At 41.7% G+C, this 70,814-nt stretch overlaps 2 protein-coding genes and 1 long non-coding RNA gene across 5 annotated transcripts; 2 read left to right on the top strand and 1 right to left on the bottom strand.

Annotated features, from left to right (window-relative positions):
- The first annotated feature begins 1,705 nt into the window (after positions 1–1,705).
- On the top strand, positions 1,706–8,557 carry LOC309363306 (uncharacterized protein). Its single transcript, XM_081899447.1, has 2 exons — positions 1,706–1,938; positions 5,471–8,557. The coding sequence occupies exon 2, from the start codon at positions 5,473–5,475 to the stop codon at positions 6,451–6,453; it is 981 nt and encodes a 326-aa protein (XP_081755573.1). The 5' UTR covers positions 1,706–1,938; positions 5,471–5,472; the 3' UTR covers positions 6,454–8,557.
- Positions 8,558–16,514: 7,957 nt separating this feature from the next.
- On the bottom strand, positions 16,515–53,211 carry CNOT6 (CCR4-NOT transcription complex subunit 6). 3 transcript variants are annotated; one of them, XM_081900628.1, is made up of 13 exons: positions 53,013–53,211; positions 44,549–44,677; positions 36,348–36,461; positions 33,527–33,713; positions 30,525–30,610; positions 29,925–30,029; positions 29,757–29,825; positions 28,430–28,587; positions 25,282–25,436; positions 24,594–24,748; positions 22,911–23,141; positions 22,100–22,302; positions 16,515–20,535 (listed from the first exon to the last, which is right to left on the bottom strand). In XM_081900628.1, the coding sequence occupies exons 3-13, from the start codon at positions 36,457–36,459 to the stop codon at positions 20,323–20,325; spliced, it is 1,674 nt and encodes a 557-aa protein (XP_081756754.1). In that variant the 5' UTR covers positions 36,460–36,461; positions 44,549–44,677; positions 53,013–53,211; the 3' UTR covers positions 16,515–20,322. The 3 variants fall into 3 exon arrangements, with proteins under 3 accessions (XP_081756754.1, XP_081756753.1, XP_081756752.1); XM_081900627.1 differs by lacking the exon at positions 44,549–44,677; XM_081900626.1 differs by lacking the exons at positions 44,549–44,677; positions 53,013–53,211 and having other exon boundaries at positions 22,911–23,138.
- A 471-nt stretch (positions 53,212–53,682) lies between these two features.
- Positions 53,683–63,874, top strand: LOC309364005. The gene is made up of 2 exons (XR_014165694.1): positions 53,683–54,554; positions 63,670–63,874. It is a non-coding gene; the product is annotated as an uncharacterized lncRNA (long non-coding RNA).
- The last annotated feature ends 6,940 nt before the right edge of the window (positions 63,875–70,814 follow it).

Raw genomic sequence — 70,814 nt, 5'->3', positions numbered from 1 at the left:
AGATTATTTGAAAGCAGAAAGCGAATTCCTGTTAACCGTAGCCTCCACATGCATATATATATATATATATATATGCTTTCGTAGATTTTCACGGGTACAGGAATGCAGGTTTTGGTGTCCTCGGGTGTCTTCCCGTGTAAAAGTTGGGGTGTCTAGGCGACGTTTCGACGAGGTCTCACTCGTCATCTTCAGGCTGGTGCTTTCGGCTTCTTGTTACTGGAACAGAGCAGGATCTCAGTGTTTGAGTTCCTATAAATACTGTTGAGGGGGTGTGGTGTATAGCCTCCAATGTTCTGGGCAGAGAGGAAGTTCCCAGGCTAGTGTGCCTTTTCTTCTTTTGTTCCTTAATTACTTGAGGGATATCTTGAGTGATTTCTTGAGTGATATCCTGAGTACCACTAAGGTGGGTCATTAGGTGTGGATTAGTTGCTAAAGTCTTTGTGTCTTGACCTCTTGAACTTTGTGAAGAGTTTTTCTGAGAAGATGGCTGTACTGCACTTAGTTGTCCTCTGGCTTGGCTTCGTGTATAGGGGCGAGCTGTGGTTTTGTGGCCTGTGTCAGCCAGATCTGTGTAGGGATTGCAGGGGGGTGCAGCATCCGGAGGTGCCACCATGGTTTGGCTACTGGATGGTGTCTGTAATTTATCTGTGGAGAGGGTCTGGGTTTGGGTCTGGTGTGGTTGATTGGTGATGGCGTTCTGTGTGCCTCTGGATCTGGTGTCAGTTTTTGTGGGGAGGGCTAATTTCCAGATGTCTGGCAAGCGGGATGTGTCGTCACGCTTGTTCATGTTGTGAGGGTGTTTCTCTATCTCGATGGCTTCCATGATTATTCTCTTGTGGTGATGTTCCATGTTAAAGAGCAATTTGGAATCTGCAAAATTAATTTCGTGTCCTGTTTCTTTCATGTGTTGGAAAAGAGAGGAAGTTTTTTCTTCTTTTTTGACGGCATTCTTGTGTTCTGCGATACGTGCATTTATTCGTCTGTTTGTTTGTCCAATGTACGTGGCTGGGCAGACTTTGCAGGGTATTTCATAGACCCCTTGGTTTTCCAACTGGATTTTATCCTTGGGGTTTCTGAGGATATTGGCTATTTTTTGGTTGGTGCAAAAGGCTGTTTTGATATTGTGTTTATGGAGAAGAAAAGGCACACTAGCCTGGGAACTTCCTCTCTGCCCAGAACATTGGAGGCTATACACCACACCCCCTCAACAGTATTTATAGGAACTCAAACACTGAGATCCTGCTCTGTTCCAGTAACAAGAAGCCGAAAGCACCAGCCTGAAGATGACGAGTGAGACCTCGTCGAAACGTCGCCTAGACACCCCAACTTTTACACGGGAAGACACCCGAGGACACCAAAACCTGCATTCCTGTACCCGTGAAAATCTACGAAAGCATATATATATATATATATATATATATATATATATATATATATATATATATATATGTTCCACTTCCCACACCAAAAGAAAAGCCAGCAGCTTGGGATTTTAATGCTCTGCTAACTGCTTCCTACGGATGCAAATGCACAACACATATAGCCACTCCTTTTCCAGTGCCCTGGGCCTATTGAATAATTCAGAAAATAAAGCACAAGTTTGTGCTCTTCTGTTTGCCATGGAGATCATCTCTGAACTGCTGTGCTCCCCCTGCCCCCGCCCAGATTCCCTGCTTTCTACCCTTCCAGTAAGACGAGGCACTTATCATATTAGAATGCTTGGGAAACAGAGTGGCATCTACCAGTCTATATTTAGCCGCGGCAGCCAAAAAGCAGCTGAATCAGCTGACTGGAAGCTGCTACCCTGATGTGCAGCCTTGGTTTAGACAGCAACACACTCAGTGCTGGAAATCAAGGAGAACAGACAGCACAGAAGAGAGACGCTGAGCCTGGAGATTTCGAAACAGTCCAGCCGTAGCTGCCACAAACAACAGTCAGGTAAGAAGGGAGCAAGAGCGTTCTAACAGAAAATGTGGTCGGTCGTAATGAATGTTGTGGTGAGAATTTAGAGCTCAAAGGAGGCAGGGCTGTGGGGGGGGGCAGGGAATAAATATACAAGTATGGATTAGGCCACTGTTGCCAGCTTAGTGCTTGCCATTTTTGTGACCAAGGAAGTGGGGAAAACCAGAGGGTGCCTGGAGTAGCAGTGGAGGAAAGGAGCCACATTGTGACCTCTGTTCATAATGACCGCGGGAGCAATAATGCCAGGGAGATCTTTATCTGGTGTGTTGGCCAATCCTACTGATGTAAGCAAGGCTTACTACTAGTGTACTACTACGCTGCGCCAAGGACCTGAGGTGAAAAGGTCAGTTACATCGGGGTTTGATGCATCGTGGGGCTACGACATCAAGCCTAATTCTAGGACTTTCTCCCCTGTTCCCGCCTCATTTCCCCAACACCCACTTGGTGCAGCATCTTGCCTGATGAAGCCTTCAAGAGAAATCAACAGCTTAGTAATTTGTGACATTTTGGATACTCCTAATAAAGGCACTGCACAACTGTGGGAGTTAATAAAGGGAAGAGGAACAGAGAGAGAGAGAGAGATTAAGATGCTACAATAGCTTTTAAAGTAATCTTTCCCCACCCCAGCCAGTAAATACTGAATTCTATTGCCTTTTTTTCTTTCCAAGTTGCCACTGTTACATTTTGCATTTCTTCACTGACTCCTTGGGGCTGGTTCCCACCATCTTCCTGTCATCTGGCTACCTCCCTATTTCTTCAGCCTGGAGCCTCCCATCTTTTTGGGACTACAACTTCACCAGGTTGGCAAAGGTTGGCGTAGCCTATCAGGAAACCTGACCACCACAGCAGGTGAGGGACAGGGACTGAGGAAAGGGCCAAGGGGAGAATGAGCAGAAAAAGACATGCCTCCATTTTCTCTTGATTCAACTGGAGATTTAAATGGCAAGAGCCCACTGCCTAGGGCAGTCCTCTTAAGCGTCTGGAAAGCTTAAAAGAAAGTAAGATTTCCTTTTAAGCAACTAGACATAGTAGTTTGAGAAGAGCAATAAAGCTCTCACACCGTACCTTTAAAGCACATGACTTCCCCCAAAGAACCCTGGGAACTGTAGTTCACCACTCGCAGAACTGCAATTTCTCACAGAACTACAATTCCTCTTTAAAAGCTGCAGTTCCCAGGATTCTTTGGGGGAAGCTATGCGATTTAAATGTATGCTGTGGATGTGACCTGAATTCAATGTCCCCTGGGTCCTGTGAGTAAACAGGAAAAGGTGGAAAGAGCTATTTGTTGTGCAGTTGTAGGTCTAGAGAGCTGTTGAGTAAAATGTTATAGAAGTATGGGCAACTGCTATGGGACATATATCCTTCCCATATCAAGGAGAAAGGAATTATCCTTTTGAGGTAGAACTACCCCAGGCTTTTAAACTGGTTTGAATCTGCCTTGTATTCCCTGGAAGAATATTGGGAATTGTAGTTTGGTAAGAATGCTGAGGGTTCTTTGCAATTACCCTGGTTAAGATTTGCTTTGTTGCCATATCCAATATTTTGTGGCTCCTTGCTCCTGAATTTATCCCCAACTCCTACTCCCAAACTTGTTCCTCATCATTCAGCGAAACTTCAGCTGGTGCAGAATTCAGCAGCCAGGTTGCTCACCGAGGCAAGATGGTTTGAGCATACTACGCCAATCCTGGTCCCACTGCACTTGCTACCGAATAGTTTCTGGCTCCAATTTAAAGTGACGGCTTTGACCTGTAAAACCTTAAATGGCTCAGGACCACAATGCATCAAGGACCAACTCTCCCCATATGAATGGACCCAGACCCTGTGACCATCCTCTGTGTGCATCCTCCATTAGAGGTCCAGAGGGTGGCAACACAAGAACGGACCTTTTCAGTGGTGGCTCCCCATTTGTGGAATGCTCTCTCCAAGGAGGCTTCATTCATATTGCTAGGTACCTCTTCAACCAGGCCTTGGGCTGATTAAACAATCTATAGTGTTTTAAATGTGTTGGGAGTATTGATGATGGCGGTGTTATGTTTTTTATGTTGCAAACCACCCTGTGCTCTTCAGATGAAGGGTGGCATATAAATCTAATAAATTATAACAACAATAATTGCAGGCTTGGGGAAACCCAAAGTTTGGCAGAGGTACAAACTGCTTTAGAAAGAAAACACTAACCCAGGGAAATAGTTTATTACTAATATTTGGTTAACAACGTTTGTATGCTGTTTTTCAACCATAATGATTCTCTTACTCTTTTTAAAAAATGTGGTGGGAGGTGCAGTGCAAGGGATATGATTTGTACGTTTCCCTTTCTATGGGTGGAAAGGCCCACTTCTGTTGCTCCTTCACTGTGCAGAAGGAGATTTGGATCCACTGGAGTATGGATCCCTACCCCACGGAGCCCATGGGGAGAACATAGGTAAAGGTAAAGGGACCCCCGACCGTTAGGTCCAGTCGCAGACGCCTCTGGGGTTGCGGTGCTCATCTCGCTTTACTGGCCAAGGGAGCTGGCATACAGCTTCCAGGTCATGTGGCCAGCATGACTAAGCCGCTTCTGGCAAACCAGAGCTGCAAACAGAAATGCTGTTTTCCTTCCTGCCGGAGCGGTACCTATTTATCTACTTGCACTTTCATGTACTTTCGAACTGCTAGTTAGGTAGGAGCAGGGACCGAACAATGGGAGCTCACCCCGTTGCGGGGATTCGAACCACCAACCTTCTGATCGGCCACCCGCGTCCCTATTCTCAAATAAACATATTCTCAAATAAACACCACAGAAAGGGGAAGGGGAAAAAGAGAAACACCACCACCTTGTCCCAGTCTGAATCTTCTGAATCTAGTAGTTCCTCCACCTCAAATTTTCCTCATTTCATCGCTTTGCCCTATCTGGTTATTTATCAAATTGCTATCCTATTCTCCCTCACACCCATAGGAGCCGAGGGTGGCACCCAACCAAGTAACAAAACAGTGAAAAAATAAAACACAAACTTACGTATTTAAAATATCAACTATGTCTATTTAAAAAAATAAAATATATAAAACCACAAGCATAAACACTTATACTGTATATCAGGAAATTTATATTCAGTCCAAGAGTTAAGCAGTGTTTCCAAACTTGGGTCTCCTGCTGTTGTTGCAACTACAATTCCCACCATCCCTGACCACTGCATATGGTAGCATATGGTAGAATATGATGGGAGTTGTAGTCGAAAAACAGCTAGAGACCCAAGTTTGGAAAACTCTGGGTTAAACTATCAGGGCTGGCTACAACTAACCAGCCCTGCTAGAAGCCCACAAAGACTTCCATGCAACAGGGCTTTCATCCCTCTCCTCCCTCCATGCTCCCCTTCAGTTGCAAACCAGCTTATAATTTTCACAAACGTATTCTGCTTCAGCAGAAACTTTCCATTTATTAAGCTATGATGCTTGCTTATAAAGTGTGACCATTACAGCAACATCTTTGTAGTGTGTTCCCATTGGCTAATTATATCCTGCATATTCTTTACAGTAATGGCTCCCCGGATAAGACTGAACATAGCAAAGCCTCTTCCCACCATAAGTGAAGCCCTTGAGGATATTCTAGATGACATAACAAGCAACACAAAAAGTTTTGGAAATGCTTGCACGAGTCCAGATTCTTCTTCTGGTGAAGACTACCTTCAGTCTATCTGCCAGCTGGCAAGACCTACCTTTCCAGTCCTACCAGAGAGTCAGCGTAAAGTCCAAGACACAGAGAAACTGAGAACGCTGTGTAATAGTCGCAGGGTCTTCAGCTTGTCTGAGACACCAAAAATGGTCTCCAGGTATAAAATAACTGACATTCTGCCTAATGTGAGGACATTCGAAAGAAATAGCTCCATTCTAGATCGTATCAAAACCTACTCGAGCTCTAAAGCCGACCCGCTAGAGGAGTTATACACAGAAGCTGAGAGGACTCATCAGTGGAGATGTCCTAAGGGAAGTGAGAACACTGGCCATTCACAGCATAATTTTCAAGGCATCAGTGTATCTGAACCTCGAGAAAAAGCTATGGAGAAACCAGATGCTGTCAGCTTCCCCAGACTTCCCTCCCCAAGACCAATGCAAAGAGAAAACAGCTGCCCAGAGCTAAGAAGTCTGAAAAACCAAGGCAAGATGCCAACTCTGGAAAGTAGCCCGTATCAGAAAGAGACTGACCCGCTCATTGTTAATGGTAAATCGATCTGGCTGCACCCACCCAGAGAAACTCCTCCAGACACCAAGATTTTGAGATATTCACAAAGGGGGCAGCAGACTCTGAAGGCAGTGGCTTTCCCTGAAAGAGAGCAGCAGCCAAAGCCTTCCATTTATAATCAAAATGTGAAGGGAGAGGTGAGCAACCGAGCAGGCTGTGTGGGATACTTCCACGGTGACAAAAGAAACACAAGCTGTGACTGGATTTCAGAATACCAAAGTGCTTGGAAAGAAGCAAAGGTGAGAGCTTGCCTGCTGCCTGCCATTGCAGAATCATGAATTGCTGCTTTATGCGAAGAGAAGACGGAGTGTTTATGTGCAGCCACTGTCTGCTGCAAAGTGCATTGTCCAGATGACCTGGAGAACATTCAGAGCTTCAGAGTGTCAAGTGTGGAGAAGAAATTGCAGCGCTGAAAGGAGAATGCATTGCAGACTCGGTGATTTTAGCTATTCAGATAATGAGTTGTAATGATTATACATTTTGTAACCCCTTGTATCTTTGGCTCTGTGGAAATAGATGGTCCCCCCTATCCTAATTAAGTTCCTCTCTTAAGTGCGCTCAGAGTTCGTCTATACAGTTCTGTAGAAGCATTTCTTGACAGCAGAATTTTATAACTCTGCATGTGCAGATCCTGCACAGAAATATTAGCTGTGCAAACGTTTTTTAAAAAATTAATCTAGAAAACAGAGTGGAAATACATAGGCTTCATCTAGCCACCCAAAGAGCAACTTCAGTCTTGCTGGATTTATAGTATCATCGCTACCAATGCAAAATAGAAAACTAATCCAGAAGGGCCTAGAAGCAAAGGCCTAAGTTAATAAGGGCATAAGGACACAAGAAAAGGCCAGCTGGACGAGACCAACAGTTGTGTTTAGTCCAGCATCCTGTTTCCCACAGTGACCCACCTGGGGAGTCCCCAAGCAAGGCACAAAGTCCATAGCTCAGTGGCTGAGCATCTGCCTTACATGCACTGAAACGTACAAATCCCAGGTTCAATCCCCAGCATCTCCAGGGAAAGTTGGGAGGACTCCTACCTGAAACCCTGGAGAGCGGTTGCCAGTAAGTATAGACAACCCTGAATGGTATGGGCCAATTGCCTGGCTCAGTATAACACAGGCTCCACCCTGTTGGTGCCACACTATTCAAACAACATGCTGCCTCTCAAAATGGAGGCTTGATATAGCCGTCATGACTAATGGCCACTGACAAACCTTTATCCTCCGTGAATTTGTCTAACCCCGCCTTAGAGCCATTTAACGACAATCACATATTGTAGCTTCAAGTCCCACAACTTAATTAATCTGCTGTGTGAAAAAGTTGTCTCCCTTGATCGTCAGGTTCCCAGCTAGATTATATACTCATATGTAGAAGTTGCAGTGTCAGCTACTCAACATTCCCTGTTGCCTGTTCCTTTTAGCCTTGGTCATTTCTCCCTCCCTGCCGTCCTTTTTATAGGGCTTTGGCCCTGCCACTCAGCTGCCACTTCCTTGGAGGAAGTCAGGTCCCAGCTGCTTCCTGAACAATGGTCCAACAACCCTGTAGCCAGCTCCTTTTCACCTCCGCCAAGTGACATCTGCTAAGTCATATAAACAAATACTTTTTATTTGTTCTGTAAGCATAATAATGAAGCAACACTGTTTTTGGCTTTTGGTTACTCTAGTCTAGAATAAGCCATAAACACAGTACTTTCTTCACTGTACTGAAACTGAAGTGCAAAGTTCCTGTTTCTCTTAGAGAGGAGCAGGAGGAGGCCTGTCGTTTGTTCCAAGGGAGAGAAACAAGCTGGTGCTTGACACCTTTTGGTGTCCAGCTCTAAGTGGCTCCCAGAACCTTTTCCTCTTTTTTTACCCTTATATGGAAAGTGATGTTTTAATGCCGCTTATGTCTATTGATATAAAATTCATAAACAGAAGGCTGGTGACTCTAGTTTCGCTCTTATTTGGAGGGCCCAAGTAAGGCTTGCCTGGAGGTTACTGCTCATTTTCTTTGGCATCAGCTGAACAGGGAAGTCAGGCTGCCAGTACCTATCTGGACTTCTCTTGCTACTTGTCTAGTGTTGTTATTTAGGTTTTTTTTTAAAGAAACAAACCCATTTTGCATTTCCAACCTAGCTGGCAGTGTGCCATTCCCTCCCCTGCTCCCAAGCATGTTGCACTACTACTTTCTGCATCAACATATTAACAATTAATTTTATATTATGTCCAGTATCCAGCTATTACTGTTCAAAGGGCTGCTTCTCATGCTATCCCATTGGCAAGTATGGGATATGGGCCTTTGGTTAATTTGATTACATCTAACTTGGATACACATTTCTGTCTCTTCCTAGTATGTACATGTAATGTGGACTCAGAACTAGCATGTGGCATGTACGTAGGGCAAGAACTGTGTCTCGCTTTGATTTGTTGCTGGATATATGGTCACCTATCCACTAACTTTGCAATGTTTGAAGTGGACCAAAGAGAAACCCTGTAGTTGCCATGTTGTGCAGTTGGCTGTTGTTAATTGTGGCCCAAAGAGGCCAATTATTTGGTGTGCTGTTCCAAGAAACCTTGATTTTTAAACATTATACATATGAGGGGTATCAACATTTACAAACCCATCCCTACTTGTGTTGGAAGAGGTGATATGAACATTCATGTCATGTCAGCCTTGACTGATAAGGAAGCCTCCATTCTGAATGAGGTAAGTAAGAATCTTGTCTCCAGTATTAGTGCAAAATCATGATGTCAGCTGGAAATAAAGCCTCACTTCAGTCCAAGAACAAAGTTGCCAGTATATTCAGTGGTATAGTCTGCAATCCTAGAGTCACTTAACTAGGAGTAAACCCAGTTGAAGAACTCAATAGCACTTACATTATAGGATTGCTGTGCTAGCTGCCTTCTTTATATTTATGGTACAATAGGCACTAAATCACTTAAGACTTCACATAGCTGGCAATTAAACTTTTCTCCCTGATGTGACAGGGTGGGTGTTTTTTTTTTGTTTTTTGTTTTTGTTCTACTAGAGGGAGAATTTGAAATTAGTACCCACTTGTGTGTGCCGATACACATTCACACACTTACAAATATCATGTAGGGTAATTCTCTTTCCAGCTTAGCCACTGGCAAACATCTTGATTTCAGTAAGCCCTGTAATTCCATGGCCCAGTTTCTAATGAGGCTACTAATGACAATTTATTCCTTTTTACATGTGCAGTGAATCAAAGGGTTGATTGTACATGAGTTGTATCTTTTTGCCATGTGCCATCTACAGCGACCCGTGTAACATATATAGATTTCTGTCATCGTCAAACTCCTAATAGCATAGCACATTGCAAGCTAACTGTGTTGCGCATTTCAGAAGCTTAAAAGAGACATCTCATCAAACGTGCAATTTACTATACAGTATCGTCATTATTGAAATGCGCTTACCAAAAATGTTCTAAGTAGAATCAGTGCTCATTCATGCTTTCCGTTCAATCAATAGCTGAAATGAAAAAGCACAGACATTTCCATGGTATTTACTGCTTATCAAGCTTGTGCAGCCTTTGGGGGAACGAAAACTGATAACAAAATCAGTTACATGGTCCAAAAATGCAAATTGCTATAAGCATACGTGGGACAAAGCTCGTAAGTCACTCCCCGCAGTGTCATATGTCTTTGTGAGCTGCCTTGTAGATTCTGTCGTGAGCAGAAGGCAGGGTAAAAATAAAATTAATGTTATGCTCTAAAGCTTCAACCTACACAAAGCTAATTAGGAGTATGTGCCATGGAAATTGGTGTGACGCACTTCCAAGTAAACATGCATTACTGGGAAGTAAGCTCCATCGCACTCCCTGAGGTTTCTAAGTAAACATGATTTTAGAGCTGGGATGTACCGGTAAACCCCCCTGGAAGAAAAATGCTTTAGAAAACAAAGCAGTTAAGTGTATATGGGAGAAACTGACAGCTAGAGCACTACTTTTATTTATTTTTTCAAGAGTACAGCTAGACTGATTTGACTATTCCCTTATATTTTTCTGCTGTACCATAATGTCAAAAACTGTGAGACAAATTGCCACCTTAATTTCCGCCCCACAGCTATGATTCTTGCACACTTACTTAGAAGTAGCTTTCTGTGGGGCAGCTTGTGCATGCAGGAGTGCCACATCAAAAACGTGTTACTGCATGTGTGCTTGTATGGGCATTCCCACAAACAGAAGTTCCCAATCATCTCACACACCCACTTTGCTTTACCATGGCGTGGGTTCGCACATTCAGCTGCCAGGCAACAGAGCACAGAAAATGCATTTGTAAATCAGGGCAGCAATATAAATCTTGCACAAGGTCGCAGCCAAAGTGATAATCTAAGATGGCCTTTAAGCTTCCTGGAATTGTCTGAAAACAAAGAAAAGCCAAGTCCTCTAGCCATCCAAAGCAGCTAGGAAGCTTTTAAATAGAGGTGCTTCTATAAGTATGATTTACTCTTTTTTAAAGCACCTCTTCTTGTCTCCCTGCTCCCACATATCTTAATCCGATTCTGAATATCCCTTCAATGTCAAAAGTGATTTGCAAGTGAAATGAAACGCATGGCCAGCATCCCCTGGACCATGCTGAAAGGTTTTTTGTAACCTTCAGATTGGATTTAAGACACTTAGAGCGGCATTCAACCAACTTGTTGCACTAGTGCAGGCATCTCCAAAGTCCCTTTTGGGGGGCCTAATCTGGCCCACCGGTTTATTTCCTGGGGCAAAATCCTAAAAAAACCCTCAACATCAACAACTTTGGTTTGCCCTCTGGTTGGCCCCCACGGCCCTTCACGTCATCAAATCTGGCCCTCTTTGAAGAAAGTTTGGACACCACTGCACTAGTGGAAGCTAGTGAAATGAGTTCCTGCATTGCTTATTGTGTGGCAGTGGCTTCCAGCGTGATCCCTGAGATCTCATGGAACTCTTTGTGAGATCTTGCTAGAAGCCACCACCACATACCCTGGTTGTGTGATGTTGAATTCCACTTGCAGTCATTGCGTTTGATATTCTTTCCCCATCTATGGTAGTTCTCAAGTTTTTGCTCTGCAGTATAGAAGTATATTGTTTGGAGATTACAGCCCTTGCATGAATGGATTCCAATAGGCCAGTTTTGGTCAACCTGAACTACAGCTTCCCTCAGTCTCTGGCAGCATGGCCATGCCAACATGGGCAGTCCCAAACATCTGGAGGACACCAGATTGGCCAAGGCCTCTTCTGCATTGAAGTATATCCTCCCCCCAGTATACAATCTATCAAGGGATTTGCGAAAAGTCAGTGACTAGCTAGCAAATCTGCTGTGCTATATGTAGGATTTTGATTCTGATAACGATGTGTGCGCTTTGAGAATTTATGCAAATAAATGTGTAAAAGCTCTCTTTGCTGTGGTGATTAAAATCACATTTCTCTTATTGTCACAAAGCACAGAATGCAAAAAGGGAAATGGGGAAAGGCAATCTCATGGAACCAGCTGGACTCCCAAGACAGAGAAAATTGCATCTACTGTTGTTACAACTAAATTCAAATCCAGTTTCTTCTCATAGAATCAATGTGTTGGAGGGAACCCTGAGGATCATCTAATCCAATCCGCTGCAGTGCAAGAATATGCAGCTGTCCTTTATCGGGACTGAACCTGCAGCCTTGACATTGTCAGCATCACACTCTAACTGAGCTATCCCGTTTCATTGTTATACATGAACTCCAGGGGTGCACTTGTGTGTGTCACATTGTGTGTGTGTGTGTGTGTGAGAGAGAGAGAGAGGGGGGGGAGGGGATATATATGGGCGGGGTATAAATAATAAAAATTATATTATTGTTGTTGTTGTTGTTATTCCGCCCCCCCCCCACACACACTGTAGTTTCTGCCCTAAGTACAAAGGAAAGTTATCCATGCAACTATGTAAGTTAGGCCAGTGCTTTCACATTTGAAAAAGATAGTTGCCATCCTTGCAGCAGAGGTATACAATGAACTATGAGGATTAGTATTACATGTTTATTGAGAGCTGCACCACTACGTTCAGAAAAGCATTTTTGTTACTAATTTAAACCAGTGCTTTCTCACGCCACCCCCGTCTTCATCGGTACAGGTTTCTTCACCCACAGATCTCCTTACATTCTCGCATTTCAGACAATCTTCTCTTCCCTTTCCTTTCCTCACCTGAAAAGTTGCTCTGCACTGTTACCTCCACATTGCTCTCTTTTCCCACTCTGTACCCCACAATACTTTTTTTTTTTTAATCTCTGCACTACCACTTGTGAATCTGTACTTTCACATACATACACATGCTTCCTTCCTTTTTGGGGTGTGTCTGCTCTAGCTAAGCTGCTGTAACTCCACCATACAACCAATGAACTTCCTCACTATGTGGTGGCAGCAATCCACAAGGCTCCCCCAGCAATGTAGCACACCAAGGGAGATCAGGGGGGCCCTCCACAGCCCCTCTCTTTTCATGTCATTGTTGCCTCTCCTACAGCCCTCTATGTCATGCACTGGAGCTGTACCAGTTGAGCAAGGAGCCGTTTCTCTTTGCATAGGCTCCATGCGTGATTTAGAACCCTGATCTTTCAGGCTTTCTACATTGTGCTGGGACCCTGCACGAGTATATAAAAAGCTCCCCTGCTCCAGAGGCTCGGTCCCTAACATGCAAAAAGCTGTGGGAATGGCGATGGTGACACAAGGGCTTGCCACAATGTGGGATAGAATGCCTGAATAATGCTAAAAGGTTAGAGCTAACTTGGTACCCTCCTGAATTTGTGGGACTATAGTTTGCATTATCCCTGACCATAGGCCATGTTGGCTGGGGCTGGTGGGAACTGGAGTGCCACAACTTTTGGAGGGTACAATTTTGGCTGTACCTTTTGGTCTGAGGAATGGGCACACAGGTGCAAATCTAGAAATAAGATTAAGAATCTTAAGAGGTAAGGGTGCCTGAAGCAGTGAAAGGTATTATCAACAGTAAACATCCATATTATATGTAGGTCCTGCTATCTGCTATCTTTATGCAAAAATTCAGTTATGCAAACATAAAGAATTATGCCCAAACCGTGCTATACGTACCACATATTCAGATATCTGAACAGCTGGATTTGGCCCACTCCCTTCTTCATGCTTTGTTGGTCAGCAGCAGCCATCTTTGGGAAGAAACCATGCAGGGAGGGAGATTGGACATAACGCTGATTAGAAATGTTCCCATAGGAATCAATGTAAATTGTGGACTTCTTATGTGAATGCCTTCCTAAGAAATAATTGTTTGTTAAGTGGGACCTCACCTCTTCTCCTTGCTCTGCACACTGTCAGCTGCATCCTTCTGCAAAGATCTGAATGTTTGGGTGATCTCAGAGATCAGCTGTGTTTGATTCTAATAAATTGCTTTCTTAATTGCCAGCTAAGAGTGAAGCACATCAGAAATGCAACACAGCTGCAAAATTTTAACAGAAGTGATATTTCAGCAGGGTTGGGGAACCTGTAGTTCTTCGGCTGTTGTTGGGACTCCAGCTCCAATCAGCTCCAGGAAGCAGAAAAATGTGCAAGATACTTCATATAACCCTGAACCCTTCTGAGAGCTAGGCACTAAAGGCAGGATAAAGAACCTGTGGCTTTCCAGATGTTTCTGGACCACAACTCCCACCATCTCTAACCACTGGTCATGCTGGTGGGAACTGATGGGTGTTGGTGCCTAATGACATTTGGAGGTCCACAGATCCCCCCCTCTTGGGACAAAAGACATGCAAACACCATTTGCTGCCACTGGGCTATTTTCACTTCTTCATTCTTATGTCCTAAAGCTTAGCTACCAGGAACCATTTCAGGTATTGTGGCTGACCAGCAGCAGCTGTTTGTAATCATCTCTTGCAGAAGTTGGCTTGTCAACTAGCAAGGGTTTCCCGTTTAAGGAACCCTCTTTCACCAATGCCAAACGTGGTAACTGAGGTTGGAAGTAAACTGTGATTCTCTTGCACCCAAAAGTGCTGCTATCTTTGGGATGGTTCATGATATAGGAGTCCTGAGAGTGCTTCACTGCACGGCTAACACACCACAACGTATTTGGTGTGCAGTTGCCAGACCATTTCCAGAAGGTTCATATTGGCACAGAGATGTTTCTTTTAAAATAACTTCTGTTGCACGTTTTTTTCTGTTAAACATCTAAAGCAAGTATAATTATATATATTTTTGAAAAATCCATGTCACTTATACACTCAAGTAGTGATAAAAAAACCCCACCATTTTCATAGAGTTAGAAATAACCCTAGTCCTTTTAAGAAAGTTCTGCAAAAGAAATGACTCAGCTGCTAAAGCAACAGTGATCTCAAGCCACTGAGAGATGGATGTGGGCAGGAAAAGTCTAAGTAAAATATGAAGTTATTGCTCCATTTGAAACTGAAGAACCTGTCTGCAGGAAACACCACACTGGAGCAGCTGAATAAAGATCATATATAGGTTCTCTGCAAATATGTAAGTTTCAACATAGATGGAACATTTCTTTGCCGCTTGTGTTTTTAGAGGAGCTTCACCTATGTAGAAATCACACCTACATACACATTATGGATAATATTTGTGCTATTATGCACACTATAGGCCCCTGGAGAAATTTGAATTATAGTCCTCCGACAGAGGAAGAAAATACAGTGGTACCTTAGGTTATATATGCTTCAGGTTACAGACTCTGCTAACCCAAAAATATTATTTCGGGTTAAGAACTTTGCTTCAGGATGAGAACAGAAATCGTGATCCGGCGTCGCGGCGGCAGCGGGAGGCCCCATTAGCTACAGTGGTGCTTCAGGTTAAGAACAGTTTCAGGTTAAGAACGGACCTCCAGATCGAATTACAGTGGTACCTCGCAAGACGAAAGTTTTCCATTTTTTTGAGTCGTTCCGCAGGACGAATTTCCCTATGGGCTTGCTTCGCAAGACGAAACGTCTTGCGAGTTCTTGCGAGTTTGTTTCCTTTTTCTTAAAGCCGCTAATAGCCGTGCTTCGCAAGACGAAGAGACTCGCGGAATGGATTAATTTTGTCTTGTGAGGCACCACTGTAAGTTCTTAACACGATGTACCACTGCATTTAGTTCCTAAACATACTTGGTACTTGCTTTGCCTTATTTGGTACTGAAGAAATGTCAAGTCTTCCTCCCAAATATTTCAATACTTGTCCTTCCCTTTCACAACAGGTACTATTTCACCCATAAAAAACTGGGGGATCCTTTTCTACACACTAGTTTCTGGAAATGCATGCATGCACCTGTTGCTCCACCCACTTTTGCTTCTGGCCCCGCCCACCCCAATGGTGCAGCCCCTGGAAGGTTGTTTATGAGGGAATGTGGCCTTAAGGTTGAAAAAAGGTTCCCCACCTCTGCATTAGATCACGTCGGCAGCACTGGTCTTCGGTTCTGGATTGTGAAACCTAGTTTTGTAAAAGGATAAAGTAGCCAGACTGCATTCTGACATTTACTGGAACGCTAGAATAGGTTTTACCGAGGTATGCATGATAGTTACTTTCCAGCAGCTGCCTTCCCTTATTGTAACACATTCATTAAATAGCTCACCTGACTGTTAGTGGCATACCTGCAGGTCTTACTATCAGAACGAGTGTTATCCAAAATGTCAATTTTATACCCAAACCTCACTACAGTGGTACCTTGGGTTAAGTACTTAATTCATTCCGGAGGTCTGTACTTAACCTGAAACTGTTCTTAACCTGAAGCACCACTTTAGCTAATGGGGCCTCCTGCTGCCGCTGCACCGCCACCGCGAGATTTCTGTTCTCATCCTGAAGCAAAGTTCTTAACCAGAGGTAATATTTCTGGGTTAGCGGAGTCTGTAACCTGAAGCGTATGTAACCTGAGGTACCACTGTACACGAATGGCTGACTCAGATTTCTGAACAGATGGAGTTTGCCCACTTCCTTACTTGTGTTTTGCTGGCCAGTGGCAGCCATTTTGGGTGGAAACCATGAAGAGAAGGAACAAGATCAGACAAATCACAGATTAGAAATGTTCTCATGGGAAATTATGGAAAACCATCAGCTTGTTATGTGAAAGCTCACCTAATGAACAATTCCCTGGGAACACATTGTGTTCCGATAGTGGAACCTGCATGTCCTGCCCATCGGCTTTACCCGGGATCCTGAGAAAGTTTTTAATTCTCTTCGAGACAGAAAAGGAAAGCCTAGAGGCCAAGAAACTGGACAGGCCTGCACAGAGATCTCTGCTTCAGGACTGGACATGTGCTGCTTCCCATCTGCAGCATTATTCTATTTGCAGTCAGGACCAGGAATTAAACACTTAATGTAACAAGCAATCCCAGCGACCCTGTCTGTTTTACAGGTGGAGGTGAAAAAGGTAAATTAGACTTCAAAAGAAATTTGAAACAGATATTGAATTTATTGGTCAGCTATGAGTAGGAAAATACATTGGTAAAGAAAAAAAAGACAACCCTGTATATAAATATAATACTAGCTAGTTAAAATTTGACCAAGAAGAAAGTTCCACTGAAGAGAACAGTAAAAGCCCTTGTTTACCATCAGACCATTTTCAATTTCCCATTTATCTTATTGAAGAGCTGCCTATAGACAAATGCAACATTCTTTGAGCTTAGTGCAGATGATGTGCTGGTTTTTGTTTTTGTTTTTTTGTTAAACATATGGTAAACAAGAGTTAGTCCAGTGCATTACACGTTATACAGAAGTACTGTGAATAAAGACTAGGTATTCTAATTTTTAGATACTACTTAAGCATACCAAGATACCTACATTTTAAAAAAGCTTAGACAACCAAAAAGTATAGCAGGAGTTAACATATACTAAAACACTGAGTCAGGCTGGATGGGAAAAAACAGAGTCACTACATAAGCAGTAGTAAATTTGACTTGAAAAATTTGCAGTGCGATTAATTCTGCTGAAAATGTTAGTGCAATTATTTTGGCTTTGAGTTCTTTGCCCCATAGATAAAGTGGGAACTTGACATCTGAAGCTACTTTTAGACATTTAAGCCACAGCAGAATTCAAATAACTTTATCAGAGTTTTCAGATGCAAGTTTGCATCCTGAATGGATAGCTTTACAGTTGAGGCTTGAGCCCACAAATAAAAAAGGGACAGAATAATTACACACATTTCCTAGAGCTTTTTCTGTCACTGTCTTTAAAATAGAGAATCCCATATATTTTATATTTCCTGCTTAAATGCCACCATAATTGATTTTATCGCCTTAAGATCATTTTTATCTAAAAATGGGCAGGCTGTAGGTATTAGGTTTTTCAATATGTGACCATCCCTAGTCAGACATCTAGTTTGATTAAACTGGGGAATGGGGAAAGGGATCCTCATGCCCACCAATGCTCTACGTCCTTAAAAAATAATAATCATGTGATTACATTAAGAAACACTGAACATTTGTTATGGCAACATCCAAAGCTACCTTAAGATAAGTGTTAGGATTATTGGAAATTAGCATTTTGTGAACACATATAGTTTATTGCATTCATTTATGAAATGTATGAATTTGTTTGATGCAGAAAACTGTATTAAAAGTATGACTATTCTGATATTGACTGCCAGACACATTAGGTGCAACTTCTTATTCTGCAGAGATGCAGATTATTTCCTCAGCGTGTCACTTCAGTACTGTGGGATCTGACCAAAGGCTCACTGAAGGCAAGGGGGATCAGGTTTTTTATTTTTCTGAGCTCTCATACTTCAGTAATCTTATTATGCCAAACATGGAAAAGGAATTTCAAGTGCCCATAAATTGCAACATGTCCAGGCAAGAACAGAGTCCTTGAGTACATGAACGGGCTGTAACCTTTTAATGTGCTGCCATAAATTCATATAGATAGATATATATTTAAGATTGAACAAAGAAAGGTGAAAACGCATGTGTAAAGCTTAAACCTTTAGGATTTACCAAGTGCACTCAAGCTCCAGCTTAAAAGGAAAAATTAATCCCTTCTAAGGAATATAAAATGAATAAGTGCTTCCCTTCCATAAAGCTTTCTGGACATACAATTAAATAATCCAGATAATCAGGAAACAAAATAGGTTGCTGAGTATGACAAGCTAAATTGGCTCCATTGCCACTGAAAATTGTCATGATGCACATTACCAACACATTGTTAAGGAAACATGAGTAAAACACCTTTTATTCACACTTGTACAAAATAACCCCCAAACCCAAAAAACAAGAACAGAAAAAGCAACATTACTAATTGAATCTACTACATCAATTATTACCAGCATTCCGATGTACTGATTATAAACTGGACATGTTTGGTGTTTGCACAACTAAAAAAACATGTAACAAAAGAAAAATCAGGTCCTAGACAAGGATTCAAGATCTGGACTTTTCCTTCTAAAAATTTTTAAACGCTTGTTTGCTAAACATGAACTTGTTGCAATTTTATTGTATTCTTTAAAACAAAATGGTCGCGCACTTCTAAGTGCCTATAGTTTCTTTATAAAATTTTCAATCATTATTACCCATTTTTTAATTCATTATATTCAGAATTTCTCAATTCAAGAAAGAGCTTTTGTTTCTCTGCCTGCAGTTGAAACAAAAGCAGTTTGACCAAGTTCTCTCTCTAAATAAGAAACAGACTTATTAATGAAGGTATGTTTGCTAAGGATTAGATAGAATTTCCCTTTTATGGACAGATTTTTTTTATATATATATATTTATATATACCGTATATATACTTGGCTTTCAAACACTAATGGCACTATGAGGGCATACTACAACCTTGGTTTCGTTGACACTTTGTAGAATAGGACTTGGTCACTTTAATGCTCGATCTGAAATGTTGTCTAGGGAACCTGTACTGAAAATGCATCTCTAGTTACACTGCTTCATAGAACAGAAGACGGTATACTTTTAGCTTCAAGGAATGACGACCGAGGAATGACTGAGGAAGATGCTCCAACTGAAAGGGGACTTCACATGATAGTATTAAGTGGAGAGGGGAGAACAAATCAAACAAACAGCATTGTGCAATGACACTGAAAGAAGCAGTGCATGGGTATCAGAAGCTTAGAATTTGTGTACCCACCATCTGACGTGTTCAAAAAGTGATATTCAACGCTTCGCAAAGGAAAAAAAAATAGATGCCACAGCTTATACAAAAGTATCTTCATAAAATTTTCACAAAATGTTAACATTATTTTAAAAAAATAAAAGAGGATGCACAGGTTCTCTCTGCATGCACAGGCAGTGCTAATTGAGAACAAAATGAAGCAGGCACAGTGGAGATAGGAAACGAGTGACTTGACACAGAAACTAAGAAGCTTTCAACACAATATTCTGCCCTTCCACTTCGGGCAGAAAAAGGTTAGAATGTAGATATCGATAAGGGCTATCAATCCACAAAGCCTAATCAGTCACTGCTTAGCTTATCTGTTCCGAGAACAAGTTTGCGCTGTTGCTTTAAGTTAAAAGAAAGAAAGAAATGAATGTATGTTAACTAGCTTGAAGGAATTTTTTATCATTTAACCAAATTTAGATTTAAAAGCAGTGTTCTCAATTTTAAAAAAATGAAGTAGTACATAAGGGCTAAAAACCCTAACAGTGCAAATCATTAGCAGAGAAAGCCTGCTGCAACTTCTTTTACAAGCTGGCCTTTATAACACATGAAACAGATAAAAATTTAGCCTTAGTTTACAATACAATCATTTTCCAAATCTGGTTGGTTTTTTTTAAAGTACAAAATCTCATAAATCAGGTTTTCTGTTGTTCATATACAATCAATAAAGGCTAAATTCAAATTCTATATTTTACAAACAAACAAGTCTGAAAAAGAAGGGAGTGAAGTATGGAAGAATGGTCTTTTGATGTTTTACTACTGGCCTCAAAAAGTAGTGCTACAGATATCTGTGCGAAGAGAATTTATTATAGTAATTCCCTATTTTCAAGGCATGAAATATTACATTGGATAGAACAGGTTACTTGTAACAAATCTAAGAGAGGTGCCAACGCACCAGTCCCTGTCTAACAGTAAATAAAGCATGTTGGGCTCAGAATTGTGTGTCTGATAGCACCTGGCTTTTACTATTTCTTTATGAAATAATTAGATTTAAAATTAAGATCATTAAGAAAGATCCCTGTTGGCCATACCTCACTCCTCTATATTCAGATTTTACAATTTTACAAATCAGACTGAGGTTGCCCTCTAAAATGTACTTGACTACCTCCTGCTAGGCAGATGGATTCCATTTACCGGGGGCAGGAAAGGCAGCACCAGCTCCAGTTGTGCAAAAAGTGAGAAGTGGTCAGAAGGAATGAGCGGGTGTGGACAGCCACTTATATTGTTCTCTATTAGCCAATGGTGATCCAAAGGTCCCAGGATGCCAAGAATATTCAGCTGAGGTTTAGAGTAGAAGATGTAGTCAATAATACCCTTTTGAAAAGAGAGAAAATGGAGTGAGTATTTTCAGAAATGGAAGACACACAACTGGAAGCAATTTCAACTGATATCAGGTATGAACTTCAGTAATCACATAACTCTAGTGCTGAAGCACCTCCCTGACTACGGTCATGGTCCCAAGGCAAATTCAGGTGCCTAAATGGTATGGATCCCAGACACACTGAGGACCACTTGTTCTCATATGATTCTATCCTACTTTTAAAAGACATCTGAAGGCAGCCCTGTTTAGGGAAGTTTTTACTGTTTAATGCTGTATTGTGTTTTTAATATTCGACTGGGAGCCGCCCAGAGTGGCTGGGAAAACCCAGCCAGATGGGTGGGGTATAAATAACAGCCCAAACAAAAGTTCCAGAAAGAATGGGGGAAATATAGAAAATATTTTAAAAAGCAGTGCCCCCAAATAAATACCTGGTTTTGTTTTGATTAACTTGGAAAAATCATAAAAATAATTCAAAAAAGAGACAGTTTAGAAGGAGAAAATAGAAAACTGGGTACAGGATGAAGGAAGTCGAGAAAGAAGAATTTGGAATGAAAATATGGTATATATAGGTGACAATTTTCTTCTTTTATTTTTTGTTTTACTGTTTGGTTCTGTTTTACTGTCTTGTTTGTTTTGCTTTGGGGGGTCAAGGGTAGTGGTTTGTTCTGTTTTTGTTGTTGGTGTAAATGATTTATGTTCTAAATGATTTCAATAAAATTAATAATAATAATAATAATTCTCTGAGTTTGAAAAGAGATGCAATGTCCTGCTTCAGATTTCATCATGCTCAAAGCAAGTCCATTTCTACAGCTGCCCCAGAACTGTGAAATGCCCCTTTTCAGGCTATAGGTTTAGTATTACCCCTTCTAGTGTTCTGGCAGCAGCTTACTGTAAGATAGTCTTGTTGCAACATGAGCTCTTTTCATGGTCATTTATGCTTTGCCTTGCCCTTGATTTCACTGTGGATTTTATGTTCTTGTTGTCTGTTTTATTTAGATGCTAACACACTTATTGTAACATACTTTATGACAACTTGCCTTAGAAAGCTGGATATAAATAAATAAAGCTGGGTAAATAAATGATTTTTAAAAATGTGTTATTTGTTTTACTGTCAACCGCTATAAAATCACTGAATGATAGGAGAGAAACTCTGAGATAATTCTTAAAGAGTTAGTTATCATAAGGTGTTCACATGCTGTGCTACTGAGATTCACATATATTGCTTGTTAATACCTCTGAAGAGGCAATACTACCCCTAGGAATTATTGTGTAAAGTTAGGCAACTTTTCAGTCACCACCTTCCCATGGCCATGGGCCTCTTAAGCACAAGCAATGGCTACTGCTGTTGAGCTGTTTCCTGTGACTGGGAGAGAATCCTTTTCAATTATCAGCCTGCTTTCCTCTCTTCAAAAGTGCTTCCAAAACTTAATACCTGACAATTAATTTGTTACTAACCCTTCCATTTTTGTTTTAATACTTCATCAAACATCTTGCACACCTATGCTGCATAAGCAATAAAACAGTAATAGTGCAATGGGAATTTATTTCAACTCTCACCTTGAAATCAAATGTGTAATTCGTATAAGGCATTAGGCCATTCTCATAGGCACTCTTCAACTTGAAACCATGAGTAATCCTTCCATTGGTGGTTCCATTTTTCCCATTACAACTGAAGTTAGTGAGACTTTCATTGTATCTCAGTTCCTTAAAATCTTTATGGTTTGTCTCCACTCCACCGGTACTCAAATATTCAACCACACCTAGGGCAAAGGAAATATTTTTTTAAAAAACAACAAGCAACCTATCCCTCTTAAGTAGTATTACATTCATGATGGATGATCCATCTCATAGTACAATCCACCCCCCCATGCACTCACTCTCTTGGCTGGAATTTAGGGATCATAAGATTTGATTAAGGGTGAAGTGTTAGACTAGACGTCTCTGATTTAATGGTGGTAAACTTCCAGCTCACAGGGGTCCTAATTTGTCCTGTGAGGCTGTTTCCCTAAAATCATGCTCACCTGCCATTATATGTGGGCAAATAAAGACATGGCTGCAATGGAACAATTGAGAGCTTGAAGCGGGCATGCAACTGTTTCTTGGCAAGCAGACTCTCTCTTGGCACACACAGGGAACACAGGGAGTCTGAGCCGGGGAGCCCTTCATGAGGAACTCACTAGTGCAGCCAAGAGGGCTTTCGGTGTCTATCAGCTGGTGAGCTCTGAGAGCCATCCCTCAAGTTCATTTCTGCACAGCCTTCAAAATGGCTCTGTGAGCCTCTTTCACTATCAAGTTTTATTCAACTTCCAGCAGTTTCAGCAAATGTGGTGTTACAACACTTCAGCAAGTGGAATACGGCTGCACTTACCTGAATCTGGCAGAGAATTCAGATCTGCACACAATACAAGTGGAATTGTTGCATGTTCTCCCGAAATACCAGGCTTGAGACTCCGAGAGGCTTTGTCTATTATGTTCCTCACCTCAGAAAGGAACATCATGGTCTGAACCAGCTTCACATCAGAATACTCCGGGTCCCAGTGCATGTGTGCATTTGCCACAAGGACCAGCTGTTTATCCATTCCTGGGTGTGGCTTGCCTGCTAAAATGGAAAATAAAAAACTCTTCAGAAAACAGCAGCGATACTTCACTACGTAGGTTGCATTGGTGAAAAGGGCTTTAAAAATACTGCTAAAGAGATATATCAAACTAATCAGCAGTAATTAACTGGGACTTTACAATTACAGGATTCCTTATCTCAATCAGCCATTTTATGAGTTTAAAACAAAAAAGGGCTCTGTGCTCCCTCTGCTGGCTTTATTGCATTATCGACATGATAATGAACAGCTACTGTAATGGACTGCAAATAAGTTCTAAGCTACTATATATACAATTTTCTAGCAAACATAATATGCATTTTAACTGTAGTATTTGTCAGTCATTACCCTTTCCCCATACAGCAATAAAGACAAGTACCACACAAAATAGTTCTGCAATCTAGACAGATACTGTTTGCAGTGACAAAGTGTATTAGTATATCCTTAACTGAAAATACAGGCTACATTCATCACCTGCAAATAGTTTGTCATCCATACTAAGCTAAGCAGCATCTTTACCACAGATGTACGCAAATACTAGGCAGTCAAAGGAACAAATCATGGCCAGTAGGAAAGCAGAGACATGGAGATGAGAAAATACTGATGACTTAGAAATCTTTTTCTAGCCTCAAGAATCTTCACATCTCCTCATTCCACTTTGACCCCATTTCACTTCCCTTTTAAACTAAAACCATTTTTTTTAAAAATGGGGGGTGTTTACAGTACATTTTAAAAGTTGTATTGACAGGTAAAGTAAAGGTAAAGGGACCCCTGACCATTAGGTCCAGTCATGACCGACTCTGGGGTTGCGGTGCTCATTTCACTTTATTGGCCGAGGGAGCCGGTATTTGTCCGCAGACAGCTTCTGGGCCATGTGGCCAGCATGACTAAGCCGCTTCTGGTGAACCAGAGCAGCTCACGGAAACGGCATTTACCTTCCCACTGGCGCGGTACCTGTTTATCTACTTGCACTTTGACGTGCTTTCGAACTGCTAGGTTGGCAGGAGCAGGGATCGAACAACGGGAGCTCACCCCATCACGGGGATTCGAACCACTGACCTTCTAATCAGCAAGTCCTAGGCTCAGTGATTTAACCCACAGTGCCACCCGCGTCCCTGTATTGACAGGTAGATGCATGAAAAACCATTCTCCAGTTTGGGGAAGCATAACTACTCCACATACACCTTAAACAGTATGCAAAAAATTTAGCTGGTGGTGGGCAAAAACAAATTTTGTGGTTAAGCAACTGTCTGCATCTCCTTGAAGGTTTTTCATGTCACACTAAGTTCTCAAAGTTAGAAGTAGAGACTTCTCCTATCCATTGGGTATGAGTTTCAGTCACCAGAACTGGTAGATAAACCAGTTCTCAACTCTTTTCCAAAGCAGCAAAGGGTATGTGTGTACATGCGGAAGAAGGCTGCAGAGTCCAGTCGAAAACTGGATTTGCATTTACTTACATGACATTTCTATTAACTCCTTTCGTAGCTCTAGCAACACAGCAACTCCAATGTTGTCTTTTGTCATTACTCTGTTCAGCATTGCTTCTGATCCTTCTGAGTTTGCCATAGCCAGCTGATTAAATTCAACAGTATGCTTCTGAACCAAGGTGAACCTGAAAGCAATTTAAAGCAAGATCTGCACTAACACCGTATTTTTCATTTTATCACAATATGATTCACATATTCTATCTGCACAGCTGACAGAAATTAGGTAACTAGACTATATTCACAATGTGAATATAATGGCTGTGACAGCTTACCACAACTGTGGCCATCATAAATGCTTGAACACATACAAGCCAACATCCAGACATTTTCTTAAATAAATATAACCATTACTATTCACCATTCCACCAAAAGCTGTGAACTATTACGAGAATTCATAGGAGGCCACTACTTTATTCATATTTCATGAATGAACAATTTTACTACTCAAGTTACCTAGTCCTAAACAGCCAAAGTATTGATAGGCTCCCCAAATTACTGAAATAATCCTTTTGCAACAAGAATTTATAGTATAATGACACGAAATACACTGAAAACAAAGCTATAGGACTGCCTCTGGTTTCATAGAGGATTAAAAACTGATGTTGCTGTGCAACCTCATTCACTGTAGCCAAAGAACAAGATACAAGTTTTATCTTACTTTTCTGTCTTGAAAAATATTGCACAACCATCAACATGTTTTCTCTCTTGTTCTGACATTGTCCTAGCTCTGGATTTCGGACTGAAGAATCCGTTGTATCCACGCTCTTTCAATTCTGCTAGGAAAAAACTGTAGTACTGCTCAGTTTCAACCTCCTAAAATGTAAGACAGTGCAAGAATTAGGTGAACTATCAAATGCACAATGCAACTTTTAAAAAGAAAATGAATTCAAGTCTCCCAATGAAGATCAAGTCTCTTCTGGATACCCCTTTAAAGCAGGACTCTGAAGTTATGTCCATTGAGAAAGTATAATGTGAAAAGACAGCAACTGAAATAATGGGGGAGAAGAACTAGTGTTACATTTTATTTTACTGATATGTATGTAGACATATGCCTTCCTGTAGAACAGCTTATGTGGGACTCTGACTTGTCTGCCAACCATACACAATACAGTAGGAACAAAGCAGCAGCAGGAACCCATCATCAGCGTACCTCCCTTCAGGATAGAGAGCCTAACACAGGAATAGCTAACATTTTTGACCAGAGAGCTTTGAGGCTCACATGCCATCAATGGGTGTGACCAATGCTACACATGCACCATAAATACACCACAAGTACACACACCTTCCTGTTTCCTGAGCCTCTAAGAGCTTCTAACAATACTGTTGCACCCAAGGGAGAAGCGGTGCTTTTCAAAGATAAAAATATGCACCTGATTTCAAAAGACAGTTGCAGATTACTAAAAACAGCATTGTGAGCCAGGTTCAACCCATAGCATAGCTAACAGTCTGGGATGACCTGATGCTAGAAGACTGTTCAAGCTAGTTGATGTACTGTCAAAACACCTAGGGAACAGATCACTGGTGGGTCATGTAAGCTGCTCTGAGCTTTCTAAGGAAGAGTGGGATACCTCCATCTGGAGATGGGGGACACAAGGAGCTGCAATGGGAAAGAGGAGTCTGTGAAAGTCAACTACCCCCTTCTGCCGGCAGAAGTGTCACATGATTCAAACTCCACTCAGCGGATGCTCCAAGTCAATATAACAAGCAGTCATCAGATGACATTACTGTGAAATGAATTAAGCCACAACACCAGTCCAGAATAAAATGTGCCATTTTAGCATGCCTGCAAAGCATGTATCTCAGGATGAGTGAAATAGTAAGAACAGTCATAGAGACACTGTCAGCTGATCTGGCAGTTTCCCCTCCCCTCCATCTAAATAGTGACTGATGGAAACAGTCTAAAATTCAAAAGGCACCACATATCCGAGGACACAATGAAGTAAGCAATTAAATTTAGTGTATTTTTCATCTTTGTTGGAAGCCGCCCAGAGTGGCTGGGGAAACCCAGCCAGATAGGCGGGGTACAAATAATAAATTATTATTATAAAATTATTATTAAATTAAATATAAAAGTAGAACAGTTGGAAGTTTATAGGGTATATAAAGGACCCAGTGCAGAAGACTGTTGAGAACAGTAATAGTACAAAGTCACAAAAATATTTGTTTGAAAAATCCCAATTAAACTTTATCCCTGCCAAGCTATTAAATCTGGAGCCCACAGAAAATCAGATGCCATGGTCACTGAACTCATTTCCACAAAATCATCATCTTGAGTCAAACATTAAGTGAACCCTAACAATTGTATTAAAGAATTCAGAGTACATTAAGGCAAAGGTAAAGGGACCCCTGACCATTAGCTCCAGTCATGGCCAACTCTGGGGTTGCGGCGCTCATCTCGCTTTATTGGTCGAGGGAGCCGGCGTACAGCTTCCAGGTCAGGTGGCCAGCATGACTAAGCCGCTTCTGGCGAACCAGAGCAGCGCACGGAAATGCTGTTTACCTTCCCGCTGGAGCGGTACCTATTTATCTACTTGCATTCTGACGTGCTTTCAAACTGCTAGGTTGGCAGGAGCAGGGACCGAGCAACGGGAACTCACACGGGTGGCGCTGTGGGTTAAACCACAGAGCCTAGGATTTGCCAATCTGAAGGTTGGCGGTTTGAATCCCCGGAATGGTCAGGGGTCCCTTTACCTTTACTTTACCACCTGCGTCCCTTCAGAGTACATTAACAACTGTAAAAACAATCTTGCAATTACTTAATACTAGTAGCAATACTGAGTTTTTCTGTGACCAAAATGGGCAGCTTTAAGAACTCAAGGAGCAAAAATATAAGGCATCCACATGCAACTATCTTCAACAGCTAGAGAACCTGCAATTAGTAGAAACCCTTCCACAAATTCAGATGCAGCAACCAGCAGCTTCCAGGGAACACTACAGTACAAATATATTAAACACCAAAATTCTCTGCTATGCACAAAATTCTTTGTTACACTCTGCTACACGCAATAAAAATAGTGTGTAGCAGAGTCCTTCAGAAAAGGTAATCCGAACAGAAGATACACACTAGGCTAGTTCAGAGACAGAAGTATGTCCACAACACTAGGAAAAACAACCAGGTCAGAATGCAAGAAACTGCATATTTTAAGTAACAATGGAAGGGAGGAAAAGACAATGGAAGGAGGGGAACATACAGAAGGGAGGAAAGGGGAAAATACCTGGACAGAGTTGTGACCCATTTTAACAGCAATTTACATATTTTATATACATTTTTGATCGATTGTTGCCCACCTCAAGCTCTTAAAGACAGGACAGGCTATGATCTTTAATAAACAGAACAGAATTTCCCTGGCTTGGTGAAATGTCTATTGGCCAGCAGGGTTGACCCTAATTCCTGTTTTCTGCTTCAAGGCCCGTGTAATCCCTGGCAGAAAAGCTCTGCAACTCTTTTCACTGCATCTGTTGGTTTGGCACGTCATCTGCAGCCACGTAACCCAGCCTTCTAACAGATGGGAGAGCAAATGAATCTCGACACAGGGATGATAAATCAGGAAGCGACTCTCACTGGGTGGGTGGGGAGTAAAGACAACAACAAATATTTAAGCTTCATAGGCATCCTTTACTAGTCCCCTATTCATTTTACTGTATTATTGGAATTTCATCCAAATAGTTCTCAGAGCAGGCTTAAGAGGATATTATAGGGGTCTTGTAATGATTCACATCTTATATGTAGGAAGAAAACTGCTTAAGTTAAAAACGTTTTAAAATGGATGCATACATAAACAAAAAAGAACAAAGTCATTTCTCACCTGAAGACTTATGATGTCTGCATTACAGCTTAAGATTTCCTGCATAATAGCCTTTTTTCTGTATTCCCAGTTCAATGCCCATGATGGGCAGTAGCCATATAGCTGCCGAGTAGCATATTTATCACAGAGGACATTGTAACACATGACAGAAAACAGGGCTGCAATATAAGAGTTTTACTTAGACAGAGAAATTGTCTGTTTTAAACATACATTTTTCACTTTCCCTTTAAATAAGTTGATCAGCTTTAGGCTTTGCTTACTTTAGCTCCAAGATATATTTGAGCAGCTGACCTGTAATAATGCAGCATTATTTAGATTTTCTCTCTCTAGAAACTAGGTTGGTAGTTCCACCATTCACCAAATAGGCAGACAATGCAATATAATGTACTGGTTCAATCTGTGTTGGAATGAAGCACAAAACTTCCCCTACAAGGTCAATAGCTGTTACCGTAGTCAGCATAAAGCCAGATTATATAAATAACTTTTTCCAAGATGAGGGTAACCCTTAAACTACTTAGGAGCCCTTATTGAATTTCAGGTCTAAATCAATTGAAGCTTTGTTTCGTAACTAAGCTACAATCCTATGCACATGTATCAGGACATAAGCCACACAAAACTCAGCACTTAACTGGTGAGCAAACATGATATATAGGATTGGGTTGCCATTATGACGAAATGGATCTACGTGGTTTGAGGCCACACTTAATTCTGATTTTAACATCCACTTATGTTCTTTAATAATTTGCTTCTAAAGATGCCATGAATGGCTGTGCCATCGTTTGGACAGCACTCAGTTTTGGTGTGGTGGTTTTTATTCAGACAGCTTTACAGATTTCCAAACAGTACAATGGATATATATATACATATGGGAAAATGCCTTTAAAAAAAAAGTATATTTCTGCCATATTAATAATGTAGTATTTAGAATATTTTCAAAAGAATGAGAAACGCAAGATGTTTCAACTTCTAAACATATATGACTTCCCCCTTAAAATGTCTATACTACTTGCTATAAAAAATAAAGTGAAATGGAAAGAAGATGCACAGGCAAGGTATAGTGGTACCTTGGGATGCGAATGGGATCCGTTCGCATCCAGAAGCAAATGTAACTAGAGATGCCGCTTTTCACCGCTTCTGCGCATGACGTCATTTTGAGCGTCTGCGCATGCGCGAGCGGCGAAACCCGGGAGTAATGCGCTCCGTTACTTCCGGGTTGCCGCAGAGCACAACTCGAACATGCTCAACATGAAGCATATTCAACCCGAGGTATGACTGTAATACAAAATTTCACTGACTGGAGAGAAAGCACAGATTTATTCAGTTCTACCTGTTGGTCTTGTTCGATCTGGTTCTTGCAACATAATCCAAGATCTGGGAGGTGGCTGTTCTGTTGAAACTATTTGCAGAAGACAAAATAAAATAATGATAATAATAATGAGATAATGATATTTATTCTACATGCCACAAGGAAGTGTTCTAGGAAGTCACTACTTACTTCTTTTTGCAGTACCTGCCAGGTTATCAAGCAAATAATTCAGTAGCCTTCTTGTTCCATCTGGTTCTTGATAGAGATTCAGTATATCCTGTGTAAGTGGGTTTCCTGTAGAAGTGTTTGGGGAAGAGGGTGAGAAAATGAGACCTCAAGAACATCATGAGGTTTTTATTTTTAAAGTGTCTAGCTCAGGAAACTGTTTTTTTCTGAAAATCTCAGACTCTCACTCTATGGAAATATCACCAAACTGGAGTGGTGGTGGGGGCGGGGGGAGGAGAGAAGAGAGAAAGAACCACACACACACACACACACACACACACACACACACACACTAATATGGCCTCTAAGGTTGTACAGGCAAGAAGAAACAGTAAAATTAACTCAACTTCTTATAAAGGTGGAAAATGTTTTTCAAAACAAAGCAGTTTAGAGAAATTTGTAAAAATCATAATTTCAAAGTGCCTGAATCTTAGTATGCCATTTCTAGTTTAGGTAGTAATTTTATTTCTTAAAATATCAGCTTGAAAGTGATGGCTGGCTGAGGAATGAGATCAACTGAAAATTGAAAACAAAGAGCATGGGGGAAATAGTTAAAATTCATACCTTTCAAACCCAACGTCTGTAACTGAAAGAGTTTTCCCAGCTCAAATGGTAGGACTCGTAACAGGTTGTTATTTAAATGGAGTTCCCTATTAGCAAGTCACATGAAGACAAAAGTAGTAAGATATATACAGTTAATTGTTTTAAATGAAAATAGTTTCACTACAAAAGAGAAACTGTGCTAACATAGCACATTTCAAAAGCAATGGAAAACTGAACAGCAAAGATTATTGATTTTGCAGTAGTTAAAGACAATGATAAATTAAAGCAAACTGACTTGCACATCTTCTAAACATAAACTTGTTAAACCATTAATGAAGTAAAACCATGCAGAAAGTACTCCTACAGTCAAAATTACTAAACAAAATAATGTAAGGTGGTTACTATAAGAACTATGCTAACTATAAGAAAGCTACTGGGGCTCTTTACCACTCCCCCCCCCCCGCCTTAATTCATTGCTCAGCTCACTGAAATCACAATTTCCTGAGCTTCTTTTCATCACAAGCAGCTAGAAAGTTGAGCTATTTTATAGTTTTAGCCTTCTGATATACTATTGAGGTTTTTTTGGTGTTTTTTTTAAGAAAACCTGCTAGGTAAGAGAAGATTGTTTACCAGGCAGTCAGCAACCCAACTCTTGAAAAAGAGATAAAAGTGAAAGCGGGTAGCTTTGCTCATTAAGAACATCTATGAAAGGACTCCAACTCATATTTTATTAGTCTTAATCACCTCCTACGACCATTTGAAAACAGGGCTATTAGGTAGGATCAGAGGCTTCTGCTAACTGCAGAGACTCTCTACCTTCTTTTAAAAATTGCTTAGCTAAGTAAGCACAAAAGGGAGAGTACTACGGATGAACGTTCCTTCATGCCCCCAAGAAATATATCCAGTCCTCAGCCTTTCGAAGCACACAGATGTCCTATTCCCTAGTGTGGTACCCTTCAGATGTTGTTGAGTTCCTAGCAACAAGAATAATGACCAGGGCTGTTGGAAGCTGGAGTCCAGCAGCATCTAGAGGACACCTTTGCCCTTGTGCCATCCTCTCAGGGACTGGATTAGGAGCCTAGATCAGCTAGGCACTTTCAACTACCTTGGCCCCGAACTAATAACTGAGGGTTTGCTTGGTCCTCTGTAGACACACACCCTGAAGTGCTCCTCCACTGAACACAATTCCCCCACCCCCACAATAATTTTCTCTTTCCCCCCAATGTGAAGAAGGCATAGGAACAGGAGGCGAGAGACAAGGTGGGCGAGAGGAGGGTGAGGTGGAACAAGACTTTTCTTCCTTCTTTGATCCTCTCTTCTCCTCACCATTCATTCAGCATTTCATGCAGTGGAAACATTTAGTAGACTGCCAGATATCTCCTTGCAGCAAAATGAAGAATACACTGGCACAAGGCAATCCAACACACTCACCGAGCTGAGGGCATTAAAAATGAAATGAAGGGGTTCTAGTGATTAAGATAAATAAGAGTATAAAGGGAGGGATAAAGGATGAAAAGGAATAATGAATGATCTTGCTGAACTAATTCTTAAAGTGGAATACAAGAAAGGAAGGCGGGTGGAAGTAAGGAAAATAAGGTCTTGAAGGTTATTAATTTGAAAGAGTTTTTTTTTAATGCCAAAATTTTCTTTTTTTATGTTTTCCTTTTTTGTTTTTTTGTTTGTATTTCTGATGTTTGTTGTTTTTTGTGATTTTTGTCGGTTGTTAACTTTTTGTAAAACTTAATAAAATATTATTATATAAAAAAACCAACAACACACTCACCGAGGCCTTTTTTGGTGGCCCTCAGCAACATTTTGATGCTCCCAGCTGCAGTCCTCTTGCACCTGCCTTCCCAAAGCTGGGTAAGCAAGATGCTGGGCTTTGGAAAGGAGGCATGAAGACTCTGACAGGGTCTTCCATCCTCCATCCTCCTTCTCAAAGCCTAATTAGTGCTTTCCCAGCTTTCGGAAGGTGGTGGGAGGGCTCTAGGACCCTTACACCTCCTTCCCAAAGCCCAGCACCTTTGTTAGCCAGTTTGGGGAAGGCAGCGCAAGGGCTGAGCTGGTGGTGGTCAAATTTTGGCCCCACTTCCCACCTCCCACGTTACAAGGCAGTGTGTGGCCCATGTGTCAAAGTACCCTGGCAGACCACTTAGTATGAAAAGCTGGACTGCCCAGCACTGGCACCTTCTTCCAATACCAGATGCATGCAAGAATGATATGGAAACACATAACGGAACAGTTTCAGAAAGCTGCTAGTAGCAACTTTGAGAACGCCTCACAATAATGACACACAAATTAAAATAGTAGGCTTTTTGAAATTTATGTGACTGTACTTATTATGACCAATTAAGATACCACTGCTTTATGTATTGCATTGAATATCAAGGTGGATGCTGCTTTTATCCTTGTTTAGAAATGTTTTAACCTTGCCATGGGGATTACCAATAAGCCAGCAGGAAAAAGAACCATTAAAGTAAGTAGATTTATCATTTTTTTCAGGGGAACACAGAATTTCATGAAGAGACAACTCAGGATGGCAAATTTGGTATTTAGGAAATGTAACACTTCAAATAAGCAACAAAAATATGAACAGCTGTTTATTCCCATAAAGGACAAATACTTTTAGAAAAACTTTGGAGTTTGAAACCAGTCATCTAGGTTCAAATGGACTTCTTAACCGAGCACCCATAAAGCAAGCTAAGAGCCTAAAATGGAACTTTAACCTCTTTCTGAATAGCTGGGCAATATACTCCCAAAATTTGGAGCAGGTTCAGAAGCGAACACCAATATATTTCAGCCCTCCCCAAGCACCAGAAGGCAGAAAGATTGCAATACAAATTGGAAATAAATCAGCCAAGAAGCAGCTAAAGTGGGATAGCTTTCTGCTTAATAATAATAAATACTATACTACTACTACTACTACTACTACTAATAATAATAATAATAATAAACTGCAATACAAAACGCATACAGAAACCTGAAGTAACATCATACTGGCCTCACAGATGCATTTTGTTTACCTGAGTGACACCATGTTTCCGAGCTCTGCTGGTAAACTGCGGATTTTATTAGATGACAGGTCCAAATATACCAGATTGTGAAGCTTGGCAATGTCTGAAGGAATACGGGATAAGGAGTTGTCACTGAGATGCAAAGCTGTTAAGTGGGTCAGTGACCACAAGGATGAACTTAGGCTTCTTACTTTCCCTGAAAGACAAGAGGCAAACATTTTCTGTCTCGTCTTGCATTTGTGAAAGTACTTCTGCAAATGAATCAAAACAGCAAAACAGTTTCTGCAATTATCTCCTTCCCCTTTTTGTGTTAGGTACTTTTCAATTCAACCACCAAAACACCAACTCATTTGTCTTTTATTTTAAAACGTATTTCAACGGATACATTTCAAATATATGCCCAAAAATTTAACTTGCCACCGTTTTTGTTTAGTTTTGTGATGCAGTATGGAAATGGGAATTCAAGGCTTTTGTGCTTCAAAAGTGATCAAATGCTTCTTCATAATAAAGCAGAAATCAGAGATAAGGGAAGCAGGATCAACAAGTTCCCAAACTCCTCCCCCCCCCCCCAGATCACTTGAAAATCGTTGAGGGTCTTGATGGACCACTTTATGATTTTTCTGCATGTTGTAGCAACTGTAATGTGTTATATTAGATACTCTATGATATTTAATTGTATTTACAGACTTGCTGCTGACCACTTGAGTAAAGTTTGTGCATCACCACCATTTGGGAACCCCTGATCTAGACAATAGGTACTAATTCATCTGCAAAAGAGAAAGATACATATTTCGAAATGCTAAGAAATCTCCCAACAGAATCAGATTCTTTTTTTTAAAATCCTAGTTTCCAGAATCTTTTTTTTTTTAAGGATCTGGCATTACATTTTGATAGAACAACCTCTGTACTGAGTTCAATAAATATCACTGAACTCATTCATACCAGAATAAAATACCTACATGTATGGACAACTTGCTGCCTTTGAGATTTATAGATCTTTACACCAGTACCTACAGAATACTTGACTAATAGGCTAATTGCCAAAGCATAGTAAATCAGCATATATCATTTATTATGTTTCTAATCAGAAACTAAAGATCAGGGGTAAATGGCTGATTCTTAACATCAAAAAGGTTGCAAAGCTTTTAAACTGATTTCTGAGGGGAAAACAACAGGAGCTGGTGGACATCTGGCTCAGGATGATTCACCTTTTAGGAACTCTCAGGTGGCTAAACTAGGGGGTATAGAGAGCTTAGAAATTATCAGGACAAAAATAACAGTGATTTTAAGAGACAAAAAGGAATTGTAGGAGAAACTGCATACAAAAAGGAGTTTTGGAAATGTATCTATATATAGCCTTTTATATTCTAATGCTAGAGGCTTTTAAGCAAAGGCAGGGGGAGAAAAACCTGGGTGCATAGTACTAAAACAGAATGTTGCTGTTGCAACATTAAGGGAATCTGTTAGGAAGATGACAATCATTGAGATATAGGTATCCTTTTATATACAGAAAGAACAAGGAAGGCCTTGTTGGGGTAGTGTTAATTAGAATGTCAAAAAGCAGAATAGATCATAAGTCACATTATGTAAATATGAATTTGATTGCAGCACTGATGCAATGTCCCTCCCCTGACCAAAAGTGATGGAGAATGAAATCAGATAAAGGAGAAAGTGTAATAACCAATGGCTACAATTACCCTCACATGGACTACATTCAAAATTGCAACACATAACATGTCTAGATGTAATAGATGGCTGTCCTTGAACATGGAATTGACTAGGAGGGAAGAGACCTTGGACTTGAATGGAAAGAGGTATCCACAATTGGCTGAGAAATGGGAGTTTTGTTGAATCAATTGGAAAACAGTGAACACGGTGCTATCAAATTCAACATATATATTAATGGTAAGTTGCCTGTAAAGAGGAAATTTTCTTTTTTTAACACACACACACACACGAGGATCAGTTTTAAAGAACTGAAATGCCTCCAGGACAAAATGTGAAGGTCTTTTAAATCTACACGTAAAATAAAAAAAGAGAGAATAAGAGATTTACCAGTAAAAACCTTGGTCTGGATGGCATATACCTGAAAGCTCTTAAAGAACTTAAGTATGCAAAATTCTGACCTTATGAGAGGCTGGAATTGGGAAGACAAAAAACATACCACTATTTGAAAAAGGGAATCAGGAAATAACAAACTATTCAGCCTAGTATTGGGTAAACTGATACGAAGCATTACCATATCCACAACCATTAAAATAAAAGTTGCTCAAGAGAATGTAGTTTCTGCAAAGTGAAGTTCTCAGTCATCAAGCTTTCAGATTTATTTTTTTGCTTGTCAGCAAGCACGTAGACAGGAAGATTCAGAAGACATTGTGGGCAGGATCCAGATTGGAAGTAAACTCAAAACAGAAGAGAGAAAGAATTCTTCATCTATTTAACTTACAGCATTCATTTCCACAAGTATTTCAGCAATTTACAATGCAATCCTCTGCATGTCTACTCAGAAGTAAGTGTCAACAAGTTCAATAAGACTTACTTCTAGGTAAGTGTGTAGTGGACTGCAGTTTGGGGATGTTTTTAAAAGCTAGATTTTTTGCACAGATTCAGTCTTTTACAAAGCAAAAGAGGCTTTCACACTGTGTTTGACAAAGGGTGACAAATTTAATTACGATACTGAAACTTTAAAAATTAACATGTTTTAGATTTTAAACCACATTGTTGTGCTGAAACATTTAATAAAACTAAGTAAAATCCTTTTTTAAAAAAAAAACACAAAACCAGACTATTTGCCATGCTACTCTCGTGAATCCAATAAGTCTCCACTTACCACTTATTTCCAACTCCGCCCAGTGTGACTTTTTTCCATTGGCTGCTTCCTCTGAGGACATAATTGTGTACATCCTCCGTGGGTCAGGTGGATCGTACTTCTCTTTGGGCATTCCTGTCAGAAATAACAGAACAACATGTGGTTCCAGGATACATTGCCAAAACAAAATTCTTAAAAGAAGCACCTTCCTTCTTAGAGACTAGAATACTAGAATAATGCCAATCATTGATGAAGGCAATAATTACTATTACAGTGGTATCTCGGTTTAAGAACAGCCCTGTTTACAAACTATCTGGTTTACAAACTCTGCAAAACCGGAAGTAGTGTCCAAGTTGTGAATTTTACCTTGGTCTAAGAACGGAAGCTGAATGATAGAAAGGCACTGGCGGTGAGAGGCCTCATTAGGGAAAGCATGCCTCAGTTTCATAACGAACTTCCGGAACGGATTAAGTTTGTAAACCGAGGTACCACTGTACTTCCAAACAAGAAAAAGCGGCAACCTCACTCCTATGCTAATGTCATAACATCCATACATTTGATGGCTTGTAAAAAACTCAAGTCACTTAAGTGTGCTTTAAAAAAAATAAAGTTGGCTTGATATGAGTAACTGCAAAACCTCCTGAACTTTGCATGGCTGGACTGTAGCCTACTGTTCCAAGACTAGAGTTGCACCTGTTGCGCCACCCAATTTTGTCACACCCATTTTGCTCCTGTCCCCAAACACTACTAGCATTAAGCATGAAGGAACGAGGCACTCAGGCTGAAAAGGTTCCCCACCCCTGCATGAGCCCAAGGTTCACTGCTACTTATTCCCAATCCTCCAAACCATGGTTTGAGCAGTCCCTGAATGTGAACAGTACGTTGCTACATTCTGCACAATGTCTAATCTGCCAGTGACATTTAATACATGCTAATTGGAAGTACTTTCCTGAATCATTAAAAAGAAAAACAGAGTTTGGATTATTCTGATCCACCTATTCTGATCCATTATACTGCCACTGCTTGGCATTTCATCAGCTAACCCCATAGGCACTAAGTTTTCTGATAAACAGGATTCCCCAATGCTTGATTATTTCTGTTGCTATGCAAGTGGAAGAAGGGAGAGAATTTGAGGTGTAAACTCCTTTGTGCAGAGGAATAGCACTTGTGGTCAATCTCAACAAAGCGCTCCCAGCTTGACTTAAGAAGGGAAAATGTCTGCCATATCTTTTCCTCAGGTCACACACACAAACATTCCTGGCCTTGAGTACAGGAGAACAAGTCTCAACGGCCCCTATGAAGCATGAACAATTGTAATACAAAGTAGAAGGAACTGAGATCTATTAGAGGAAAGTTTTATAACAAATATAAAAATATTTTTAAAAGTACTGTGTAAACATCAATAGTCATTGCCTCCAACAGCAAATCTGCATTATTATCTTCAGCTTGGAAGCAAAATGGAGACTCCATCCTCCTCACACACACTATATACCATTAAAGCATCCAGGTCTGGATCCTGAGCCCTTATGCACTCCATAGCTTAAGGCAGCAGTGGCAAATCTATGGCACATGCACCAGAGTGGGCACCCAGAGCTCTCACTGACCTACTTGGGCAAGGAGGGCACCTGCGCCTGCCGTCTCTCTGCACGCCTGGCCCAACCCAACCTCACCCCTCTGCCATGGCGACATTGCTGGAGAGAGGGAGGAAGATGGGGAAGACCACGCTGGGATCACGGGTGGAGAGCAGGCGGGCGGGCTTGGCTGTTGGGCTGGCTGGCTGGGGTGGGGTATCCCTATCCTCCTGGCCGCCGCTGCTCACCTGGTCTCAGGGTTGCTCCGTCCTCCCCACTGCAGTAGCCCAAGAGCTCGCCAGCCAGCTCACCGGGGAGCGCGCCTGGCACGAGGGGGGAAGAGGGAGGGAGATGATAAATAAGTGGGTTTCGGTTTTTGCAGTTTGGGCACTCAGTCTCTAAAAGGTTTGCCACCACTGGCTTAAGGGGTGTTAATAAAAATGGTTTCCTAAGCAATGTTACAAGGTTTGTTTCATAACAGAAGAACTCCTCTCAAGTACTGAGGGTACACCACAATATTTTAAAAACTCAACAGCCTCTAAAATAACAATTTAGCTGGCTACCATTTATTTCTGATATTGCATATATAGATTTCTATTCATTCCATTAACACACTCTGCATCACAGTGTTAAAGAGTTCTACGTGTAAAAACTGCCCAGCTCCATTTTCTTGCTTGGGGAGCTTTCCATTGGCATTCATATTCTTTCCCCCCTCTACCCAGAAATAGGGTCAGCAATTGTAAGTGGAAACTACTTACTTTCCTGCCAAATTTGCCACTGCCTCATGCAAAGTAAAGGAGGGAGCTCACCTAACATAGCAACAAATGAAAGCATGGGTGGCCTTGACAAAACTTAACAGGTAGCACTATTTCCTTTCAGTTTAAAACCGTCTACAGAACTGGAAAATTTGTCAGGTTGCAAATTGTTTTCTCTAGCCATTTCAGCACTTGAGATGAAAGGACCAAGTCACTATCTTCTCTCCTGTTGAGTCCACCAAGAAGTCACTCCTGCTAGCCTCTCTGTTTCTGGAGAAGCAACTCAAGAGAAAGGCATTGAGCATGTACATTCTAGAGAGGTTTCTGAGAACTCTTGAACAACTTTTTAAAATATTTTCAAAAACAGTCATTCAAAAACAGGTCTACTGCTTCCAAAATCTGTTGCCTGAGGCTGGCTCACTATACTTTATGGTTAGGACAACAGCTGGGTAATTTTCATCAGAAAGGGCACACATGGTATTTACCATTCCACATGAAGAAGAAAAAACAACAGGTTACTAATCTGAGATTAGGGTCAAGTGGATCCAAATTAAGTTTTTGTTTTTTAAAAAAGCTTTACAATTACCAAATGTGGTGTTACAAGTATGAAATAATCTATACTTACGACTATTGTTTGTAAGTATAGAGGTACAACTATCCAGGGATTGATTATTTAATTGGTTTATTTTATTTATATCCCACCCTTCCTTCCAAAGGATCACTGGGGTTGTCATTAGGATCAAGAATGAATCTGAATGTTAATTCCTATGGGATCTTGCAGACTCCTAATATCTTACTGCTATGTTTGTTCATTCAACTAAAAAACATACAAAGATATGAATAAAGTAACTAAACGGCAAGAAAGTACCTACAGTGTTTTATGTTGATGCAGCAATGTGCTAATTAGTGTTTTCATAATGACTGGAGTTATTTGAATATGACTAGGATCTAACTGACCCCAGAGTTTTTTTAATGAAACTGTCAAATGTGTAGGAGGGTTATTAACAATTTTCTTACATCATTCATGATACATACATAGCATATATTAATCTTCACAAGGCATTAGCACCTTTGTTTCATACATTCTGAAAACCAGGCTGATAAGTTTCCATATGCTGATGTAACCTTTATTTAATTACCCTAAAATATCTATTAAAACATTAAGATGAACACTGACTGCTCCTTGCTAATTAATTTTTACTTATATATTTTTACTTTACCCCATAACCAAAGTTTTGCTTTCCCCACTAACATTTTATTAATGGATTAGATTTTTAGAAATGTTTCTGCTACAAACAGGTACTAAAGACATTTCACTACTGCAATAAGGTTCTGAGCAACAGTTCATATTTGTGCATTTCAGAGACAGCTTTTTCCTAATTTTTTTCTGTTTAATGTAAATTGGTTCCTTTATAGAATAGGGATATTTGTTGTGCACTGTCAGAATAAGAATATACAACTATGTCATTAATATTCACTTTGGAGTCAGAAAGCAGCAGAAAATGGATAGCTAACAATGCAAATGTGAAATATCTTCAAGTTCATGTGTTTTTCTGTTGTTGTTCTTAAAGTACCTTTAAACTAGAAAAGTATTTTCACATACCACACTTTTAAATGGAAACATAAAAAAACTGATCACATCACAGAAATAGAAGTGAACTACTGAAATGTTTGGCAAGGAAAACAGCTCTGACAGAGTGACCTCCGATTGGCTTTTCCTTTAATTTACCTTAACACAGGTACAGTGGTACCTCGGTTTATGAACTTAATCCGTTCCGGAAGTCTGTTCTTAAACCGAGGCACGCTTTCCTTAATGAGGCCTCCTGCCGCCAGTGCCCTTCCACCATTCGGCTTCTGTTCTTAGACTGAGCTAAAGTTCACAAACTGGGACACTACTTCCGGTTTTGCGGAGTTCGTAAAAACAGTTTGTAAACAGGGCTGCTCTTAAACCGAGGTACCACTGTATTACCAACCTCAGATTTCAGCTCATAATTTAAACCATTTTAATTCAGAATGCATCAAACATCTTGCTACATCTTTCCTAGAGCATCGTATTTTTAGATGGGCAAGCAATCACAAAAACCTTTAACAATATACTATTACTATTTGATGGATAATATTAGCCATTACCTAAAAAGGCAATTTCCTAGTGACACAAGCCCCCAAAGACTTGCTTCTATAAAAGTAATTACCTTTTGAAAATTCCATCCTTAACTAGACTTCATACAAACTTGTCACTCATGAAAATACGTTCACCTCCGGTTACGTATCCTTCAGGATATGTGGACGGCAAATCCGGAAGTATTTTTCCGGGTTTTCTTCGCGCACGCATGCGCAGAAGCGCTCTATGCGCAGCATGCATGCGCAGAAGCAGTAAACTGCATCATGTGCATGCACAGAAGCGGCACCTCCGGATACACACACCTCGGGATCTGACCGGAGCTCCAGAACAGATCCCGTGCACAACTGGAGGTACCACTGTATCAAAATTAAGGTACACCGCCTAGAAACCTGAGTGTTAGTACCACAGTCCAAAACTGTAGTATTTTAGCATTCAACAGGTAAGATTCGGGACATGGAATTCACCTCATAATGAAGGCCAGCCCAGGGCAAGAGAAGGCAAGACACAGGAGATGGAATGTGGACTTGTTAAAACACTATTGCCCTTTCACACATTTCAATTGGGCCTAGATTGAAAAACGTCCCTCTCGTCATAGTAGCTAGGAACGTGTATGCAATTTGCCAATCCGATGTCCTCCAGAAGCTTTGGACTACACTGGAAAATTTCAGAGATACTATCGCTTGTGAGCCACTGCATTACCAGTAGCTCTAGCCACACAACCATTGGGCCTCCATGACAGACATAGCATTTGCATGTGTACGCACACACTGAGAGATAGATATACCCATTTCTGCAGGCATCTTACACTGTGCTGGATTTGGACAATTTTCCTACAAAGAAGCAGGCTTTTGTGCAATTTGTGCAGATGCCATTCCGGTCAAATCAATCAGCAATCCATGCTTGGATACACGTTAGCTGGGTGAGGGTCACATATTTTAAGATTAATTTTATAAATGCAGTGCCAAAATACCACACAATACTGGCATTATTAGAAAGCTCCCTAAAACCGAAGCAAGCAAAAATTTAACAAAACTGATGCAAGCAGTTAAAAAAAAAAAGATGAAAAGAGAATATAGACCATTCTGGTTGATTTAACTGGAATGGAGTCTGACAGGCTGTAATCCATTGCTTCAGTGAGTTGTAAGCATGTGCACTTGTGCCTAAGACTGCAACCAATTTGGTACATAGCTAAATCTTAACACACAACCATTTAAAAAAGATTTTACTGTTCAATTTACCATACATGTTTACTGCCAGAATACACTACTAAGAGTTAAAGATTAAGCAATGTGATAGTGAAATATGAGTAAGAAAATTTATTTGTGCCTTTTTTCAAGTTTAGGCATCTCTTTTGGTAGTTCCCACAGTTCTCTCACACTGTCCCATTCCAACAGGGGTTGGAACAGCATCACCCAGTTCAGATGCAGGTTTTGCCTAATACAAGCAAAATTAAATTAGTAGGTAAAGTGACATAACTGTTGTATGCCCCTCCCTTGGGAGCTGAATAATGCTGAAAATCTATCTATGAATGTACAATGAAGCTCTATTTTCCATTTCTTCAGCCCCAGGAGCTAGGGAAAACCAAAGAGAAAGGAGTGCATTTCAGACTTCACTTTTGGCTTTTAAAGTCCCTATTAGCTACTAAAACAGAAGTAGTGACAGACATTTCACACAGCCCATAAACCAATATTCTGTGACAAGAAAGTGGGTTGAACTAGATACTTGCTATCCTGTGGGAGCAGGCAAGGCAACAGAGAAAAATTTCCCTTGTTCTTTGTACACCAAACACCATAAGCCTGTATGCATCCTGCAAGTATGATTAAAAAGGACTAATGTATTTCAACCAATTCTCCTGAAGACAATAGGGACATTTATAAATAAGGTTATATGCATATAAACAAGTTGTGTGTATAAAAAATGCAATACCTGTCATTTTTGTAGACTGGAACTTTACAGGCACTATAGAGGACTAGTCTATTAATTGGGCAGGTAGCCAGAATTTTTCTATTAATTAGATAGGTAGCCAAGAAAGCTCATTTCCTGGCTTAAAGCAATCCCTTTTCTCCATTTATTTCATTTCTTAACCTATTGGGTGGCTATATACAATCATTTACAAAACGTAAGGAACGTTCAGAGAAAGTTGGCGACCAGTAAACTTTACATCGCCTCTGGCCCCCAAGTGTGCAGTAAGCTTCACTTTATCATGACTATATGTCATGGATAGCCAATTCCTGTCATAGCTGAATAGTCAAAGCAGGCCTGTAGTAAACAACTTCTGCAATCTGCTGATCTTTAAAACTTTGGGTTATTAATGAAGAGAATTTTTAATCCTCAGAGATCTCTCAAACACAATAAAATTGTCTGTTTATTTACCAGCCTTATTTACCTGCCTGCATTTGCATAGCAATAGTTTTAATTTCTGCATTACAAAAAAACAATTGCTATTTGTCTGTTCTAGACCTGACAGGTTGTTTAAGAAGTTTTTGCTGCTATCATACTGCACCCCTCATAGCTTTCTTCCTCAAAGGAAAAAAAATCAGAAGATGCAAGTTCTGACTGTAAATAAATTTTACTAATAAAAAAAAGAAAGTCTGGTCTTTCAAGGAGTCCTGTGGCACCATAAGGACTAAACTTTTTTGTAACATGACTGCAGCCCTATGCATGGTTTCCTGGAAGTAAGCTTCACTGAACTTACTGGTGCTTACTTCTGACTGCATACGTTTTAAACTTCCTAAACAAAGTGAACTTTAAGAAAAGGTCTTCAGTCATCTGAATGCACTCATTAGTGTTTAGTTATAAATGTAAACAGTACTTCAAATAAGTTCTACCGTTTAAATTACTAAGATGAAGCAGAAATCCCAATTTTTAAAAAATATTTGAAAGCCTTGTTCATTTGCCAGAGCAAAAAGAAACTGTCTTGTCACCCTGGCACTCCAGAGGATGATGTCATCACTCCTTCTCTAACCCCATCTCCCCCCCCTTCTGCTGCGCTGTTCCCCCCTCCAATAAATCACTGTTTGTGTGAACCAAGAGTCCAGAATTCAACCCTGCCAGACCATGTTTCTGAAGAAAAATCCTTTCAACTCTAGGAATAAATATGCCTGTAAAGAACTCATAGTATTTTTTTAAAAGATCTTTTGTTTAAAAATATTGAATCAGCAGAAGTCACATTTTAGATTACAGAGTTCAAGATTCCACGTTGTAGCTACAGACTACAATCTAATCTAACCAAAACAAGCATATGCAATAAAGCCAGCCTTGCAAATGCAAGTTCATTCAAAACAGCTCAGCAAACCTCCAACTATCATCAGTTTTGAAAAATAGGTGTCAACTGATTGGGACAGACATGCCTAATGCTTAATATCCATTAGGTTTTCATGGATTCCCAGGTGCTCCTACAAAGTACCCCTCTTATCTGTTTCTTTCTATGAACTGTAAGAGTCAAAAGCTCCCTGCAAAAACAAAATCTCACATGATAACAATACTGGAAAACCTATCAATTCAACACTTAGTCCAGAACGAATGCTATTAAGTATGTTTTGCATAATTACCATATTTTAACTTATACTGGAACTGAATAAGAAAGAAGAGCATCTGGATTTATGCATATTCATCATTCTTGTTAATTTGCAAAAACCTAGCATCTCAATGGCTATTGTACACTTATTAAGTATAGTGTGGTGCATAACATCAAACAAGCAAGAGTTTCCCCCTTGAAGTCTAATTCCCTATCAGTTGACTATTTTAAGGCTGCTAAATTTACACAATATTTACCGGTAAGAATGTGCCAGGAAAATAAGGAAATTTCACGCTGCTCTGGATTTTGCACTCCCTGCCATCAGATTTGCAGTACTCCCAGTCAAATCCACATTGGAAGCCACATATGGCTGACCACTAGGAGAGCTGCAAAACAGATTAAGAAAAAGAAGAGGAAATCCAGTTAGGCTAACGTTCCTATTTTTGGTAAAAGGAATTGTAGCAAATAAGCTAAAAACTGGAAGACTTAAAAGCTTATTTGCATTGTTTTAACTTATCAAGACAGAAAATCTGTAACACCTGCTATTGACAACCCCTAAAGCACTTGACAGTACTTCAATATTTTGGTGAAGCAAGTTAGGCTTGGTGTTGTTGTTTTTTAAAGAGATGCAAGGAGACACTCAAGTACCTGAAAGTCAAGGTCACTGCCTCCCACATTTTCAAACTGTGAAAGATGAAGCTCTATGCAGAGCTAGTTCCAAAAGAAGCAAAACACACTATGGCTGGTGCAAAGTTCTTCATTTTTTTGGTCTCATTTTCAGTTATTTAATCAGATACAAAGTAGAGTTAAATGTAATGAACCCTACAATCCAACTAAACACACACTGACATTGCATCTCCAAGGAGAAGGATGCATCAGTGATAAAAGATTACCACAGCACAGGCATAGGCCTTAGCAGTAGATACAGCACAAATGAAGTGGTTCATAGAAATGTGAAAAAGGCAACAGGATTAATGAGCGGGATGCAGGCAAGTGGGATAGGAAAGGGGGAAGTCCAAGATGGTCCATGGTAAGTAAGAGCAGGTGGTTTCAGTAAGAAATGTGAAGTTCCTTTTCTGTCATTTTCAGCTTGACAACTTGCTAGGACACTGAAAAGGAAGGGGACATGGATTTTATGGGTGGAAGACTAATTTACAGTCACAAGCATAAGTTTGAAGCTGAAGCTAAGACAAAACACATAACCACCGTGTGCACAATGAGAAAGGTAATGGGACAAAGTCTGGATTTTTATGGATCAGTCATGACCTATCACTGCTAACACATCTGCAGCATATTACAGGGTTCAACTGCATTCCCTTACCTTATTCATCCAAACACAAAACATTCTGTTCAGATCTTTCAGACTGCTCTCCTTTGAAATCATTAATTGAAATCCATCCTTCTTAAAAATGAAGAAACTGAACAATATTCCAAAAGAAGAATCATCACTGCACTAGTCATACTGAAACGAACACTGCAAAAACAGTGTTTCCTTCCTTTTAGGCTATATTATCATCATCATCCTGTGATTGCCCATCTCAAAGGCTTTTTCCTCAACTGTTCTTAGTTGATGACCTTCTGTGTAATAATACTGGGAAATAAGCATGTTACTAGCTACTCATGCTGGCACTGCATATTCCCTCCCTTGTCTGAAAATTGTAATGCATAAGCAGAAATGAACTCTGTAACTGTAAGGATGCATGGTTATCTGAGGGAACTTGGCAGAGTAAGACATTGCTGCTCGCTTTTTAAATATGAGTATTCACTCAAAATGCATAGGGAATGAATCTTAAATCTGCATTCCCTATAAACTCAAAACCATCTTAACTTTGAAAGAAAAAACTGTAGCAAGCTATAAGCAGTATCCAATGAATACTACTCAGCAGTGAAAACATTTCGAACATGAGCCTCATGGGTAAACTACTATGTTACTCATCCAAATTACAAGTAAGCAAAGAGACATTAATCCCCACCTCATACTGTGAAAGGTATCATTGCACAGAGTAAGATACGGATTTTAATTCAATGGTACACACTTTTATCACAAGCATGCACAATATGGGTCATGTTCAGCCTGTCTATCACAGTAGAAAACTACAACATACTGTTCATTCTTCCAACCATAATTTATCTAAAAGTAGTTTAAGCCCCAAACAATGTGTGTGTGGGGGGGTATTACTTCTAGTATTTAGTATACACAGTAGATCTAGACAGGAAGGAATATGCATGAACATTTGTATGTACTCTATACAAAAAATCAAGAACTTAGCATCATTTAGCTTAATAGTCTAAACATCTAGACGTTTTTCATTGTAATTACGCTACCAGAAGCCCTTGGACCTAATTTTACTTCCTCTTTAGCTTTGGTTTCTTACATATTTGGAAGTGTCAATTTACAACACACTTTTATGACTGTATCCTGTAACAGCCTCTTCACATGAGGAATGTAACTTTAATTTTCAAAGTCCATGTTGGCATAACATACTTGCCATAATAAAGACATTGCAATTTTTCTGCAGATATTATGACAATACAATATAGATTACCTAAATAATGTGCTACTTACCTGGGGAATATAGAAACTGTGCAAGTTGGGTAAACAGATGACAGCCCAACACACTTGCCTATTAACTCTCACTGCTCAGGTCACTATTTACCTGCAAATGGCAGCCACCACAGTCCTGTGCTGCTTTCTTACCTTGTGGAAATGCAGCCAAGCACAATGGCGGCTTCTGCATGCTCTTGTCCCTTCAGAGCACATGTAAGCTCAGACTTACAGCTTCTAGTGCTGGAACCCTACAAGGACCACTATGCATATTTTAGGTCAAAGATTAGGGGGTGGGGGATTTCAACAACTTTAAGAGCTGACCACTATAACAGGAAAACCACTTTGCACAGAAGGAAATCCCCCCTCACTAATACCAACAGACTGTTAATCTTCACAGTCTGCTACAGAAGATTGCAGTAAAATAGCAGAGGGTTCCCATCCTGCACACTACCTTCCAGCCCTTTGTGATGGTATAACCTGGACAAATCCAAGATGCATACAAAGCCTTTCAGTTATTAGCTTTGTGTGGTCATGATTTATTCTGGTTTGGCTGAGTTAAAGGCTCTCTCCTTTTTTGAGGTTCAGAGACATTCACATAACTTAGGATCTTTTACCTTCTGCCTTGTCGACTGTTGGTTTGATGCCATGAATTATACAGAACTTTGCACTTAGCCATTTACTAAGGGGCAAATAATTCCTATGCTGCATAAACATAGTAAGGCTCAATTTTCACCCTGTCACAGATAACACCTGCATGACCTTACACTATATTGATCCTGCATCCCTTACTACCCTAACAAACAGGGAAAACACTCAATGAAAGAATCACAGAACTCCACCTTCTATTTCAGTTTTTTAGCTCAAATACTTGAATGCAACTGTACTGATTAGTACAGAGATCATATCATTCTGACATGGTTCTTGTTTTAACCCTCACATTTTAGGGGAAGCTTACAGGAATCTGATTTTCAATGCACAACACAATGTGCCCAAAAATTATGAAACAGGACATGTTTTTACAAAACTAACATGCTACTTCTAAAACAGAGGTTATGTTTAGACAGGTCAGCGTCAGTTAATTCTTAGAGACACCATCAGTTCTCAGATACACCACCAGTGGTCCTTTTTTGGGAATAAAACATGGGACATGATGTATCAAGGCTATACTTCACAAATTTATTTTTAAGCTACAGACTTTGGGGGATAATTAATGCTGCTTAGCAATCAGTTTAAACTATATGTGCACTGACAACAGGTTTGTCTAACACAGAGGCTACTCAGCTTTAAGGGTAACTATATGTAAAAACATGTTCTCGGAGCTACAAACATGAGTCTGACCAAACTGCGGGAGGCAGTGGAAGACAGAAGTGCCTGACGTGCTCTGGTCCATGGGGTCACGAAGAGTTGGACACGACTAAACAACAACAACATGTAAAAAAGGCGTTTGTATGTTAAGTGAAATTTCATTGACTAGTTAAAATGTGAAAATATTAAAAAGACCTTACTACTACACTGCTAATGAGCATTTGAAGTATTTCTCTTAGCACCACACCTCAGTGTGAAGTAGGTAACAGGGTTCCATGAAGTATTTTAGGTACAGATTAGAATGTTGCCACAAGTGAAAAATGACATGTTTAAATGTTAACACACATATGCACATCTCAAATGCTTCAGTGTTAACTAGTTTCATAGCTTTGTAAGATAAATTGCTAGTTACCAAATACGGTAAACCTAGTATAGCCTTGTTTTTAACTCATTGCCCAGTTGTCATATGTGATAAGGAATTTATCACAGGGGAGTGAATGAACTGGCCAAAAGGGAGAGAACCTGTTTGCTCCCCCCTTCCCCCATTCCATGCAGCAGCTCATTGCATTTCTATAGTGGGTGGGGAGGAGAGTAAGCCCCCCTCTTTCCTTGTCTGGGACATGAAGCGCTTCATCCTTCCTCTGGCAGACCACTGCATTTCAATATTTGGTGTGTAGGAGGTGAAGCTTCCTCCCCTGCATCCAGCACAGAAACCAAGAAAGCTGGTGGTGGAAGGAAGAAGTAATGCTTCCTGCTGCACTTCTGCAAGACAAATTAACAATCAAATCTCCCACACCTTTATTGTAGAAGCACAGCACACTGGTAGCAAAGGGACAAAGCAATCCCCAGCATGCGTCAGTTCTATACTGGATGCATGGGAAGTGAAGCACAATGCTGCATGTCCTACATGTTATCACAGTGGGCTAGCAGCAGATGGATTCTGAGCTTTTGTGTTTTATGTACATGCTGGTGGCAAAGTGACAGGGCAATCTGTGACAATGCCACAAGCCTACTAAGCATCTATGCATGGGAGATGTGGCCCCTTCCTGCATGTTTGGCACAGTAACCATGCAGGATAGCTGTAGAGGAATGGATCACTTCATCCCAGTACTAAGTCCACTTCACCTCTTCCCGCACACTCATCATAGAAACCAAGAATGAATGCAGAGGAGGTAGCATGCTCACTTCTAGCTTGCAATATGTTTCACTAGCCTGCCTTTAACTCATAAGAAGGACTGGCAAAGAAGGGAAGGAGTGCTCCATTCATGTTCCACTGTCCCTTGTACAAGCTTTTTAAAAGTGCAGGCTTGTAATTTTTGGTAGCTAATCCATATACGCTTTTGCCACCTTAGCCAAATACCAATGTTCAAATGCCATACATGGAAGAATCTCCACTCCCCAGTCCCACTCACGCCTAACATTTACACAGTTGATGCAACTCTTGCCTACAAGCAGAGTTCAATGGAGATATGCATTATATGTACAATTTGAATGTCTGCATAGGGTTATACAGAAATTAAGATGCAAGTTATTTAACTAATCTGCATCGAAATTCCATACCAAAATAGCCAGATTTAATATACCATACCCAAAGAACAGGATTTTGGTGGACCATTTTTCTATCAAAAGAATGCAACTTCTTTCTTAAAATAAAGCTGTCATACACTGGGTGGGTTTTTAAAACTAATTTGAGAAATGCATGGGCTAGCATTACAACATACTTACTAAAAATACACCTTATTAATCCACACAAGCCAATATGTACATCTAAAGATATACATTACCAAAAATAATTACCTGCCCATGCAGTACTGTGGTTTCATTTATTTTTATATTTAAGTTCTTCCTTAATTACTGAAACACAAATAGCCTGAACTTGTCAAGACTACACTTAGGATTTCATTACAAAATGACACAGGGCAATCTCCCTTATAAAGAAAAATGAACTGATCCAAGTGCTTCAAGTGAAAAGTGAATAAAGCATTAATCCATATGTGAATGGTTCCATTTCAGCAATACTGTGAATAAACCCCCAGAGAAGACTTCATTCCTAGCAGCACACTCCAGAGTCCAGATGAACCAGCAGGAAGAACGCAGGGTGGATAATTCTGTAAAATTACCCCAGTGGAAATGTTGACAAATCCCCAATTACGGGACCTGCTCTAGGATGAAAAGAAATGCAAGAGACAATACAATTACCAGTCAACACTTGCCAACCTTCACATTCATACCAAATAATTACCATAAATATTCCTTAATCCTTTTGAATTTTAAGTCTCTGTTACCAATATGGTAAAATCCAGATAAGAAAATAACCCTGAGACATGCCAGACACTGTAGAAATCCCCAACTGCTTATACAGCACAATTCAAAAATCTCTGCAGGAAACCTCAACAACATAATCATATAAATGTTAGATCTTTACTATTTTAGAATATGAGAATAATGGAATTTCCATTATCTATCTTAAGTTATAGTGAAAAATTATGAGGTTTTCCTAAAAATCCTTGTCTTTTACTACAGATATTTAAAAGGCTTAACGAGAAAAAAAACTCACCTTAAATAAATTTTAAAACCTCCCAGATCATTCAACTAGTAAAAGATGAAGGTTAGCCAAAACAGTGTTGTTACATTTTTTAATTATCGTTTTATTTTTTACTTTTGGGTTATGTCCCTTCACCAATACAAAAGTAAAATTCAACATAAAAATCTACCACTAAAAACACAGAACTCAAAAGCAACCTGTACATAAAAATATATTTCCTACCATATATTTTGGATCAAATTCACAATTGTATACTACCCCTTAGAATCTCACCCTTATAAGGAACAGCCTGCTGACGTTTTGCTTTCTTAGCGGCCTAAAGCAGCACTTCATTAGTTACCCCATCTACACAAAAACATATAGAACAAACTTGCTGTTGTAGGTAACCCCAAGAGATCTGCATTCTAATCCTGTTTACCCCTACAGTGGTACCTCGGTTTACTAACTTAACCCTTTCCGGAAGTCTGTTCTTAAACCGAATCCATTCTTAAACCGAAGTGTGCTTTCGCTAATGAGGCCTCCCACCGCTGGTGCCCTTCCACTGTTCAGCTTCTGTTCGTAAACCGAGGTAAAGTTTACAAACCAGAACACTACTTCCGGTTTTGCAGAGTTCGTAAACCAAACAGTTCGTAAACTGAGGTACCACTGTATATGTGTGTGTTCTACAGACTGAGGCCCAGCCAACCTACCTGCATATAAACAGTATTCCTGCCCCCAGCTCATTACATTGGACAGCACAGCTGTCAATCATTCCTGCTAAAGCTCTTTCCTTTCTATTTCAGACACAGGCTGTCTATTGTGGCCTCCTTATTGCAAGCTAGCCCTTTCAGCTACTAGGGTAATGCAACCAAGCTTAAATTTATCCCAAAGTGCAGGTTTTGTTCCCAAGAACCAGGCTTATTTATCCACGGCAAATATGGATCTATCGTTTTTAAATTTACACCTGCCAGTTCTATTTAAATTAATTTTAAGAGGTTGTGGAGGTGTGGAGAAGAAAAACAGCTGTGCAATGCAAGCTTCCCTTTCTTCCTGCTTATTTCCAGAAGTGTTTACACTTTCAGTTTTTATTAAACCAGCTTCAGTCCCACTACACCTGTACTTTTATCTTAGTTGCTTTTAAGTGCAAAAATAAAAATAAAAATAGCAGTTTGGTGCATTTGTATAGAGCCACGCCAACCCCACAAACCAGAATTCTAACCCACTTATTAGACACTTCAAGCAAATGAGCCCTGCCCCCCCTTTACCCCCACAACCCCACAGCTCTTGTCAACAGGCACTGAGCACGTCACTTCCTCCAGAACCTTCCCACAGCTTCCAGGAAGGCTCAGCCGCCCCTTCCAAGTGCAAAACACCAACCCCCGTCTCTACTTTCCCAGACCAAAAACTTTTTTCTCCTCGGGAGAACTCCTCCTCCCTGCCAACCCCAACAGGGCTCCTTTTGTTTTCTGAAGAGCAATAATGCCCTCCAAATCAACTGTGCCAGCTCCAAAGCACCACCACACACGCCAGTAATTTTTGTTTTGTTTTGTTTCAAAACGCCGCCGCCACTACTCTCTACACCACCTTCAGCGCAATAGGCCGCTCGCCTCACCCGCCTCGTACACAAGCAGTTTTATTTGCTACCCCGGCGGCCCCCCCCCGCACAACACGCTCCCTTCAAAAGCCCTCGGCCAACCACCACCACCCACCCGCCCCGTCCTCGTCCAGCCACGCATTTCACGCACTCCGGAGGCGCAGGGCCCGGAGACCCCGCTTCGTATTTATATCGCCCGTCTCCCTCCGCGCCCCTTCCCCGAAGAGGAGCCGCGTTCCCCTTCCCCTCCCCGGCTGGATTATTATAAAAATAGTAACACCGACCAACCACCCCCCAAACCTCACAGGACCCCAAAACAACCCCCGCTCCTCCCCCTCTCTGGTCAGCAGCCCCCCCCGTTAACCTTGTCAACACGACCCACCCCCGACAAACCGACCCACAAACATCTCCTCGACCCCCCCACCCACCCCGGAAAGTCAGCCATCTCTCTCCGCGTCCCACAGGACCTCGAATGCGCCGCCGCCGCTCTCCGCGCCTCCCACCAAAATAATCCTTCGGTTCCCCCCCCCCCCGCGCGCCCCCATTATGATTACCCGGGGCACTTCTAACCGCCCCCTCCCGTCAGAAACCTGCTTTCCTCAGGCCGTGGTCGCCGCTGCCGCCACCCCCGCCCCATAGATTCATTCGACGGGTTGGGGGGGCGGTTGAGGAAGAGCCGCCTCGACCCCCGCTCCCTCTTCCTCCTCCTCGCCGCCGCCTTTTCCCTCGGCGCGGCCGCCGCCCCCGTACCTGTAGCTGCAGCATCCCCGTCTCTGCGCTGCCTCTGCCTGGCTCTTTGTTTCCTGCCGCGGGCCGGACGGGAGAACGGGCTCCCCCCGCCTCCTCCTTCTCCTCCTCCTTCTCTTCCTCCTCCGCCTCCTTCTCACACTCATTGAAAGCAAACAAGCATCATGGCGGCGGCGGAGGCAGCAGCGGCAGCAACGACGGCACAGGCAGCGCTTAGGCCCGGCCCACATCGCCTCGGCTCACAGGCTCCGGGCGCCGACGCCGCCCCCTCCTCCCGCCGCCAGGACGCGCGATTGGGTGGCGGGCGCTGGGCGGGCGGTGCTCCGCTGGTCCGGCCGAGGAGCGAGCGCAGGCGGAGAGGGGCGGCCGGGGCGCCCAGTCCGCGCGCGGCGGGAGGCAGCTCCACTGGACCCACTTACCTCGGAGGAAACGGGCACGGGGAGCAGGGCAGTTGGAGGAGGGCTAGGCCTCGACCCTGCGGCGGGGCAGAGTTAGGCGCGCCTCAGGCCGGCATCCGTCGGGGTTTCGCCCGCCCAGCTTGGGCCTGGGACCCGGCTGCAAGAAGTGCACTTTCTCGGAAGGAAGTCGCTGGGACTTGCCTCGGAGTAGGAGCGGCCTGCAAAACCGTCCATGGGAGGGAGCGTTGCTGAAGTTGGGGGGGGGGTTGCGCGCAGTCAGGCTCGGGGTACCCGGTTGAAGGGCAAAAGCGAAGGGGCTCGGGATGCCTGCCACCTTCTGGGCAAGGATTAACAGCGCCGTCTTAATTTTGCAGTGTGTGCATGCGAGCGATTGGGGCATTAACGACGTGCAGCCAGTATCGGTTTGATTATGATTATCCCGCCACTGCGGACCCATCTGTTGAATTCCTGCTCCAAAGGCGCGCAGGTCAGCCCTCCGTGGTGAGAAGGAGAAAAGCGGTAACCTGCTGTTTGGAATTCCAGGGTGGCAGCCAAAAGCTGATGCCATCATAAATTTGTTGGGACTCAACGGTGCTACCCGGTTCTGTTGTTCTGGTTGTGTTGATGCGGTAAAAAGCTGACGGCTTGTAATGTCACAAACCCAAAATTGAGGCCTTTACGTCACATTGGTTAATAAATACTAACTTCTTCCCCCTGGTTCTCAGTTCTTATATTGAAAGGATGATCTTTATCTCTGAAGATTACCATTCAAAGGGGCTGTTGAGAAGGTACTTACCCCTGTTTAAAATGTCTCACATGGCAATCCTAACCAAGCCTTAAATTTAGGAAACATTGCTGGGGGGGAGGGAACTATGAGGATGAGGCTGCTAGTTTCACCCAGTCATTGTTCTGCTCTCCCTCCACAACTTGGAAGGTGATTTTCTGAAGCTGAGAGTCTTCTGTACTCTATGTTTAATTTTTTCAGGGTGAAGCCTGATAGCTACGATCTTTGTTGGACCTCACAGTGTTAACAAATTCTTCACTGGGCTACCAGGAAGAGAAAAGGAGATGCATAGATGAGGGGCTGCTAACAAAAGTGAACAAGACAGAAACAAACTAAAAGCCTAGATGAGATACCGCACTCATGGTAAATAAATGTGCAAAAAGCCCACATTCAATTGCTTTAAAAGTGGTGTAAGAAATTTATGATACAGGCAAAAATGAATTTTTACATACCCCATTTTGAGAAGTTGCTGGAACGGACTGCAGTCATCTTAGGTGATTTGATAGTTTCACTTTCTCATCTTTTCAGTAGGGATAAATTGGACCTCTGACAATTTGAGTAAACTGTAACTTTGGAAAAATTTTTTTTTAAGGGAAATGGAATCAAAGAACTGATCTTAACCGTTGAAAATATGGTACATTGGAATATTAAGTGGCTCCAGTTTGCTCTTTTAAAAAGTTTAATAACTATTTCAAAAAGCTGCTGGGTCCACAACAATCCCATTACTGTACTACAAGATCGTTAATTATTGGTAAGATATGCGTAGGATCTGACTAATGTGAAATACTTTGTTAATGAGCTTTGGTGTAAACTGGAGAGGGAAATTGAGGGAGTGGATTGGTTTGGGTAAGGTTGCAGAAAACTGGAATTTGGTACAGATACTTGTTGAAGATCTGAAAGAAGGAATTAATCAAGTGGTAGGGGTATCTGGAAGGTGAGTGCAAAGTTTGGAGGTTTCTGCATGGTTTGAGGAATGGCACTAATGGGGAAAATACTACAGTGGTACCTCTGGTTACATGCGCTTCAGGTTACAGACTCCGCTAACCCAGAAATAGTACCTCGGGTTAAGAACTTTGCTTCAGGATGAGAACCGAAATCACACGGTGGCAGCAGGAGGCCCCGTTAGCTAAAGTGGTGCTTCAGGTTAAGAACAGTTTCAGGTTAAGAACAGGCCTCCAGAACGAATTACGTTCTTAACCCAAGATACCACTGTATTTGGTTAAGATACAAGGTAGGGATTTCGAAGTATAGGAACTCTTGGGGAGTGTGAGGTCGTATATAGTACAGTGGTGCCTCGCAAGACGAAATTAATTCGTTCCGCAAGTCTCTTCGTCTTGCGAGTTTTTCGTCTTGCGATGCACGGTTTTCCATAGGAATGCATTGAAAATCAATTAATGCGTTCCTATGGAAACCGCCTTCCCCCGACCTCTTCTGGCAGGCGGCATTTTAAAATCGCCCGGGACAGCGGAGGACTTCTCCGCTGTCCGGGGCGATTTAAAAGCCCCTGGGAAGGCAGGCAGGGGGGACAAAGACTTTTGCCCCCCGCCTGCCTTCAGAAGAGGTCCAGGACAGGCTTCGCGGACCTCTCCACAAGCAGCGGGAGCGCTCCTTGCGGAGAGTTGCCAGCACGCCCAGGCTTCGCGGCCCCGCCGCCGGGCTTCGGGACATTGTTCCGAAGCCGGGCGGCGGGGGGAGGCTTTCCCGCCCCGCCGCCGGGCTTCGGGACATCGTTCTGAAGCCGGGCGGCGGGGGGAGGCTTTCCCGCCCCGCCGCTCGGCTTCGGGACATCGTTCCGATGCCGGGCGGCGGGGGAGGCTTTCCCGCCCCGCCGCCCGGCATCGGGATGATGCCCCGAAGCCGGGCGGCGGGGGAAGGCTTTCCTGCCCCGCCGCCCGGCTTCGGGACATCGTTCCGATGCCGGGCGGTGGGGGGAGGCTTTCTCGCCCCGCCGCCCGGTATCGGGACGATGCCCCGATGCCGGGCGGCAGGGGGAGGCTTCAAAAGCCGTCCGGGATAGCGGGAAGCGCTTCCCTGCTATCCCGGACCGCTTTTAAAATGCTGGCGGTGGGGAGCAAAGCCTTTTGCCCCCGCCGGCCTTCCTGGACCTCTTCTGAAGTCCGGAGGGGGGAAAAAGGCTTTGCTCCCCACCGCCAGCATTTAAAAAAAGGTCCCCGAGATTTCCCTATGGGCTTTCGTCTTGCGATGCAAGCCCATAGGGAAAATCGTCTAGCGAAGCGTCGCAAAAACCGAAAAACCCTTTCGTCTTGCGGGTTTTTCGTCTTGCGAGGCATTCGTCTTGCGGGGCACCACTGTAGTTATCAGAGGACAAGCTCTGAACAGTTTTATTGGGAGCAGATGGGATTCCCCAATGCAGAGTGACCAACCCCAGAAACTTTAACATATTCTTCACACCATCCAGATTAGGATATTTTAAAGTTAGAATCAGTCACTTGACTGGTGAAATATAAAAATTAACATTACAATACAGAAGAGAGAAGTTTGATTTTAATAGTCATTGCATGTTCAGTTATTCATTTAGCTGAGCTATTTTAAAGCCAAACACATGACATATGAAATCAACTATTAACAATTTAATTGTTGTAAATGTTCAGGGATTAGTCTTAAAAGACATGAACATTATTCAAAGCAGAACAGCTATAGAAGAAGAAATGGAAATATTTTGGAAAAGAAGTTCAGATTTTACTGTGTATTGGAATACCATTTGGGATGTGGATCATGCTAGTTTATAGCATGTTATTTCATAAGTTAGTTGTTGGGATCTATCCCAAATGGTATTCAGTCCTCAGTAAAAAAGAGAATTTTTAAAAGTATTTCCAAGCAGCTCACTTACTTTTATTTACATATAGGACTCAGCCATTTTAGCGAAACCTTTTTGAACTCCTTCATGCATAAAATAAATACATTATTATCAGAGCTTCCAATGACTTTATTCTTTACCTTTTCCAAGGAAATGGTTGCACATAGAGGGCTCAGCATGAATCTGCAATCCCAGAAATAGGTTTATTTAACATCTTACAGGTTATACATTTTATTCAATTTGGAAAGTGGTTTTACTTCAATACAGCATTCCCTAGCTGGAACCCTGTGCATTAAGAAGCAGCACAAAGGCATATTGGGGATGGTTTGTGTTGCAGATAGTGTAATGCAAGCATGCCAAGTATACCTTTGCTCATTCATACACTTGAATTTGTTTTGCTGCATATAGCTGTCATCAATACCCTAAGAAGGCATTTTGAGCAGATGGTTAATGACAGGATTAGCTTTCTCGTCTGGATGTTTAATGGGATCTAAGAATGTAATGTGAGGTTCTTTCATTCAGTATGTCTTACCCAGCAACTGTACTGTGTTAAGTTTGATCATGTTGCTCAATATTATGCATCTACTCCCCCCATCCCAATGTATCACTCTAAATGTTAACCTGGGGAAAAAATGAACATTTTACCAAAAAGTTTATCTAGCCTCAGAATGTCGCTCCAGTCACAACAATATGCTTCAAAACTCTAGGGTTGGTTTTTTTTTTTTAAATGCAGTTCTAAGCACACTTAAAAGGGAGTAATTCCTGTTGAATTCAGTAAGATACACTTCCAGGTAAACATGCTTAGACTTGTCCTGCACTTGTAATAGAACTTGAAAACAATGTTTATTGGGATATGAAAATTCAGAGATTCTATAGTAAAAGTTGTTGTCAGCTACAGAATACAAGGAAGGTAATCACTGGACCCTCCCACCAGGATTAGAGACAAAACAAGGCCACTAAGAAACAAGAGGGAGGTGTCTGCATGAAAGATTGCTTGTCAGTAAAAAGAAAACAGGAACAGGGTCGTGGTGACAGCGTGAAGAAATTAGTTGCCCTATTTGTGTCCCTTTCAACTTCTGGTATGCGGTACTGCAGAACGGCTGTTCTGGCACCCAAAACAGGAGCACTTGTCTTATTCTTTCTAATGGTAAACTCTGTTGGTCAAGCATCTTTTCTTAAGCAAAACAGGGTATTATAAAATGACAGTAGTGGTTCTACATACCTGAGGGTCTCCTTCAGTACACAGAAATATTAACAGAGAAGGTATGAGATTAACCCCCCCCCCAAGTTAGCCTGAGAAGGACAGCTTCCAGGATTTATGGACAGTTGAAGGCAACAGCATATAGGAAAATATTCTAAGTCAACTCAACCCATTATCTATAAATGGAGCTTCTGGGTTCTTCTATTTATTTCATAAAATGTGTACACTACCTACTTATAACCTGCTCTAATGTGTGTGTGTTTTTAACATGTGAATAAAACATTTAAATTATCAATAAAAAACAGCTCTGTAAATCATTCAAAATATAAAATAAACAGTAAACTTAAAGAGACACTTCTCTCCCGAGATGAAAGTGATTCTATGGATGACTTGCAGAAATCCATAATTTTAGCATAGCTGTGATGGGCCAGAAGCATGAGCAGCCAGAAACATGCAGAGAAGATGCAATCATGTTCATGGAGCACAAAGCTTCTTCCTGCATTTGAATGCTAGATTTAGATTGGAAGGAAGTCTTAAGAAAATAATTGAAGTAGATTGACCTTTCAAGTCTAACCCGAGGTACAGTACAGTGGTACCTTGGGTTACAGACGCTTCAGGTTACACGATTTTGGGTTGCACACCACGCCAAACCTGGAAGTACTGGAATGGGTTACTTCCAAGTTTCGGCGCTTGCGCATGAGCAGAATCACAAAATCATGCTTTGCGCATGCGCAAATCGCAATCCACACATATGCAGATGCAGCACTGCGGTTTGAACGTGCCTCCCACACAGATCACGTTCGCAACCTGAGGTTCCACTGTACGTTTTATCAGGAAGATTTTTGGCTGAAAAGCCATACCAACCTCTGGCCCACATCTAACCTAAACTATAGGAACGTCGTAAATTTACCCCTGTCGCGGCCACAGGCCCCTCAACCTACAATATGCTCTAGAACGGGGGTGTCCAACCGGTCGACCGTGATCGACAGGTCAATCCCCAGATGACCTTGGGCGATTGCAGGATCCTTTCTGCTCGCATTGTTTAGAAACATGTCTCTGCCCCCCTCCGTCTTTCCCTGCGTCACGTTTAATGGGTGTTCCTTTGTTACAGCGCTGCATTCGCGTGTTAGCAACTGTATACCCCCAAAAAGGAAGCTCAACAACCTTGAGCTGCCCCCCCTAAAAAAACCTCAACAACTCTGAACCCCCCACTGCCCATTTTCCCCCCCCCGGAAGTAGATCGCAGTCTCTTGGGAGTTGGACGTCCCTGCTCTAGATTATTGCTTAATCAGGAGCTCTTGCCTCTGGATAAGCAACCCCTAGCAGAATATAGTTGGTTTCAGCAGTGATTAACTGAATGAAAATGATACTAATATTCTGCAATGACCGACTAAGCCTTGCAGCCTGATTCTTAAAAGTGTTTTAGGTGGCTTTCATCACACCTAAATCAGTGATGTCCCGTGGGTGAGTGTGTTTTAAAGAACTGAGCAAGTACTGCAGGCTGCTACAATGGGGTTGGCACAGAAATGTTGCCTTATGATTCTGGCTCAGGAAACGCTCTTGGATGTGGTGCTGGGCAGAATCAAAGAAAGGCTAGATGTCATGGCATCATCTGAGCCACAGTTTTGTCCTGCTTACTCTATTCTGTTCGGCTATAGGTGTGTTTCTACCTATTGGCTCGCTGATAAAGTTAATAATCCTTTTCAGGGACTCAACCTTAAAATACCTTCCATTAACTGAACATGTATTGCTGGATTTTTATAGCTGTTTGAACTGGCAGCTTCAATGCAGCCATGCAGAACTGTAAAAACAGACAACATGGTTTTACTAAAGGCTACAGAGTAATGACTGTAAAAGTAAAAGGAGTTGAGCATCTCTTGTTCCAGAAGGAAAAGGCAAAAGCCAATTCTATAAAATCAGAGTTTCATCATAAATTCAGCAATCCTTGTTGTAGCAGGGATGGATCCTTTTTGCTTCTTCCCCGCTGCGGCCAGGCTAAGGTTTTCTGTAGTAGGTCTTATCGCTTAATGCATCAAGCAGCAGCACTTTACAAGACCTAATTATATCAGCTGCCTATTTGGGCAGCATTGCAAATCTTTCAGCCAGCTACTGTAGTTGTGCCTTTAATGTGTAAGCATTAGCACAATGATTGGGAATGTTTTCTGGGTGGAGGCCCATGCTACCATGATAGACAGCTTTTGGGGACTGCATTCCAGAGCCACACATAGTCACACATACTTAACACATACAGTATATACACACAAAAACTATTAGCCATGGAAACAAAGGCATATGTTTAAGTCTTAGTAACTCCACTTGATTTTACATTGCATTTTCCCTATAAACATTTTTTAAAAACAAAGTTCATTTAAACAACAGCACTCCTACACCCTTTATTGGCCTGACTATTCAAAAGGTAAGAAGAGCTCAGTAATCCTAGCAGAGGAATGCAGATAACATCAATGCACAGCTGAACTGCAGGCCCTGCCTGACAGCTATTCAAAGCCTCAAACTTCAAAATACAATTCCCTCCCAAAAATGACATGCACGCAGATGCAAAATGCAGGGGCTCTCTTTTTTTGCACATTTGGAAGGATCATATGTCTGTCTCCCTTCTGAGACATTTCCCCCTCTACTTTCATCTTGCAGCAGATCCTTGCAGAGAAAGGAGCTGCAGTTGCACAATTTGCGCAGCATTTCCCACTCAGCTGCTCACTGTAGAACAGCTGATAAGTAGGAGGGGATCCCAAGGGCCTTATGAAATGGCCAGGGGTTCCCCACCCCAGTCTTAGCAGGTGACTGCAGGTGATTTTGTTTGCTTGTTGTGGTCTGGCCAGTTCTTATCAATATCATATTCTTATTTCATGGCCATAATGGGCAACTCAAGTTCTTGAGGTTTATTTTAGAACAGTAAGTAACAACTCTTGGTCACTTCTGACAATTGAGAATGTACTCCAGGTGGAGAGGGGCTTAAAAGTGATAAGAAGGGGGACGGTGGTGGTTCCCTGTCATCTGCAGCTATTGCCCACCATATTTTACTGACTTTGGGGAGGATCCACTGTCCCCATTTTGAAGGAAATAAAAGGAGCTGCAAAGACTATGTTGAGAGCACAGTGGTATGCATGGGCCATGAAGTTCTCTACGGGTTGCTAAATCCAGACCTTTGAAAGTTAAGCACTGACACCTTGAATTGGGAAGCAGAGAGTCACCCAATGTACATGAGGCTAAAATTGGAAGTGAATGTTCCCTGTGGTTCGTAAGAAATTAAGAAGAGCCTGCTGCATCTTACCAAAGTCCCTTCTAGTTCAGCATCCTACGCTCACAATGGCCAACCAGATGTCTATAGCAGGACTTGAACACAAGAACATTCACCCTGCTTGTGATTCCCAGTAACTGGCATTTAGAGGTCTACTGCCTCTGATTGTCAGTAGGACACAACCATCATGGCTAGTAGCCACTGACAGGCCATTTTATTACAGGGAAGTGTCTCGTTCCTTCTTGGACGGTAAGCCGCCAAATTCTGCCTTTGCAGAACACATTTCAGGATGTACTGTAATTAAATGGGAAGTTACTAAGGCAGTGACAGGCCTTGTATTTGTTGCACAGGAGGGGCTACAGTTAGCCTTCCAGCAGCCAGAGTTTAAAAAGGCACTCCTAGCCAATGCTCAGTTCTGCTCATTAAGCAGTAGAGCAGGTGTGGGGAACCTTTGGTCCTCCAGATGTTACTGAACTACAATTCCCATCAGGCCTAGCAAACACAGCCAATGACCAGGGATCAAGAGAGTTGTAGTTCAGCAACATCTGGAGGGCCAAAGATCCCCCAAACATGCAGTAAAGTAAAGCAGGGTCAAAAACCACTCCCAGCCTAGAGATCTACTCCTTCCAGGGGAGCAGCACAATTAAGTCTCACTCTCCTAACTTTTGGGTCCTGATTTACCGTCAACGTCTCTGTCATGTCTAGATTAAGCTTCAGTTTCCTTCTTGCTAGGCTACTTAAATTGAATCACCTATTTCTGCATTGTGCTTATTATACAACACTCTGTGTCTACACTTGAATTGCAGCTTGTAGTGTATAAAATAAATTGCTTGCGGGTGGTAGATGGTAACCTATTCCTCAGTAAAACCATTTCCCCCCAGGGCTTTTCCACATCTTGTGCCACACCATGTTTTTAGCCAGAACCCTTCAATATCCTGACTTCTTCTTCTTCTTCTTCTTCTTCTTCTTCTTCTTCTTCTTCTTCTTCTTCTTCTTCTTCTATCTACTTAGTGCACAGAAATGTGGGACAGGTGCTTTGAAAAAATTGGACACCAGAATACAAATAAGGCATCCTCATTTTTATTAAATGAGGAAAGCAAACTTCCTGATTTCAGAAGTGGGTGCCATAATGTGTTTTAAAGTTCTATCTATGTACAGTGGTACCTTAGGTTAAAAACTTAATTTGTTCCAGAGGTCCGTTCTTAACCTGAAACTGTTTTTAATCTGAAGCACCACTTTAGCTAATGGGGCCTCCTGCTGCCGCAGCGCGATTTCAGTTCTCATCCTGAACCAAAGTTCTTAACCTGAGGTACTATTTCTGGGTTAGCAGAGTCTGTAACCTTAAGCGTCTGTAACCTGAGGTACCACTGTATAGGGTGTATTTTCCCCCCAGTGGTTATGACCATGATGGCTGAAACACAGCAAACAATAAACAAACAAACCATGGGATGCATGATTTTCAAGTGACTGAACACTGATTCTGAACATCTAGTACTGCCAGTACCATTGCATTTCATACCACCACAGTGGTATGAAATTGCTTGGCAGAAAAGAACCCTCAAGGTGGGTCATATAAATAGGCAGCACTTATAGTACATCAGTAGCTAAAGCGCTAGAGGTGTTGGGGCAGATCTGCTTCAGGAGCCTATTCTCATTTACCTGGGGGGGGGGGAAGCACCATTGCACTCAGTGGCGTTTAGTTCTCACTCTGCATGCTTAGAATTGTGCACCAAAGTGCTCTGATGCTTATTCCATCAGAGGTGTCTTTTATGGTATGTTTCCAGTCAGCGCCGTTTCGGATTCAAGAGGCCTGCTCCTTAATTTAAACAAACTCTCACTAAATATGCACTTGACACTTCTTTCCTGCCTCTCAAGTGCAGGTATTGTAGGCCTGTCGATCCAGCAGTTACTCAGTAACTTTCAAAATTGTATGGAACAGTTTTTAAAACAACAACAACAACATTTTACAAATGCATATTATTATTCATCCATCGTTTGGAAAAATATTGCCCTGAACAGATTAATTAAAAATCACAGCATTATTGCTAAATACAGTACTGAAAATGGTTACATGTCGGCTCTCATCTATTGAAATCAATTTGTAGTAACAAAAGCAGAGTTGGGAAATCATTTGATGGTTGTGACATTTCTGCTCCCCTGTTTATTTCCATTTCTTGATAGAGTGTTCTCTCTCTTCTTGCAGGTTAGAAATCACATAACACCACTCAAACATCAGAACCATTTCTGCATATTTGTATGGCATTTTTAGGACTGGAAAGTTCTTTGTTTGTCCCTCAGTATAATTAGCAGGGCCTGATTTCTGCTCAAAAAGATCATTTTGCCTTTTGTTGTGCGCAACTGTCTTAGAGTCATCTTGGCTTTCCATATTAAAGTTGTCATGTAAAACACTGAACGTTCAGCATCCCCTCTATTTCTGAGGTTTTGAGAAAGATGAGCGAGAATCCTCATGTTAGTCCACACAGCACTGACCTTGGACCAGAAGGTAGTGTCAGCAGGCTTGGAGGAACCTCAAAGTATGCAGAAATAATAATGAAAAAAACCTATATGGGGGGAAGCATAAAGCGAGACTCCCGAAACAGCCCAGTGAGGACTGAGTATGCCCTGGCTACAGAGCTTTGACTGCTTGGGGAATTGGGTGGGAGATGGAACGCAAGGGAGTATCATGCAAGAGGGCATGGCTGGCTGGAACCCAAAATGGAGCACTCCATCTTGCAACATTTTGTCATAGATCCCCCTTTAAAAAAATTAGTTATTTTGTTCAGTCCGCAGGGAAATAAATCTGAGTCTGAGCTACTATAAGTCTTTCTGGCAGGTTGCATCTCAGTCCTAACACTGTCTTTCTGTGGCACATTACATGATCTGTGTTCACAGATCTGCTTTTTCTGTTATGCGAAATGGTAAGAATAATATGGAAATGACATGTCAGCTTAATTCAGGTAACCAAGTAAGATCTATGTTTCCTCCTGCTGACAGTAAGCAGATATACACTAATTAAAGGGCCAGTGTCAGAGAAGGATCTTAAAAAGCAGAGACATCACCTTGCCAACAAAGGTCCATATAGTTAAAGCTATGGTTTTCCCAGTAGTGATGTATGGAAGTGAGAGCTGGACCATAAAGAAGGCTGATCGCCGGAGAATTGATGCTGTTGAATTATGGTGCTGGAGGAGACTCTTGAGAGTCCCATGGACTGCAAGAAGATCAAACCTATCCATCCTTAAGGAAATCAGCCCTGAGTGCTCACTGGAAGGACAGATCCTGAAGCTGAGGCTCCAGTACTTTGGCCACCTCATGAGAAGAGAAGACTCCCTGGAAAAGACCCTGATGTTGGGAAAGATTGAGGGCACAAGGAGAAGGGGACGACAGAGGATGAGATGGTTGGACAGTGTTCTTGAAGCTACCAGCATGAGTTTGACCAAACTGCGGGAGGCAGTGGAAAACAGGAGTGCATGGCATGCTCTGGTCCATGGGGTCACGAAGAGTCGGACACGACGAAACGACTAAACAACAACAAAAATCAGAGAAGCCTCTTTAAAATAAAGCTAGGGTGGGGGGCAGGAATCTTTGCTGACTGAACTAAATGAAACTTACCATACTTTTGAGTATGCATATTTAAGATCCTGCAAGTACTGTATTGCAGGAGTGTTGTGAGGCACATAGTGTTATATTTAGTGTCATGTGGAAATCCCATTTTAGTCCCACTTCCAGCTAATTTCAGAAGAACTTTGACCCTAGTGTGTGTGGGGGGGGTAATCCCCAAAACATTCCTTAGCCAGTGTACCACAGTGAGAAATTATATGTAGTTTTCAAGTAAGTAATTACATTCTATCTGATTTGGTTTTGGTCTCATAACAAATTATTTACTCTGAAATCTTTAGCAGTCCACAACGTGTCCAGAGGAGGGCGACCAAAATGGTCAAAGGCCTGGAAATGATGCCTTATGAGGAACGGCTAAGGGAGCTGGGCATGTTTAGCCTGGAGAAGAGGAGGTTAAGGGGTGATATGATAGCCATGTTCAAATATATAAAAGGATGTCACATAGAGGAGGGAGAAAGGTTGTTTTCTGCTGCTCCGTAGAAGCGAACACGGAGCAATGGATCCAAACTACAAGAAAGAAGATTCCACCTAAACATTAGGAAGAACTTCCTGACAGTAAGAGCTGTTCGACAGTGGAATTTGCTGCCAAGGAGTGTGGTGGAGTTTCCTTCTTTGGAGGTCTTTAAGCAGAGGCTTGACAACCATATGTCAGGAGTGCTCTAATGGTGTTTCCTGCTTGGCAGGGGGTTGGACTCGATGGCCCTTGTGGTCTCTTCCAACACTATGATTCTGTGATTCTCTGATTCTAAGATGCACTTGATTTAAAAAAAGGATGCAGTTCTGGGAATAAAGATCCCCAAATTTATGATTTGAGTGCTGTGATTTCCCTGCAATACGTGCTAGCTTGAGGAAATATAATTGGGATTGCATGTAACACTCTGCAATTAAAAATGCACTGGGAAACAGCATTTGGAAAGTCCCGCTATCTTGACAGTTAAGTGCTAAAGCCATCCATGAGCTAAAAGCATATTTAAAATAGTTTTTGAAAATTCTTGCTAATATTGGCTTAGATGTATTATTTGATGTGTCATAGGGTGTGTTGGATGTTTTGCTCAGTGTTACTCACATAATGTTAGCTGAATCCAAAGTGATTGTGAAATGTTTTGGCTTCCTCGTTTCACGTCATAGGAGAAAGATTATGATCAGCGTGCGTGTTAAAGATGGTTGAGCGGAAGGTCTGGTCTGGGACATGGTTAGAAAATATGGATCCGCATGTGACAGTCAGTGCTAACAAGCCAATTCCAAAAATGGTTACTCTGAAGTAAGTGCTGCTGAGCTCAGTGCGACTCCTTGGTGTGGCTAGAACTGAAGCCATTTTGCCTGCTGTGTTAAGGTTTGCTTAGCAGCCAGGTCTAGCTGAGGGGTGGGGAACCTTTCTCTTCCCAGATGTTGTCAGGCTTCAGCTCTCTTCATCCCTGACCACTGGCCATGCTGGCTGCAACTAAAGGGATCTGGAGTCCAAAAACATTTGCCGCAATAAAGGTTGCCCATCCCTGTGCTAGCTTGATAGGCTGAAACCGGAAGCGTGGCAACTCTATTTCCAAGGAGCCCTAAGAGTTGCAGGTAGGATTCACCTGCGCAAGGACCTCCACTTGTGCAATGGGACTTGGCCTCCTCTCCTCCCCCCCCCCCCGCAAACCGCCTGAAATGGACTGAGTGGGGCGTATCAGGAGAACCTGTAGAACAGTGCACCAAAGGAGGAGTGGGGAGGGGATCTTTCCAAACTGAAATGTTTGCATGGACAAAAGGTTCATGATAGTGTGACGCTGAATTCTACCTTGCGTCTCTGAAGATGGTTTGTGTAGGTTCCTCCTTGTCTCTAATTAGCACAAAAAGCAATTCATTTTATTTCTTATGTTGTATTTTATTGAATTACAGTTACAGATAGGTAGCCGTGTTGGTCTGCCATAGTCAAAACAAAAAAAATTCCTTCCAGTAGCACCTTAAAGACCAACTAAGTTAGTTCTTGGTATGAGCTTTCGTGTGCATGCAGTATCTGAAGAAGTGTGCATGCACATGAAAGCTCATACCAAGAACTAACTTAGTTGGTCTTTAAGGTGCTACTGGAAGGAATTTTTTTTGTTTTTATTGAATTACAATATAAGAAATAAAAGAAGCAACACAATACAATTACAGTATGACTATTTAATGCCATGGGAGCGTCATCTCCTGTCTCCAACTACAAATCCACAGATGCCACAGACCACCTGAATGAAGCTTGCAGACCAGTTTGAGGACCCCCTCAAGTATTAAAGTATTGTTAAGTGTTCCCTAGTTAATTTGTCTTCAACTGGTTGGTTTGGATCAGCAATTGGGTTGCAACCTGACCCTAGAGAGTGTGGCAGCAGCACTACCGCCATACAGACATATGGTAATAAAAACTGAGAAGGTGGGTCCTGGGTCTAAAAAGGTTGAAGACTACTGTCCTAGGCTTTAGAGAGCTATTGTCAGTTTGATAACCAAAACGAATGAATGTACAGTAATTAATTAAATACTGCCATTCACAAAGCAAAGACACTGGTTTCCTTGAACAAATTACTACAGTGGTACCTCGGGTTACATACGCTTCAGGTTACAGACTCTGCTAACCCAGAAATATTACCTCAGGTTAAGAACTTTGCTTCAGGATGAGAACAGAAATCGTGCGGCAGCAGTGGGAGGCCCCATTAGCTAAAGTAGTCTTCAGGTTAAGAACAGTTTCAGGTTAAGAACGGACCTCCGGAACGAATTAAGTACTTAACCCGAGGTACCACTGTATGTCTTCTTAGGGCTGCACGCCTTCCCTCAAAACAGGGCTGCAAACCTGTATGGATCACTGAAGAGAAAGGGGGTATGTGTGTGTGCCTTTTTTATTTTTTACAGAAAAAGCTTCACCACATAGTATTTAGATGCAATGGCAACGGTTCACCACTAGAGGCTACTGTGTTCCTTTTAACAATACAAAATGCCTCAAGTTTTTTGGGCATTGTGGTTTGTTGCTATTTGTTGGGACACAGAGAAACCTTAATATATTTTATCACAAAGATGGGGGCTTTGAATTTAAGCCTTCCAACTGTGAATGTGTGTGTGTGGCTGGGGCACACCTACCTGGTATCACTGCAGGGGGGTGGACTTCCAATTCCCACCCCACCCCAAGTAATAACAAATCAGGGTATGAATTATTTCCTTTCCCATTCTCTTCCTATAGTACATATGTTTTGATGCCCTTACTAGGTATCCTTGAATGGAAAGCTGATTTAGCAACATCAATGGAAAAATCAACTAAATCATTTCTTTCTGCATCATTGCTTGGGGGAAGCCCACCAAGAGCAATGATACCTTAGCTCAGTGATCTCTTCCAAAGATTATTCACATACATTGTTAAGAACTTGTCTTTTGAACTTGGAACATGTCCCACTTTTTATCTTCTTCCACTTGCGATGGTGTGCGAATGTGTAGAATTATGTGACACAGGGTGGGTGGAAGGCTGTGCTAAGGCATTAAAAGTTTTATAGGACTTACCGGTAAGTGCAAGTGTTCATTCTGCAAGGCCTTTTGTTTTGTGAGAGGTGTGCAAACAAATGAGTTTCAGTTTATCCAGCTGGTGATGTCTTAAAATACCTTTTAGTTGGTTTCAAGCAGATTAGAATCAGAGGACTTCTAAGGGATAGTCTGCAGCTCTATGAGAAAGCACAGGAAGTCTCTGGTTCAAAGATCTCCACGTAGGACTGGGAAATACTGGCAGAGCTACTACTAATCATTGTAGACCACAGGGGAGCAGACTTCAAGCTCTCAGGATCTACCTTCTTTTTTTACCAGAACCCAGTGATCCACCAACTAGAGCCAGCTACAAAAGACATACAGTTGTACTTTGGACCTGAACGCTTTGGTACTCGGACGTTTTGGCTCCCGAATGCCTCAAACCCTGAAGTGAGTGTTCTGGTTTGCGAAATTTTTTTGGAAGTCGAACGTCCGACGGGGCTTCTGCAGCTTCTGGTTGGTTGCAGGAGCTTTCTGCAGCCAATCAGAGGCTGTGCTTTGGTTTCTAAACATTTTGGAAGTCGAACGGACTTCTAAAACAGATTCCGTTCAACTTCCAAGGTACGACTGTAGACTTAGAATTAAAGACTTCTGAGCTCAGACATTTGTTCTGGCTACCAGAACTGAATTTAGTTCATGGTCTTGGTTACTACACACTTGCTTTGATTCAGCAGTATTTGCAGGGGGTCATTAGTTTTTGCCCTGTCCTTCAACCTGAATATTAATGGGGCAGTTCACAATATTCCAAGAAAGCACTTCATAAAATTTATCTCAGTCCAGCCCTAAGATAAAAACGTAAAGCCAGTTTACAGCAACCCAGCAAGGAGAAACACTTTTTCCCTACATCAGCCTCAACATAGTTTCAATGTAACATGGGGGGGGGGGATAATTTAGAGGACGATCACATTTCCAAGGAGTAGGGAATTCTGCATCTGGGATGCTATAGCAGAGAAGGTCTTGCCCCATTTGGGTGCATAGCAAATTGCAGATACTGATGGAACCACGAGCAAGGCTTCAAGGTTCAGGTTGGCAGATAATGGAAAAAGGAGTTCATTCAAATACTTTGGTTCCAAGCTGTGCAGACAATTGTCAGCCGCTTAAAATGGGCCTAGTAGTAAACAGGCACCCAGTTCACCTCTTTGTGGATGGGTGCAATGTGGTACCATTTTGCAGAGCTAGTCAATAGCTTGGTAGCTGCATCATGCACTAGTTGCAACTTTTGGACCATCTTCAAGGACTGCTCCACATAAAACACATTGCAGTAGTCTAAACCTGAGGTTACTAGAGGCTGTATCACTGCAGCTAGGCTATGCCGACCCAGAAGAGTCTGTGACTGACCAACCAGCTGGAACTGGATGTAAGGACTCCTTGCTACAGAGACTACCTGGGCCTCATACAACACTGATGGGCCAGTAGAACCCCAAGACTATGACATTCCTCCAGGAGGGCAGACATGGCTTAAGCATTAGTGGTAAGCTAAAATCCATTGTGGAGTTAGTCCACTGTATAGAGATCCATTAGTTTCAGCTTAAAGTCAGTCCAGTCTTATATTGATGATGAAGGTCATGGGTCAAAAGTGGATGGCTTTTGTGACTCGCTGATGTAACCTTGGAAAGATTTAAGCAGCCATTTGCGTAATGCAGAACGATATCTTCCTGAAGAAGACTGTTTTAGTTCCACATTTCCATAGCAACCTAGGACATAATAAAACAAGCAGATGTTAGGGAGGGTTTCAAAGTTAAAAGTTCCAAAATAATAATAATAATTGCATCAATCAGACAGGCTAATCGTAATGGCAAGACAAATACATATTTGGAGAGGCTTAAGATGCTTAAAGGATATGAGAATTTGAGCATTTCTGGGAGCTAGTCATTTAGTTTGGCAAACTTTTTTCCTTCTACTTATTTTAATTTCACCTTGTTCTCTTTCATTTTTCCATATCCTTTTTACTCTCAGATCCATTGTGCAATCCATAAACTAGTTAAACTGGAATAGCTGGATCTAAAGCCAGCTATGAAGGCTGTATTATCTACTCTCATGGTCAGAGGCAATACGCCTCTGAATGCCAATCGCTGGGAATCATAAGTCAGGAGAGTGCTGTTGAACTCAGTTCCTGTTTACGGGCTTCCCATAGGCATCTGGTTGGCTGCTATGAGAGCAGAATGCTGGACCACACAGAACTATGGCCTGATCAAACAGAATTCTGCCTAAGTT

Source organism: Podarcis melisellensis, assembly GCF_964234715.1.
Source record: "Podarcis melisellensis genome assembly, chromosome: 2".
Taxonomy (NCBI): domain Eukaryota; kingdom Metazoa; phylum Chordata; class Lepidosauria; order Squamata; family Lacertidae; genus Podarcis; species Podarcis melisellensis.
Note: the sequence above shows the minus strand (reverse complement) of the source record. Positions and strands in the feature narration are given on the sequence as shown.

Excerpts from the sequence above, each read along its gene's own strand:
- LOC309363306 (XM_081899447.1), top strand. The coding sequence starts at position 5,473 with ATGGCTCCCCGGATAAGACTGAACATAGCAAAGCCTCTTCCCACCATA.
- CNOT6 (XM_081900628.1), bottom strand. The coding sequence starts at position 36,459 with ATGCCCAAAGAGAAGTACGATCCACCTGACCCACGGAGGATGTACACA. Across the intron at positions 28,588-29,756 it reads AGATCGAACAAGACCAACAG|CCCTGTTTTCTGTCATGTGT; the intron begins GTAGAACTGAAT and ends CTTATATTGCAG. Across the intron at positions 25,437-28,429 it reads CAGACATCATAAGTCTTCAG|GAGGTTGAAACTGAGCAGTA; the intron begins GTGAGAAATGAC and ends CTTACATTTTAG.